At 43.3% G+C, this 72089-nt stretch overlaps 3 protein-coding genes across 5 annotated transcripts; all 3 read left to right on the forward strand.

The window, feature by feature from the left end:
- Positions 1 to 10437: 10437 nt before the first annotated feature.
- Positions 10438 to 27133, forward strand: LOC139373609 (transmembrane protein 106B-like). 3 transcript variants are annotated; one of them, XM_071114308.1, is made up of 8 exons: positions 10438 to 10544; positions 14563 to 14745; positions 18244 to 18307; positions 18464 to 18623; positions 18928 to 19068; positions 21360 to 21409; positions 24769 to 24822; positions 24959 to 27133. In XM_071114308.1, the coding sequence occupies exons 2-8, from the start codon at positions 14571 to 14573 to the stop codon at positions 25116 to 25118; spliced, it is 804 nt and encodes a 267-aa protein (XP_070970409.1). In that variant the 5' UTR covers positions 10438 to 10544; positions 14563 to 14570; the 3' UTR covers positions 25119 to 27133. The 3 variants fall into 3 exon arrangements, with proteins under 3 accessions (XP_070970409.1, XP_070970411.1, XP_070970410.1); XM_071114310.1 differs by lacking the exon at positions 10438 to 10544 and adding an exon at positions 13347 to 13421; XM_071114309.1 differs by lacking the exon at positions 10438 to 10544 and adding an exon at positions 14270 to 14427.
- A 6587-nt stretch (positions 27134 to 33720) lies between these two features.
- Positions 33721 to 48346, forward strand: LOC139373610 (scinderin-like). The gene is made up of 16 exons (XM_071114311.1): positions 33721 to 34036; positions 36746 to 36900; positions 37541 to 37702; positions 38333 to 38482; positions 38711 to 38803; positions 38885 to 39017; positions 39142 to 39230; positions 42429 to 42644; positions 42899 to 43020; positions 43133 to 43223; positions 44461 to 44631; positions 44894 to 45071; positions 45602 to 45723; positions 45805 to 45882; positions 45976 to 46036; positions 47783 to 48346. Exons 1-16 carry the CDS (start codon positions 33844 to 33846, stop codon positions 47950 to 47952), a joined length of 2184 nt encoding a protein of 727 aa, XP_070970412.1. The 5' UTR covers positions 33721 to 33843; the 3' UTR covers positions 47953 to 48346.
- Positions 48347 to 49500: 1154 nt separating this feature from the next.
- On the forward strand, positions 49501 to 53072 carry LOC139373611 (ADP-ribosylation factor-like protein 4A). Its single transcript, XM_071114312.1, has 2 exons — positions 49501 to 49613; positions 50425 to 53072. The coding sequence occupies exon 2, from the start codon at positions 50547 to 50549 to the stop codon at positions 51156 to 51158; it is 612 nt and encodes a 203-aa protein (XP_070970413.1). The 5' UTR covers positions 49501 to 49613; positions 50425 to 50546; the 3' UTR covers positions 51159 to 53072.
- The last annotated feature ends 19017 nt before the right edge of the window (positions 53073 to 72089 follow it).

Raw genomic sequence — 72089 nt, forward strand, 5'->3', positions numbered from 1 at the left:
TGGATGTCCAACAGTCTGCAGTGAATGTCATGCAGGAGAAAGATCCCTACACAGTAATAGTGAAGAAAGTGGACTTTGTTGCGTTTAGAGCGCAAGTGATGAATTGAACTTCACCACCGAGATCAATGAAAGGAGAAAAAAACTGTATCCCACCATGAAGGAAAAGTGTTGCCTGTATCAACAAGTCTCCATGGTGATGGATAAACTTTACATCAACTGGGAACTGAATCGGGACTCTAGAGTAACTCCCTGGCTATTTTAATCCAATGTTCAAATCTGAGTTTGTGTTGTAGTGTATCATGACAACTTCAACTATAATGAACACATGCTCTATTGATCTCCTCCTGACAAGGAAAGGGTTGCATATAGCTCAGGTTAATGTATGTAGCCTTCCTAGCAAAATACATGAGGTTTTTAACTTGGTCAACATAAATAATATTCATATTTTGGCTTTGACCGAAACGCATTTAGATGCATCTGTAAATTATGGACAAATGAACAATCAAGGACATAGTCTACTTAGAAGGAAGGGACAGGAATAGGAATGGTGGGGGTGTAGCACTGTATATTCAGAATCATATACCTTTTAAGAGGAGGGATGTCACCAGGCAGGCACCCATATTGTTGCATAGACTTCCTAGCTCTAAGGTGTCCAATCTGGATGATTTATGCACTGGGTTTGACAGGCCACAGATAGTAACAGAGATGTATTTATCTTGGGTGATTTTAATATAAATTGTAAGGATCATAATAATTCAAATAGAACTAAATTGATGAGATGTGCCGAGAACTGTTTTTTGAAACAAATGGTTAACGACACTACTAGATCATCAACTACGTTGGGTCACTGTTCGGACACATGCATTGATCTGATCTTCTGTAATATACAATTCCAATGCTTAAAAGACAGATCAATGCCAGTGGGCTGGACAGACCATAATATAGTGACCATAACCATGAACACCAAAGTTCCAAAGAAACCCCTAAGGATTGTGGTAAAGCGACATTTAAAAATATTTAATCATGAGCTATTTCAAAATCATTGGGCTGCGGTACCCTGGGAGCTGATTTATCTAGAGGATGATTTAAATCACGCTACAGAATGTTTTATTGATTTGCTCACTGGGGCAATGGACCATCATGCCCCAGTAAGAAAGACTACAGTTGGGGCTCATCCATCTCCATGGATTGATGATGAACTGGGTGAGGCTTTTTCTCAAAGAAATATGGCAAAAGTCTTAGCAGCCAAATCTAAACTAGATATTGATGAATATAATTATAGAACACTACGTAATTATGCAGTTAAATTGAATTGTAAGAAAAAAATGTTATTTTACAAAAACGCTTTTATTGATTGTAAAAATGATTGTAAAAAGGCATGGAACACAGGTTTACTTGGTACATGTATCTCATCATGCCCATCGAGTGTGGAGGTTGGCGGGAGAACAATAACAAAACCAGCTGATATTGCCAATCATTTTGAAGATTTTTTTTACAAAGAAAATTCATTTACTGAGTGATAATGTAAACACCCATTCTTCCAAACAAACTATTGTCCAATGAATTGATGATCATATTATGAGCAACAAAAGTTGCTCTTTTAGTCTACAAATGGTGTCAGTAGAGGAGGTGTTGAACCTATTGAAGTCATTACCCGATGGTAAATCTACAGTGGAGGAGGTGTTGAACCTATTGAAGTCATTACCCGATGGTAAATCTACAGTGGAGGAGGTGTTGAACCTATTGAAGTCATTACCCGATGGTAAATCTACAGTGGAGGAGGTGTTGAACCTATTGAAGTCATTACCTGATGGTAAATCTACAGTGGAGGAGGTGTTGAACCTATTGAAGTCATTACCCGATGGTAAATCTACAGTGGAGGAGGTGTTGAACCTATTGAAGTCATTACCCGATGGTAAATCTACAGTGGAGGAGGTGTTGAACCTATTGAAGTCATTACCCGATGGTAAATCTACAGGTTATGATCTTATGGACAATTTTTATTTTGCTGTGCTGCTTCTCTAGATGGTAGCTCCACTGAAATATATATTTAATTGGTCACTGGAAAAGGGGATGTTTGCAAATGTATGGAAGCATGCTAAACTGTGTCCTATTCCGAAAGACAGCAAAGAACCCATTACTCCTGCCAATAGTCAACCAATTACTCTACTCCATTCACTCAGTAAGATATTGGAGGGTATTGTGAGTAGACAAATATGGGAGTACATGGAAAAGAATGATCTGATTACAGCCAGTCAGCATGCTTATCGCAAAAACCATTCCACTACCACTGCATCGATTGACATGACTGACCAGTGGCTCAATGCTATGGATAATGGCAGGTTTGTGGGTGTACTATTTATATATTTTAGTGCAGCATTTGATTTAGTGGATCATGAAATCATTTTGACAAAATTCATGCATTGTGGTTTTAAGGAGGTATCTAACTGACAGGAAACAGTCCACCTATATCAGTGGTTAATGTTCTTCCCCTCATGCTTTAAACTGTGGAATACCGTAGAGCAGCTGCCTTGGGCCACTTCTTTACTCAATATTTACCAACAACCTTCCTTATGCCTTATCTGAAACTCAAGCTACTATATTTGCAGATGATACTACAATTTATACAGCAAGACAATCGGTTCATGTACAGCAAGCTCTACAAGTAGATTTGGAAAATATCAGGGAGTGGGTTTGCCGGAACAAACTTGTTTTAAACACCAAGAAAAACAAAGTTATGTTGGTCTGTTCACCCAGGAAATGGTTGATACAATTAGCATGGGGATACAATTAATTATGGAAGGAGTACAAATTGAGGAAGTGGCACAAACAAAACAACTGGGAGTGCAGCTAGAGAACTGCTTATCATGGTCGCCTCAAATAGTGTAACGGCATTCAGAGGTGGAAGAAGGATCGGACCAAAGCTACAGCGTGGTAAGTGTTCATGATGATTTATTCAAAACGAACTGAACACTGAAATACAAAACAATAAAGGATGTGAACAAACCGAAAACCGAAACAGTACCATGTGGCCCAAACACTCACACGGAAACAAACACCCACAAACCAAAAGTGAAACTCAGGCTACCTAAGTATGATTCTCAATCAGAGACAACTAACCCATACTAGGCCGAACACAAAAACCAACACAGAAAAACAAACATAGACTGCCCACCCCAACTCACGTCCTGACCATACTAAAACAAATAATTAAATAACAGAACTATGGTCAGAACGTGACAAATAGCTAATCTATGTAAAGAAATAGTAAAACTGCATGCATGATCAGAAGGATAGGTACATTTTTACCAGTAAAGATTCTTAAGCAAATAACACAAGCATTAATGAGAGTCAGATGAACTTCTGTGGTCTGGGTAAATGCATAAGCAAGTGAAACTAGGAGGCTGCAGATTGAACAGAGCAAAGCAGCAAGGATTGTTTTAAGGTGGAGATAGGGTTCTTCTGTTGTAGACATGAGCAATGCTCTTTGTTGGTCATCAATCAACAAGAGAATTTAAAAAAAAACATGCTTATTTTATTTCATAATATAAACCATTTTAAAACGGCCAAACTCTATTCACAACGGTATTCAGTTGGTAAGAGACAGATATTCAGTAAATGCTAGGAACAGATTGTCCACCATCTACTGTGTTATCCAGACAGAAAAGAGAAATAGGCAAAATAACATTTCGATTTAGAGCAATAAAGAAATTGAATAATTTAACTGCGCAAACCAGAAACCTTTCAATATATACATTTAAACAATACTTTAAAACCATTTAAATATAATACATAGGAAAGTTGTGCAGGACTATGATAAGTGAAGAATCAATCTGTCTTTTTAGACTGTTAGAGTATTTATCTGGTCAATATGTTAGTGTATTATGTGTTTGTAACAGCGTGTTATATGTGAAAATGTGATCGTATTAAAAAATGTATTTTAATGTTTAAGGAATCTTGGAATATTATTCCAAATGAGGACTAAAAGAGATCTAAATCAAATCAGATGAGCAGAATGGTACCGCCCTGAGCCCCCATTGATTACAGTGGCCTATGATAGAAATGGTAGATCAATTAAGAATTAAAAGTGACTCTAACACACAAATGCTGCGTACGCATTTTAAGAATGTAGTAAAACTAACTGCTTTCTTGGCAACCATGTGTTTTTTCGGTGCAGCGTGTTGTCCAGCAGTTTGTCCTCTGATCTCCACTGATGATTGTCGACATTTTGTATGCTCCGCAAAAACACATTCACGTTTTTAGTGCACAATAAAAAAAAAGTTGTATTTATTTATTTAACCTTTATTTAATTATTGATTTTATTACACAGTATGCCTACACATTGATAGGCTACATACATTTTTGTTTTAAGAAAATGCACTGAAACCAAAATACCTTTAGTAATAGGTGCTCACAAACTCCGAAAACCAACATATACAAAATAATGAACGTGGGTACAAAACCTGTCGCACACCAGAACATCAATACAACAAACAATCACCGACAAGGACATGAGGGGAATTGATGGGATTGGAACCAGGTGTGATGGAAAACAGGACAAAACCAATGGAAAATGAACAATTTATCAGTGATGGCTAGAAGGTCGGTGACGTTGTCCGCCGAACACCGCCCGAACAAGGAGAGGGACCGACTTCGGTGGAAGTCGTGACAGTACCCCCCCTGACGCGCGGCTCCAGCAGCGCGTCGACACCGACCTCGGGGACGACCCGGAGGGCGAGGCGCAGGGCGATCCGGATGGAGACAGTGGAACTCTCTCAGCATTGAAGGATCCAACACGTCCTCCACCGGAACCCATCATCTCTCCTCCGGACCTTACCCCTCCCAGTCCACGAGGCCCCTCGCCCGACGTCTCGAATTTAGTATAGAACGAACGGAGTATGCCGTGGCCCCCTCAATGTCCAGAGGGGGTGGAGGAACCTCCCGCACCTCAGACTTCTGGAGCGGGCCAGCCACCACCGACCTGAGGAGAGACACATGGAACGAGGGGTTAATGCGGTAATCGGGGGGAAGCTGTAACCTGTAACATACTACGTTCCCTGTCCTCAGGACTTTAAATGGCCCCACAAACCACGGACCCAGCTTCCGACAGGGCAGGCGGAGGGGCAGGTTTCGGGTCGAGAGCCAGACCCGGTCCCCCGGCCTCACTGCGGTGACGGTCTGCGCAAGGAGCCAGAACCGGCTGATACCCCAATGCACACTGGAAGGGAGAAAGGTTAGTGGAGGAGTGGCGGAGTGAGTTCTGGGCCATCTCTGCCAAGGGCACGAACGCTGCCCACTACCCCGGCCGGTCCTGGCAATAAGACCTCAGAAACCTGCCCACATCCTGGTTAACTCTCCCCACCTGCCCGTTACTCTCAGGGTGAAAATCTGAGTTAAGGCTGACTGAGACCCCCAGACCCTCGACGTAAACGGGGGACCCCGATCAGACACTATATCCTCAGGCACCCCGTAGTGCCGGAAGACGTGTGTAAACAGAGCCTCCGCAGTCTGTAGGGCCGTAGGGAGACCGGTCAAAGGGGGGAGACGACAGGACTTAGAAAAACGATCCACATCAAACAGGATCGTGGTGTTCCCCTGTGAAGGAGGAAGATCCACCGCCAGGTGCAACCACGGCTGTTGTGGAACGGATAAGGGTTGTAACTTACCTCTGTGCAGGTGTCTAGGAGCCTTGCACTGGGCGCACACCGAGCAGGAGGAAACATAAACCCTCATGTTCTCAGTACTTCCCACTAAGACAGCGCACCGTCCGACCGATACCAGGACGACCAGAGGAGGGTGACGTATGGGCCCATTAGATCAGCCGGTCGCGAACAGCAGACGGAACGTACAGATGCCCAGCCGGACACTGATGGGGAGCAGGCTCTGTACGTCTGCCTTCGCGTACTGGGAACCTGGTCTGTAGGATAGGGTGAAAACAAAACATGTAAAAAAAACATGGCCTACCTTGCCTGGCGAGGATTCAGTTTCCTCGCCGCCCGGATGTACTCCAGATTGCAGTGGTCAGTCCAGATGAGAAAAGGGTGCTTAGCCCCCTCAAGCCAATGTCTCCACGCCTTCAAAGCCTTGACGACAGCCAACAACTACCGGTCTCCCACGTCATAGTTTCGCTCCGCTAGGCTGAGCTTTGGTGGCGTACCCGAGCGCTGAGAGAGCACGGCTCCTATCCCAGCCTCGGACACGTCCACCTCCACTATGAAAGCCAAAGAGGGATCTGGATGAGCCAGCACGGGAGCCGAGGTAAACAGAGCCCTCTGCTGACCAAAAGCCCTGTCCGCCTCAGCCGACCACTGCAAACGTACCGGTCCACCCTTCAGCAGTGGGGTAATGGGAGCTGCTACCTGACCAAAACTCTCCATCTCCACCCCTGAAGTGGAAATGCGGTACTGTTGGAAGAACAGTCAAGCTCCAATAGTCGACCCAGCACCCTGCGCACCAGGGACACATGCTCGGTGCGTGTAGCGGAGTATATCACAATGTCATTGATATACACCACTACACCCTGCCCGTGCAGGTCCCGGAAAATCTTGTCTACAAAGGCTTGGAAGACTGATGGAGCATTCATCAACCCGTACGGTGTGACGAGGTACTCATAGTGCCCTGAGGTGGTACTAAATGCCATCTTCCACTCATCCCCCCCGGATACGCACCAGGTTGTAGGCGCTCATGAGATCCAACTTTGTGAAGAAGCGTGCCCCTTGGATTGACTCAATCGCACTAGCGATGAGAGGCAGCGGGTAACTGTACCTCACAGTGATTTGGTTGATGCCTCAATAGTCAATACACGGGTGCAGACCTCCATCCTTCTTCTTCACAAAAAAGAAGCTTGAGGAGGCAGGTGAAGTGGAAGGCCGAATGTACCCCTGCCCCAGGGATTCGGAGACATATGTTTCCATAGCCTCCGTCTCTGCCTGTGAGAGGGATACACATGACTCCTGGGAAGTGCAGCGTCTACCAAGGGATCTATCGCGCAATCGCCCCGTCGATGAGGTGGCTAGAAGGTTGGTGACCGCCAAACACCGCCCGACCGTGGTTACGGTCCTAACCCTGGAACAGGTAACACCATAGAAAGAAGCTGGGTTGATGAAAACAATGTCCATTTCATCTCTTCTCTTCGGTCGCAATGTCATTTTTTGCAGGTGGGGGATATTTTCACACTTACAGTAGCCAGGCTATAAAGAGTCTTTTGTCCTTATAATCAGGCTACAAGTGTTTGAAAACCTGTTTTCAAAATTCCACCAGCTGTCCGTCACTACTGTAAATAAAACCACAGCATCTTGTTTACATTCTTTATGTGTATCTACCTTTCCAATTACTTTTAGAGTTTGGGATTTACAAATGTGTGCTTTTCATGTAATTTTTCGTTAAATCCAGTTCGGATTTAAGTATAACTTTTGAGTGACGCCTTTAGTGAGATGTTTAATGCTCTAATATTTAATAATATCTGCCCTCCGAATTCATATCTAAGGGGCGTTTGTCACACCATTATTAGTTACATTGTTTTAGTTTGAACGTGCAGACTGGCACTAAGAACCACGGGAATGTTTCCCTAGTCAGCGCCATTATTAGTGCAATGCCCCTTAAAGTGTTGCTCTGTGCCACCCAGTGGGGTGGGGTGGGGTGGGCGTCCACCCCCTTCCTCCTCCTCCCTTCCTCATGGGCTAGGTCTGTCTTCTGTGCGTGGCTCTGCGGCCCATCCCGTGCCCCCTGCTCTCGTGCCTTGAACCTTGCGCGTCAACACTGTCACGAATCCCGCCGAAGATGGTGCCTCTTCGTCGCCGGCCTACTAGTTGCCACTGATCCCCTTTTCTGTTTCATTTAGTTGTGTCTGATTAGTTGCACCTGTTTCGTGTTTAGGTTTTGCTTGTGGGCTATTTAAACCCAGTAGAACCTCCGGCTTTTGTACGGGCTTGTTTTTCTGTTTATGGTGTGTGATTCATTTGTGGTATTCATTTTTCCGATCAGTTTCGTCCTGTTTGTTTGGACTGGGTCTTTATGTGCCCTTGTGTGTGTGGCGTGACCGTCTCTCTGTGTTTTTGGAAAATAAAGATCCACATCTTTTGAACTACCCTGCTCTCTGCGCCTGACTCCTCCACCCACTACTTATAGAAGCCGTGACACACCACTGTTTCATTGGATACAGCTGGAGAACTGCAAGGCAATCCCATTGTGCGCCTCTCGGGAGCCATGACCTATATGACCAATAAATATTGTCCTGCTAATAACAGGGTTAATAACATATCTGTGAGAATATCCAACAGGCTTTATATAATTCTAAATTAATAATAATATTTGGTCACCTACAAACAAGCAAGATTTCTGGCTCTCACAGACCTGTAACTTCTTCTTTAAGAGGCTCCTCTGTCCTCCACTCGTTATCTGTATTAATGGCACCTGTTTGAACTTGTTATCAGTATAAAAGACACCTGTCCACAACCTCAAACAGTCACACTCCAAACTCCACTATGGCCAAGACCAAAGAGCTGTCAAAGGACACCAGAAATGAAATTGTAGACCTGCACCAGGCTGGAAAGACTGAATCTGCAATAGGTAAGCAGCTTGGTTTGAAGAAATCAACTGTGGGAGCAATTATTAGGAAATGGAAGACATACAAGACCACTGATAATCTCCCTCGGTCTGGGGCTCCACGCAAGATCTCACCCCGTGGGGTCAAAATGATCACAAGAATGGTGAGCAAAAATCCCAGAACCACACGGGGGGACCTAGTCAATGACCTGCAGAGAGCTGGGACCAAAGTAACAAAGCAACACACTACGCCGCCAGGGACTCAAATCCTGCAGTGCCAGATGTGTCCCCCTGCTTAAGCCAGTACATGTCCAGGCCCGTCTGAAGTTTGCTAGAGAGCATTTGGATGATCCAGAAGAAGATTGGGAGAATGTCATATGGTCAGATGAAACCAAAATATAACTTTTTGGTAAAAACTCAACTCGTCGTGTTTGAAGGACAAAGAATGCTGAGCTGCATCCAAAGAACACCATACCTACTGTGAAGCATGGGGGTGGAAACATCATGCTTTGGGGCTGTTTTTCTGCAATGGGACCAGGACGACTGATCCGTGTATCGTGAGATTTTGAGTGAAAATCTCCTTCCATCAGCAAGGACATTGAAGATGAAACATGTCTTTCAGCATGACAATGATCCCAAACACACCGCCCGGGCAACGAAGGAGGGGCTTCGTAAGAAGCATTTCAAGGTCCTGGAGTGGCCTAGCCAGTCTCCAGATCTCAACCCCATAGAACATCTTTGGAGGGAGTTGAAAGTCCGTGTTGCCCAGCAACAGCCCCAAAACATCACTGCTCTAGAGGAGATCTGCATGGAGGAATGGGCCAAAATACCAGCAACAGTGTGTGAAAACCTTGTGAAGACTTACAGAAAACGTTTGACCTCTGTCATTGCCAACAAAGGATATATAACAAAGTATTGAGATAAACTTTTGTTATTGACCAAATACATATTTTCCACCATAATTTGCAAATAAATTCATAAAAAATCCTACAATGTGATTTTCTGGATTTTTTTTCTCATTTTGTCTGTCATAGTTGAAGTGTACCTATGATGAAAATTACAGGCCTCTCTCATCTTTTTAAGTGGGAGAACTTGCACAATTGGTGGCTGACTAAATACTTTTTTGCCCCATTGTATAAGTTATCCCGTACAAGCTTTTGTGCCAATTACATTACGTTGCTACAGGTGTCAAGCTTATGGGCATGTGGCAGCAGTGTGTGGGGATATTCCTAGGTGTGAGAAGTGTGCAGAAGGGCATGAGACATAAGGAATGGGTAGAATTTGGGAAAGTAGTGATATAATTAATTAATTGTAGGGGTGCCCATGGGGCTGGGGATCAGAAATGTCCGGAGCGAGAGAGACAGGTTGGGGTTTCCAGGGTTAGAGTAGTTCAGAAGTTATCATATGCTGAGGCAGTGAAGAAAGTAGAGGAAGATGGGTCAAGGGGGAGGGATCCTGAGAGGAGGCCAACAAGTGATATATGTTTCAGTAAGATTGGATTTTTAGCCTTTATAGCAATGGTTATCAACTGTACTGCAGGGATTGAACATAAGTCGCAGAAAATTGAAGTCGTGGTGGCAGCTGCAGAGAGGTATATGGGTGTGCAAGACTTGACATCAGAAGAGTTACAGAGTGTGTTAAGTGGTGGTGTCACATCCTTTCAGGCTGTTGGCCTGAAGTAGGACTAAGTAGATATAAATATTGCATTAGGGTAGTTTTATTTATTATTATTTCATTTTTATTAAAAAATGATTTGTCAGAGTTGTGGTAGATTGTATTTTATTTATTTTTTCAAACTAAGTATGAGGGAGTTGTACTCCAGTCTAGTAGGTGGCGGTAATGCAACATTTGTTGAATGCCAACTGCCATTTAAACCTCATCTAAGAAAAAGACAGTTACGTCTTCACCCGAAATGCACTGCGCGTGTCAGTTTGTTTGATAGATAAACAAGAACTGCATAAGCTTAAACAATTACAACGAAAAACTTAAATCGTATTCTGGTAAGATGGACAATAGTAATTTACCGTTATGAATAGTATGCAGTTAAATGTGTCATTTAATTCCAGTGCAAATCAAACAGCACTGGCCTGCTGCTGTGCTGTTGCTAATATCGTTAGCTAACCTGCTAACGTTATCGCTATCTAGCTAACGTTAGCCAGCTTGTGTTATGATAGGTTATTTACTAACTAGCTCATTTACAAACCAGCTAGCTAGTTTACAAACCAGTCGACAACCGTGGTTCTTGCTAACCGAATGAGGAAACTCAATTGAGCTTAATTGGCTAACGTTATTTAGCAATCACCCAAATCCAGACAGCTGATGTCCTGAAAGGGCTGCAGAATCTGGATCCCTACAAATCAGACAATCTCGACCCTCTCTTCCTAAAATTATCCGCCGCCATTGTCGCAAACCCTATTACTAGTCTGTTCAACGTATCTTTCGTATCGTCTGAGATTCCTAAAGATTGGAAAGCTGCCGCGGTCATCCCCCTCTTCAAAGGGAGAGACACTCTAGACCCAAACTCTTACAGACCTATATCTATCCTGCCCTGCCTTTCTAAAGTATTCGAAAACCAAGTGAGCAAACAGATCATCGACCATCTCGGATCCCACCGTACCTTATCCGCTATGCATTCCGGTTCCCGAGCTGGTCGAATCAAATTTTATTTGTCACATACACATGGTTAGCAGATGTTACTAGTGTAGCGAAATGCTTGTGCTTCTAGTTCCGACTATGCAGTAATATCTAACAAGTAATCTAATCTAACAATTTCACAAGTATAAAGGAATGGATAAGAATATGTTCATAAAAATATATGAATGAGATGAGTAATGTAGGGAATGTAAACATATAAAGTGGCATTGTTTAAAGTGGCTAGTGATACATTTATTACATCCATTTTTTTTCATTATTAAAGTGGCTAGAGATTAGTCAGTGTTGGCAGCACCCACTCAATGTTAGTGATGGCTGTTTAACAGTGATGGCCTTGAGATAGAAGCTGTTTTTCAGTCTCTCGGTCCCTGCTTTGATGCACCTGTACTGACCTCGCCTTCTGGATGATAGCGGGGTGAACAGGCAGTGGCTCGGGTGGTTGTTGTCTTTGATTTTTTTGGCCTTCCTGTGGCATCGGGTGCTGTAGGTGTCCTGGAGGGCAGGTAGTTTGCCCCTGGTGATGCGTTGTGCAGACCTCACTACCCTCTGGAGAGCCTTAGGGTTGTGGGCGGAGCAGTTGCCGTACCAGGCGGTGATACAGCCCGACAGGATGCTCTTGATTGTGCATCTGTAAAAGTTTGTTTTTGATGACAAGCCAAATTTCTTCAGCTTCCTGAGGTTGAAGAGGCGCTACTGCGCCTTCTTCACCACGCTGTCTGTGTGGGTGGACCATTTCAGTTTGTCTGTGATGTGTACGCCGAGGAACTTAACTTTCCACCTTCTCCACTACTGTCCCGTCGATGTGGATAGGGGGCTGCTCCCTCTGCTGTTTCCTGAAGTCCACTAGCATCTCCTTTGTTTTGTTGACATTGAGTGTGAGGTTATTTTCCTGACACCACGCTCCGAGGGCCCTCACCTCCTCCCTGTAGGCCATCTCATCGTTGTTGGTATTCAAGCCTACCACTGTAGTGTCGTCTGCAAACTTGATGATTGAGTTGGAGGCGTGCATGGCCACCAAGTCATGGGTGAACAGGGAGTACAGGAGAGGATTGAGAACACACCCTTGTGGGGCCCCAGTGTTGAGGATCAGCAGGATGGAGATGTTACCTACCCTCACCACCTGGGGGCAGCCTGTCAGGAAGTCCAGGACCCAGTTGCACAGGGCGGGGTCAAGACCCAGGGTCTTAAGCTTAATGACGAGTTTGGAGGGTACTATGGCGTTAAATGCTGAGCTGTAGTCGGTGAACAGCATTCATACATAGGTATTCCTCTTGTCCAGATGGGTTAAGGCAGTGTGTGGTGTGATTGCGTCGTCTGTGGACCTATTGGGGCGGTAAGCAAATTGAAGTGGGTAGGGTGTCAGGTAGAGTGGAGGTGATATGGTCCTTGACTAGTCTCTCAAAGCACGTCATGATGATGGAAGTGAGTGCTACGGGGCAATAGTCATTTAGCTCAGTTACCTTCGCTTTCTTGGGAACAGGAACAATGGTGGCCCTCTTGAAACATGTGGGAACAGCAGACTGGGATAAGGATTGATTGAATATGTCCGTAAACGCACCAGCCAGCTGGTCTGCACATGCTCTGAGGACACGGCTGGGGATGCCGTCTGGGCCGGCAGCCTTGCGAGGGTTAACACGTTTAAATGTTTTACTCACATTGGCTGCAGTGAAGGAGAGGCCACAGGTTTTGGTAGCGGGCCGTGTCAGTGGCACTGTATTGTCCACAAAGCAAGCAAACAAGCAACCAGTAAGACAATGTAGGGGATGATGGCCCTCACTTATTAAACAAAAAATGTATTAACATTTGTTTGATTTTACAGTGCATTGTGAAAGTATTCATCCCTCTTGGTGTTTTTCATGTTTTGTTGCATTACATCCTGCAATTTAAATTGATTTTTATTTGGATTTCATGTAATGGACATACGCAAATTAGTGAAGTGAAATGAAAAAAAAGTACTTGTTTAAAACAGAAAAGTGGTGCGTGCATATGTATTCACCCCCTTTGATATGAAGCTCCTAAATAAGATCTGGTGCAACCTATTACCTTCAGAAGTCACATAATTAGTTAAATAAAGTCCACCTGTGTGCAATCTGTCACATCATCTGTCACATGATCTCAGTGTAAATATACACCTTTTCTGAAAGGCCCCAGAGTCTGCAACACCACTAAGCAAGGAGCATCACCAAGCAAGCGGCACCATGAAGACCAAGGAGCTCTCCAAACAGGTCAGGGACAAAGTTGTGGAGAAGTACAGATCAGGGTTGGGTTATAAAAAAATATCAAAAACTTTGAACATCCCACAGAGCACCATTTAAATCCATTATTAAAAAATTGAAAGAATATGGCACCACAACAAACCTGCCAAGAGAGGGCCGCTCACCAAAACTCACGGACCAGGCAAGGAGGGCATTAATCAGAGGCGCAACAAAGAGACGTTTGTCAAAAGGCAAGTGGGAGACTCCCCCAAAATATGGAAGAATGTACTCTGGTCAGATGAGACTAAAATTGAACTGTTTGGGCATCAAGGAAAATGCTGTGTCTGGTGCAAACCCAACACCTCTCATCACCCTGAGAACACATAACTATCTTTTTCATCGGCAGGGACTGGGAAACTGGTCAGAATTGAAGGAATGATGGATGGTGAAAAATACAGGGAAATGCTTGAGGGAAACCTGGTTCTGTCTTTCAGAGATTTTAGACTGGGACGGAGGTTCACCTTCCAGCAGGACAATGACCCTAAACATACTGCTAAAGCAATACTTGAGTGCTTTAAGGGGAAACATTTAAATGTCTTGGAATGGCCTAGTCAATGCCCAGACCTCAATCCAATTGAGAATCTGTGGTATGACTTAAATATTGCGGAACCCATCCAACTTGAAGGAGCTTGAGCAGTTTTGCCTTGAATGGGCAAAAATCCCAGTGGCTAGATGTGCCAAGCTTGTAGAGACATACCCCAAGAGACTTGCAGCTGTAATTGCTGCAAAAGGTGGCTCTACAAAGTATTGACTTTGGGGGGGTGAATAGTTATGCACGCTCAAGTTTTTTTTTTCTTATTTCTTGTTTGTTTTCGCAAAAAATATTTAGCATCTTTAAAGTGGTAGGCATGCTATGTAAATCAAATGATACAAACCCCCACAAAAATCCATTTTAATTCCAGGTTGTAAGGCAACAAAATAGGAAAAATGCCAGGGGTTGAATACTTCTGCAAGCTGCTGTAGTTCTCCCATCAAGGTACTCATTAAGAAAACAGAAGGCTAAATGTCATTATTTAAACTGCCTTGATTGTCTTAACATTCCAATGTAAATATATATTTTTTAAAACATGTCAAACGCCAACCAGTAACCTTTGACCCCCTCCTCTTCCAGGTGTGGCCATGGGGAAGGCCTTCTCCCTCCTGTCCATGCAGGCATGCTACGATGACTCCCTGACCACCACACAGGACGATGATGGGAAGAGAGAGGACGTGTCCCAGTTCCCCTACGTAGAGTTCACAGGCCGGGACAGCGTCACATGTCCCAGCTGCCAGGGCACTGGGAGGATACCTAGAGGTGAGCACCGCACACACGCATACTTATGTAGAGTTCACTGGCAGGGACCGCGTCACATGTCCCAGCTGCCAGGGTACAGGCAGAATACCTAGAGGTAAACAGGAGGAGTAGAGTACTACTAGCCTGGTCTCAGATAACTTAGATAAGCTGCTATACCAATGGAATGAATATGACTCGGTAAGAGTTTTGCTCAGCTCAGGATCATAGTCAGACGGCAGTTCAAGTGCTGATGTATATGGAAAACCACGTTGGTGCTATCTTGTGGATAATGAATAGTGTGACTCCGACTCACTCTGTGGGCTTGAGGGAATGAGACCAATGACTGAATTTGGCATATGAAGGACACATGCTTTGCCTGTAGACTCACTATAATCAAAGCTGTGTTTGTAGTTTATGATTTTATCCCCAGAGTCTGGTGAATTTCCCCTTTGAGGGATAATAATGTACAATAATGATTAGTGATGTGAATCTCTCCTTTCAAGCCTGATTCGATACCCATCTATCCATTTGATTATTTCACAATTTAATGAAACAAATCTTATGAAGAATAAACTATATCTAAGAGTTTTTCCGCCAGGCGGCGGCATAGGTGTCAATAGCGTTGAAGAAGTAGTTCTGAGGGCCAGCACCAATCCACAACTAGGAACACCACATGATTGAACACGTACTAATGCACGCACAGATTTCTGACACACCATGAACACAAACATGCAAGCACAGGCAGTCAAATAATAACCCCTATTTTTCATGGGAAAAACACTGCAGCTGTGCAGTCACTCCTTCATGGCTCTGACAAATAACCTGACTATTTTCCTTGATTTTTCCCTAGGCCACACAGTAGTCTTAGTTTTGGCACACAAAACCGAAAAGTATTTGAATTGTGGAACTAGATGTTCATACACTTGTTTGAGGATGTTACATCATGTCATCACACCCACCAGTGGTGAGAGCCTGCTCTAGTTGTTTTTCCCATCCTCTGTGCCCAAGTTGGTTTTAGGTGGCGCTACTTCACAGTTCTATTTGCTTCCCTGAAGCACATGTATTTGGAACCAGGATAGCACTGTGAGAGCTTTTGCTGAGAAAGTGACTTCCTGCTATTGTTTGAGCCTCCTAACATAATTATAAAGTTTTGAAATATATATTTGCCTTTTTCATCCTATTTTTCAGAATATCTGTGGAATTATCATCCAAAATCGGTAAAATACCATATTGGCCAATGAAATCGGTGAAATTATTTAGGCTCTAGCTATGACACAGCCAGTTAATATAGCACAGTTTTGAATGACAGATTATTTAAACTCTTTATAGTGTTTTATTTACGTTTTAGAGGCGATAAGTTGGACAGATCGGGTGGAAAAATCCGTTTTCCCACACAACATCTCTCCTTCTCACTATCACACATTAGTTTAGCTTCCCCACCTGCCATTTATACAAAGACCCGACGGAGCTCATTGCCTTGTTGAATTATGCAGAAATGGGCAGCGTGGAGCTCATGTCATTGATTTTGTTGGAAAGGGGAGAAATTGTCCTTTACAATGGTATTGACATTACAGTTGATCTGGAAGTATTATGTTTTTTGGGTGCTAAAATAAGGTCAATTGTACGAAAAGTGAGTGAGTTTACATTAGTATGTATGTCGTGAAGTCTATAGCAGTGACGCCATAACAGTGTAACTCCGGTAGGGAAACATCTGAAAAATAGCGCACTTGGTAGTGTACCGGTGCTCGACCAGTCGGCGAAAGCCAACATCGCCCACGACAGAGTACGGTTGATTATCAAGGGAAATTGATTCCATTATCTTGGCTTTAATGGGTTTCGTCTTTTGAGTTGTCTCGCTGAAATTTTCTTACTCTTTCATATGGCTGCTCGACCAATATATCGTGCATCCCTAAAAAAAACATGTACAAAAAAAAATAGAAAATAGTTTCTTCAAAGTAGCCACCCGTTGCCTTGATGACAGCTTTACACCCTCTTGCAATTCTCTCAACCAGCTTCATGAGGAATGCTTTTCTGACAGTCTTGAAGGAGTTCCCACATATGCTGAGCACTTGTTGGCTGCTTTTCCATCATTCTGCGGTCCAACTCATCCCAAACCAGCTCAGTTGGGTTGAAGTCGGGTGATTGTGGAGACCAAAGGACATTTCCACCGGTCTAATGTCCATTGCTCATGTTTCTTGGCCCAAGCAAGTCTCTTATTCTTATTGGTGTCCTTTAGTAGTGGCTTCTTTGCAGCAATTCGACAGCCTCATCGGAACAGTTGATGTTGAGATGTATCCGTTACTTGAACTCTGAAGCATTTATTTGGGCTTCGATTTCTGAGGCTGGTAACTCTAATGAACTTATCCTCTGCAGCAGAGGTAACTCAGGGTCTTCCTTTCCTGTGGCGGTCCACATGAGAGCCAGTTTCAATAGTGCTTGATGGTTTTTGCAACTGTACTTTCAAAGTTGTTGAAATTTTCCGTATTGACTGACCTTCATGTCTTAAAGTAATGATGGACTGTCATTTCTCTTTGCTTATTTGAGCTGTTTTTGACAAAATATTGACTTATTGACTCCTATTTGGTAAAAGACCATCTGCTGAATACCACCCCTACCTTGTCACACAACGCATTAAGAAGGAAATAAATTACACAATTTAAATTAAGGCGGCACACCTGTTAATTGAAATGCATTCCAGGTTGACTACCTCATGCAGCTGGTTGAGAGAATGCCAAGAGTGTGCAAAGCTGTTATCAAGGCAAAGTGTGGCTACTTTGAAGAATCTGAACTATAAATATATTTTGATTTGGAGAACAATTTTTTTGGTTACTACATGATTCCATATTTGTTATTTCATAGTTTTGTTGTCTTCATTATTATTCTACAATGTAGAAAATAGTGAAAATAAAAACCCTTGAATGAGTAGGGTTGTCAACCTTTGACTGGTACAGTATATCTTATGGTGAACCTGGCAATTGAAAAGCACTAATTAGCATGAAGCTGTTCATTCAGCAAGATGTGAGTCGTGTTCACTCCGGTAGCCTTCACTCTGCCGGTAAAACACCATACAGCGCATTTGTTAACAATTACCCAAATTACATTTGTCACCTAAATAATAAAGCTTATGATTTGACATTGCGAAAGCCATTTTACAATTGTTTAAGTGCTGAAGGTGCTACGCAGATACACAAATATTAGATCAGGGATAGGCTCTCGTTGCCTTGAGTTGCGGATCTCTGTGTGCACAGTTATCTGACTTGGAGATCAATGATAGGCTGCTAATTTCAGTCACAAGAATTAGAGCTTTTTTTTAATGGGGGACATACAATTATGAGTAAAAAAACAAACATTTGTGAACCGGATTTGGATCGGTTTGGGCTCCCGCGAATCGATGCACTCATATCTTAAACAGTTGAACCAGGGACTGATGCCTGTTGGTCAATCGTTACATTCCTAGTATTGCTGTAATGTTGTAGTTATGTCAGATGATTAGTTTAAATATTTTCTTGCATTACACAGGCCAAGAGAACCAGCTGGTGGCATTGATTCCATACAGTGACCAGAGACTCAGGCCTAGGAGAACGTAAGTGGAATGTTGTTGTTGGGTTGGTAGCTATAGGCTAAACGTCACAATAATGTTTTCCCATGTGACTGCAACTTTGCAAATAACTATTCCTTTCTTGCAATATTCTTTGTATCCTGCTACTTCTGACCCTGCCTTTGGCTCTCTCTTTCACAGAAAGCTGTATGTGATGGCCTCAGTGGCTGTGTGTCTGCTGCTGTCCAGCCTGGCTGTCTTCTTCCTATTCCCTCGTACCATAGACGTCTCTTATGGGGGCGTCAAGTCTCTCTTCGTCACCTACGATGAGGATAAGAGGATTGTCTATCTCAATGTGACGGTGAGCCTCTCTCCTATGTTCTAACCACACCATGATGATTTGGATCAAGTAGGACAGTAGGAGTAGGAGTAAGTAGGAGTCTTTGCTCCAAAGGTTGCCCGTGTTCGGGCAGATGAGTTGGGTCACAAATATAGTGGGATTCTAGGTATCCTGCCATCCCCGGCGATTGAGCCCTTGAGCAAGGCACTTAACTCCTAAACTGCACCAGGGTTGCCGCACTGGCTAACTCTGGTTTCCTGTGTGTTTGTGTGAAAAGATGAATTTCTGTGATCATAAAATTACAAAATATTCTTCTTCATTCCAGAACACTCTGAATATCACCAATAACAACTACTACAGTGTAGAGGTGTCTAACATCACAGCCCAGGTCCAGTTCTACAACACAGTGATCGGGAAGTCCCGCATCAATAACAGCACCGCTATCAGTCCTCTGGGCTTGCAGCAGGTACACAACTCTAATAACACGGTAACAACTCTGCAATAACCATGGGGGGGGGGGGGGGGAGTACAGCGTCCAGGCAAAATATATAGCTGGGGTACATGAGCCTATCACAATAATTGTAACAAAATGTCAAGACAATTGTAGACTATTACACCACTTTGTATCATTACTGCATGTCAGCGGCATGAAAACAGGTGACATAGCCTATGCCGCAAAATGTGATGTGGTTTGTCGAGAACACTGACATTTTGCCAAGGCAGAGATCTGTGGCCATCACCGAGACACGCGCAGGCTGCAGTGGACACATACATTTTGGCCTAAATGTCATTACACTGTAACAGATGACTCTTTCCATTCACCACTGTTTGGAGGCTGGTAGTATGTTGCCAGTGGATGAATGTGGGTGGGTAGCTAGTGTATGAGCCCTTTGAAGTGATTGTTTGGAGGCTGGTAGTATGTTGCCAGTGGATGAATGTGGGTGGGTAGCTAGTGTATGAGCCCTTTGAAGTGATTGTTTGGAGGCTGGTAGTATGTTGCCAGTGGATGAATGTGGGTGGGTAGCTAGTATATGAGCCCTTTGAAGTGATTGTTTGGAGGCTGGTAGTATGTTGCCAGTGGATGAATGTGGGTGGGTAGCTAGTATATGAGCCCTTTGAAGTGATTGTTTGGAGGCTGGTAGTATGTTGCCAGTGGATGAATGTGGGTGGGTAGCTAGTGTATGAGCCCTTTGAAGTGATTGTTTGGAGGCTGGTAGTATGTTGCCAGTGGATGAATGTGGGTGGGTAGCTAGTGTATGAGCCCTTTGAAGTGATTGTTTGGAGGCTGGTAGTATGTTGCCAGTGGATGAATGTGGGTGGGTAGCTAGTATATGAGCCCTTTGAAGTGATTGTTTGGAGGCTGGTAGTATGTTGCCAGTGGATGAATGTGGGTGGGTAGCTAGTATATGAGCCCTTTGAAGTGATTGTTTGGAGGCTGGTAGTATGTTGCCAGTGGATGAATGTGGGTGGGTAGCTAGTATATGAGCCCTTTGAAGTGATTGTTTGGAGGCTGGTAGTATGTTGCCAGTGGATGAATGTGGGTGGGTAGCTAGTATATGAGCCCTTTGAAGTGATTGTTTGGAGGCTGGTAGTATGTTGCCAGTGGATGAATGTGGGTGGGTAGCTAGTATATGAGCCCTTTGAAGTGATTGTTTGGAGGCTGGTAGTATGTTGCCAGTGGATGAATGTGGGTGGGTAGCTAGTATATGAGCCCTTTGAAGTGATTGTTTGGAGGCTGGTAGTATGTTGCCAGTGGATGAATGTGGGTGGGTAGCTAGTATATGAGCCCTTTGAAGTGATTGTTTGGAGGCTGGTAGTATGTTGCCAGTGGATGAATGTGGGTGGGTAGCTAGTATATGAGCCCTTTGAAGTGATTGTTTGGAGGCTGGTAGTATGTTGCCAGTGGATGAATGTGGGTGGGTAGCTAGTATATGAGCCCTTTGAAGTGATTGTTTGGAGGCTGGTAGTATGTTGCCAGTGGATGAATGTGGGTGGGTAGCTAGTATATGAGCCCTTTGAAGTGATTGTTTGGAGGCTGGTAGTATGTTGCCAGTGGATGAATGTGGGTGGGTAGCTAGTATATGAGCCCTTTGAAGTGATTGTTTGGAGGCTGGTAGTATGTTGCCAGTGGATGAATGTGGGTGGGTAGCTAGTATATGAGCCCTTTGAAGTGATTGTTTGGAGGCTGGTAGTATGTTGCCAGTGGATGAATGTGGGTGGGTAGCTAGTGTATGAGCCCTTTGAAGTGATTGTTTGGAGGCTGGTAGTATATTGCCAGTGGATGAATGTGGGTGGGTAGCTAGTATATGAGCCCTTTGAAGTGATTGTTTGACAATCGGATGAAAACATGACTGGTTGTATTTATGCAATAGCTTATAGGTAATACGTTTTCCAAGTTAAATGACATCTTTACGACGAGGCACACAGAGATCCTAATAAGGTTTCTATATGTAATTCTATGATTAGGCCCTTACAATTCTACTTTCACCACTGGTAATAACACTAACTGCACTGTAGTAGTGTGGTTATTACACAACCATCATTATTGGACGTGCAGCAGAAACTCCAGTTTCACTAAATTCAAGATCCAACAACCCCTAGCTGGGTTTTTTTGTACTAGATTCAGACACCTCTTCCCTGTCCTGCATCCCTTGTCACAATGAGTATTTCAGGTCAATTTCCTATTTTTGGTTCTTAGAGCACTCTTTCTCCATGTCACCTTTTTGATCATAACCCTGTGTGTTGTGTTGTTCCCAGGTTGACTACATGGTTCCCGCCATTATAGCAGACGAGATAAGCTACATGTAGTAAGTACAGCACGTCACAGTGCTAGTATTATGAGAACACTGGGAGCCTAATGGTCGAGATGTTGTTTAAAATAAATCCTATGGGAGTACAGATTGCAGTGTGGAGTCCTCTTTCAGTTCTTGCTTAACCTCGTCCCCAGGCTCATATGTTACCGCATATAGAGCCTGGAAACCACGGGACACTAAAGTGTGACTTGAAAGGGGCACATGCTAAAGGCATGAGAGGGACAGAGAGCCTGTCACAGCTGGATTAAATCTGCAGTAAATAGCCATGTTGGATCACACCGACCCATATGACTTTTTGGAAGCCCAATTGATTCTGATCTTCGGCATATAACGTTTATGTGAAGACGTATTTTTAGATCAAGGGTATTCAACCAGGGGTCCATGAAACATTTTTATTATTATTTTTGTATGCATGTATCGCTAGCAACCAATTTTAATTTATTATTACATACCTACAATAGAAAAGAGCATAATATCTTATGTCAACTTTATTTCGTAAACTTCATATATTGAGCCAGTTACACTCAATGGAATATCTGACATACAGTTGAAGTAGGAAGTTTACATACACTTAGGTTGGAGTCATTAAAACTCGTTTTTCAACCACTCCACAAATTTCTTGTTAACAAACTATAGTCCTGGCAAGTCGGTTAGGACATCTACTTTGTGCATGACAAGTAATTTTTCTAACAATTGTTTACAGACAGATTATTTGACTTATAATTCACTGTATCACAAATATATTTGTACATACACTAAGTTGACTGTGCCTTTAAACAGCTTGGACATTTCCAGAAAATGATGTCATGGCTTTAGAAGCTTCTGATAGGCAAAAAAAATCAATAATCACGTTTATTTAACCAGGTAGGCTAGTTGAGAATAAGTTCTCATTTACAACTGCGACTTGGCCAAGATAAAGCAAAGCAGTGCGACACAAACAACAACACAGAGTTACACATGGAATAAACAAACATAGTCAATAATACAAGAAAATGTTCATATACAGTGTGTGTAAATAGGCCATAGTGGCGAAATAATTACAATATAGCAATTAGACACTGGAGGGATAGATGTGCAGAAGATGAGTGTGCAAGTAGAGATACAGGGGTGCAAATACAGTATAGGGGATGAGATAATTGGATGGGCTTTTACAGATGGGCTATGTGCAGTGATCTGTGAGCTGCTCTGACAGCTGGTGCTTAAAGTTAGTGAGGGAGGTATGAGTCTCCAGCTTCAGTGATTTTTGCATTTAGTTCCAGTCATTGGCAGCTGAGAACTGGAAGGAAAGGCGGCCAAAGGAGAAATTGGCTTTGGTGGTGACCAATGAGATATACCTGCTGGAGCGTGTGCTACGGGTGGGTGCTGCTATGGTGACCAGTGAGCTGAGATAAGGCGGGGCTTTACCTAGCAAAGACTTATAGATGACCTGACCAGGTGGGTTTGATGACGAATATGAAGCTAGGGCCAGCCAACAAGAGCATACAGGTTGCAGTGGTGGGTAGTATATGGGACTTTGGTGACAAATCGGATGGCACTGTGATGGACTGCATACAATTTGCTGAGTAGAGTGTTGGAGGCTATTTTGTAAATTACATCGCCGAAGTCGAGGATCGGTAGGATAGTCAGTTTTACTAGGGTATGTTTAGCAGCATGAGTGAAGGATGCTTTGTTGTGAAATAGGAAGCCTATTCTAGATTTCATTTTGGACATAATTTGAGTCAATTGGAGGTGTACCTGTGGATGTGTTTCACGGTCTACCTTCAAACCCAGTGCCTCTTTGCTTGACATCATTGGAAAATCAAAAGATATCAGCCAAGACCTCAGAAAAAAATTGTAGACCTCCACAAGTCTGGTTCATTCTCTGGAGCAATTTCCAAACACCTGAAGGTACCACGTTCATCTGTACAAACAATAGTACGCAAGTACAAACACCATGGAACCACGCAGGCGTCATACTGCTCAGGAAGGAGATGCGTTCTGTCTCCTAGAGATGAAGGTACTTTGGTGCGACAAGTGCAAATCAATCCCAGAACAACAGCAAAAGACCTTGTGAAGATGCTGGAGGAAACAGATAAAGTATCTATATCCACAGTAAAATGAGTTCTATATCGACATAACCTGAAAGGCCGCTCAGCAAGGAAGAAGCCACTGCTCCAAAACCGTCATTAAAAAGCCAGACTACGGTTTTCAACTGCACATGTGGACAAAGATCTTTTTAAATTTTTAATTTAGAAATATCTTCTGGTCTGATGAAACAAAAATAGAACTGTTTGGCCGTAATGACCATTGTTGTGTTTGGAGGGAAAAGGGAGAGGTTTGCAAAGCCGACGAGCACCATCTCAATCGTGAAGCACTGGGGTGGCAGTATCCTTTTGTGGGGGTGCTTTGCTGCAGGAGGGACTGGTGCACTAAACAAAATAGATAGCATCATGAGGAGGAAAATTATGTGGATATATTGAAGCAACATCTCAAGATATCAGTCACGAAGTTAAAGCTTGGTCGCAAATGGGTCTTCTAAATGGACAATGACCCCAAGCATAATTCCAAAGTTGTGGCAAAGTGGCTTAAGGACAACAAAGTCAAGGTATTGGAGTGGCCATCACAGAGCCCTGACCTCAACCCTATAGAAAATGTGTGGGCAGAACTGAAAAAGTGCATGCGAGCAAGGAGGCCTACAAGTCAGTAACAGCAGCTCTGTCAGGAGGAATGGGCCAAAATTCACCCAAAACCTTTGACCCAAGTTAAACAGTTTATAGACAACGCCACCAAATACTAATTGAGTGTATGTAAACTTCTGACCCACTGGAAATATGATGAAAGGTGAAAGAAATAATTCTCTCTCCTATTATTCTGACATTTCACATTCTTAAAACAATGTGGTTTTCTAAACTGACCTAAAACAGGGAATTTTTACTATGAATAAATGTCAGGAATTGTGAAACTGAGTTTAAATGTATTTGGCTAAGATGTATGTAAACTTCCGACTTCAACTGTAGGCTTTAAAAAAGCACCTGTGAAAAGTGCTGCCGGTAAGCTTTCTTGACTTGGACATACATTTTTGCAACACATGGCAACACATTCATACTTTCTGATTTCCCAAACTTCATTTCTTGTTTAGCCTTTCACTTGCGCTGCTTCTGCTTTGAAATCCACAACGTATAGGGGTGGTTCAAGGGGTATGCTGATGGACTGAAAGGTCAACAATAGGCCCCTTTCAAGTCCCTTTCTGAAACTCTGTGAAAGCAGACTGTTTGACAGAGAAAGAGCCAGCTGGTGGACAAGATTATTTTTTTTGTTTTCTTATCACGTGAAACCGCCAATCTGACTGAAGCTTCTGTTCTTCTTTTTCCCAGTGATTACTGCACCCTACAGACCATAAAGGTGCACAACATTGTGCTTATGATGCAGTAAGTACTCTGTCTGCACATCTCTCTTTAAATATTCATACAGGACCACAGAAGCCTGGTTCCCATTCTCCCATGTAATACTTGTTAATGCACTTGTAATACTTGTCAATAATATTTTGAATAATCCTGTTTCCAGGGTGACGGTGACCACAGCGTACTTTGGCCACATGGAGCAGGTTACTCAGGAGATATACCAGTATGTAGACTGTGGAGGTAACACCACCACTGTGAGGGGGGAGCAGCACAAGGTGTCTAATGCCCCAATACCCCCATACTTGCCCCCCTACCTGACCTGAGCCCGGTCCTGGTGAGGGTCCTTGGATGCTAGTCTTAGATCAGGGATCTAGGAAACATGCCAAATCTGGAGAGGAGCTGTGTGTGTGTAGGCTATTGTTCCAGCCCTTCTCTAACACAGCTGTTCAGCAGGATATAGAATGTTAGAGCAGGGATAAATGTGTCCACCCAGTAGCTCTCCAGGGGGGGGGTTAGCCACCCCAGCCAAAGATGATACACTGTGTTTCTCCTTCCTCTTCACCATCCATCTACTGATGAAGACCCCACTGTCATGCATTTCTGTGTTAGCTTACCATTTTGTTGGGAGTATATGCCAAATGTGCAGTTGAGGGGAAAAATACTTGTTTTAAATGTATTAACACTACCACAATGTTTCAGTACCAAACCATTATGCACTTTATTAATGCAGTTCAAATTCAACCTGTCACTGTGACAATGTAACATTTCACGATGCCACTCCCGACTCCTCCAAACCACTTTGAACTGTAAATGTATATGAAGTAATAACACTTTCCTGTCTATGGATGAGGATAACCTCTGAAAGAGTTCTCTCAGTAATCTGATCTCAAATCATTATGATAGTCAGAGAAGTTGAGCCAACCGATCTGGGACCAGTCTTCTATTCTCAAAGTTAGACCTGTTTTAACACAATAGTGTGTGTTCTCAAGATATTAATCTAGTCCATTTAAATCTGCTGGTAAATCACAGTCCCCTATATAGCACTACTAGGGCTCTGTCCAAAGGTAGTGCGCTATATAGGGCCCTCAAACTCAACTCTGGACCTTGAAGCCAGTTCCATTGTGGGTTTTCATTGTTCCCCTCTAGTCATGGACTGATTTAGACCTGGGACAACAGGTGGGGTGCAATTATCAGGTAGAACAGAGAACCAGCAGACTCTGGACCTCGTCGGGTTAGAGTTGAATTCCCCTGATATAGGAAATAAGGTGCCATTTGAGATGAAGCCAGAATGTGGCGTTTCCAGAATTTCTCAGCTTATCCTTTGAGGGCTCTGTACAATCTGAATTTGGACCAGTTTACTGCGATCCGTTGTGTGTGATCCGTTAACGTGAATTGAAAGGCTTATATCCCTGAAATTGAGTAAATTTTAAGATATTAAGTTCCTCCCACCACTCTGTTCCCAATTGGTAAAATATTGATTGATTGATAGTGATTCCTTATCAGTAATTTACTCCTCTCAGTTTGTGCCCATGAGGGAGTTGTGTAATGTTTTGCGATCCGTACCTACTGCTGATTTGTAATTGACCAACTGAATTTTTACATTCCATCGGATCCATTTTCATGAAATACATAGAGGATTTATTAATAACCTGCAAGGAACTGCGTTTTGATAATTTACTTCCCTGCCTATGAAACTCAGTTGAGTTTGTAGAACTACCTAGATTTAATGAAAACCTGTTTTAATACAACTTTTGTAATATGATTCCTACCTACGTTGTAGAGAACCTTTTTTGAAATATGAACTCAAATGAATATAAACTACCCTCTTTCATAGATATAAATATACCTTGAATTATACAACTGTAATAGAAACAACCCTCTGTCATAGAAAAATATGCCTTGAATTTCTTAATGAATAATCAAACTGTGTAGTTTGCCGTTGATGTAATTAGCAGTTTCCTAGGTTATCGTAGAGCACATTTAATTTATTTTTTGTTCCTAATCATACACCTTAATTGTGTATGGAAGAGTGGTTCAGCTTGTGATGGAATGTTTGGATCGAGTGAAGACTTGAAATACTATTGGTACATCAAGAAGAAGTGGTTTTGATGATCTGATGAGGTTCTTTCTGAATGTCTACTTCTGTGGGGTAGATACATTATTCTGATTGACAACTATTTGACAAGATGTAAATACAAGCTGTTTTTAAAGAGTACAAATGTAGTTTTTATTTGTTATTTGCTTGTCATCATATATAAAATAGTTTGTCCTACCTAGGTATGTTGTTATGCTTTCAGGAAGAAATGAATGTAATAGCATGAATAAAGTTGTCACCACATTTGTCTTATCTTGTATTTTCTTCAGTCTTTGTTTATACCTTTTTTATATTTCCAAACCACAGAGGAACTGGTGAGAAATTGAACACCTACATCCTTTAGCACATGAATCAGTGTGACATCACAATTCACTCACAATGACTTCATGAACCAGAATTGGAATCATACTGGTAATTCTAATTCGATGGATGTTAGCCAAACGGTTGTCTCCTGAGCAAAACTGAACTCGCACAGTGTTGCTATGGGGACAGTGGACAGCCGGTGGGAACAGTTTTTACATCATAAACCCCATATTTGACAAACACCTGTGCATAAATAGCCCCTTCTGGTGGCATTTGGCGCATTATTTAATTTCCTTAGGTGGCTGAAGGTATGTTGGCATCCATGCACTTTCAGGCCATTTTGGAAGGTGATCTTTCTACTGCAAAGTAATGGGAAGTTGCTATCACTGATGATATGTTGATGCAAGCTTGTATACTTACTGACTTGTCAGATGAGCCTTAACGTGGTTGTAGTCTCAAAGTTGTTTGACTTGACAATGGAGCAAGAGCACCAATTGATCCTGGAACAGGCCAGTAACCAAAGTCCCAGGACGGACAGGGAAATCTGGAGGAAGTTGCAGCCGAAGAGTTGCTGGCTTCAATATCCTATGTTCTATACCCAGTACCATTGTACCCTTGGGCAAAGCACTTACCACCAGCAAATATGAAAAGAATGTCTCTGTGAATAGTATTGTATATTGCACATATTGTATAACTTGTTTATTTTTGCATTTTGTGTATGCAGTACCAGCAGTTTCATTACTTGTGAACAATGCTGCCCCTAACAGGGTATTCCAGGTGTACCACGCAGCACCATCGGCATCCTGGCATGGTCTTCCTGTGTCCCCCACCTCACCAGCTGGCCTTGACCACTTCAGAGATACAAGGGGGCACATTTCCAGTGGTGTAAAGTACATAAGTAAAATTACTTTTTTACTACTTAAGAAGTTTTTTGGGGTATCTGTACTGTACTATTTATATTTTTGACAACTTTAACTTTTACTCCACTACATTCCTATAGAAAATAATGTACTTTTTACATTTTCCCTGACACCCAAAAGTCCTAGTTACATTTTGAATGCTAAGCAGGACAGGACAATTGTCTAATTCACACACTTATCAAGAGAACATCCCTGGTCATCCCTACTGCCTCTGATCTGGCAGACTCATTAAACACAAATGCTTCGTTTGTAAATTATGTCTGAGTGTTGAACTGTGCCCCTGGTTATCCGTAAATTTAAAAAACAAGAAAATCATGTCTTCTGGTTTGCTTAATATAAGGAATTTTAAATTATTTATACTTTTACTTTTGATACTTAAGTATATTTAAAACAAACCAAATACTTTTAGGCTTTTACTCAAGTAATATTTTACAGGGTGACTTTTACTTTTACTTGAGATATTTTATTTTAAGGTATCTTTACTTTTAGTATGAAAATTGGGTACTTTTTCCACCACTGCACTGTTCCCATGAGCCCTGTTGAAACACCTGAGACAAGCCAACATCAGGAGGTTTCTGACTGGAGCCACGGGAGTTCTGACTGGAGCCACGGGAGTTCTGACTGGAGCCACGGGAGTTCTGACTGGAGCCACGGGAGTTCTGACTGGAGCCACGGGAGTTCTGACTGGAGCCAGAGTTCGGAGTCTTCTGAGCCACCCAAGAAGAAGAGAAAGAAGAAGCATGCTGCACCAAAACAGAGGAACCCAGATGGCAGCTTTAATTGGACAAGTACAAGAGAATAATGTCACTGCTGAGGAAAGACGGAGTGGAGGTGGTGGATGAGACAGGGACTAACAGACACTGACAGTGAGTCTGAGCAACATATGAATCGAATGGTGACAGCAGTGAGTAAAGGGGAAAAGCAGTGCATCAAAAGGGACAAAAGCAACAGTGAAAAGTAGGAACTGAAACCAGGCTAACCGACTAAACCAAGACAACGGAGACTCAGCAATCTGACATATCCTCATCTCTGGTAGAGACACAGACCGATGGACCAGAACTGGAGTGCTTATTCTATCTAGCAGCAGAGGGCAATGACGAGGCGGACCTGCTCTCAGAATTGTCGGATGGGCCCTCAGCGGTCCCAAGATACCTAGACTTCTCCGAGGGCGCTTTGAGCAACATGATCCTTTCACAATATGCCACTCTCATGAACATGTTCCCTCATCTGCCGTGTCCTCCCTTACCTGTACCCTCCATCCTCCCTCTGCAACCTCACCTCGGCCCAGTCTATGGAGAGACTCCAGACCTACTCACACCATCTACCCACAGCGACTGAGTCACCCATGGCAACCCCAGTGATGCCGGCTACACCAATACAGCTGGCCGTTTTGAGGACCAGTATCCTGCCTCCCGAGAACTCCAGCAGCCAGGTGATGCCGACTACACCAATACCTACAGCCATTCCGGGGACCCTTTAGCTATAACTCCAGAGCCCATGGAGCCAGAAGACTACACCAATTCAGGCAACCTCTTGGAGGAACAATATGTTGCCTTACCTGACAATATGGTCAGACCTTTTTGGGACTCTGACTATATTTCTACTGAGCCTGCCTCCTCCCCAGAGCCAGAGCCAAAGATTCAGCCATTAGTGCGGAGAGCGAGCCGATGAAGAGGGAGGCCCAGAGACTGAGGCAGCAGGAGGCCAGGGATACATTATATGGCCTGGGCCGCAACCCACTGGCTGACAGGGAGGACTTCACACTGGGGCGCTACCTGTTCACTGACTGAAACACAGTGACTGTGACTATGGAAAAATAACCAATAAACATTTGGATTAAAGACAATGCTCTGCTGTTTATTCTAATGTAATGTGTGTTTGTTTACATTAGAATCAGTAGTAGGAAATAGAATACCTTCATTATAGATTAGCAAGTGTGAATACCGTGACACTGTTAGCTAGTTGATTAACTAGTCATTTTGATATCTCCATGTCTCTGGGAAATGAAATGTAGTTGGTGGATTTACGTTATGATTGATATCAGGCAGCAATAATGACAAACAGGGCTATAACATATCAAGACGAGGAAGGAAGACAAGGTGCTATATTCTTTTCAGCACTTGTTTTCTGCTGTTGGAACTGTGGCTGTCGGTCGAAGCAGTCTGATTTTAAGGGCTATGTGTGTAGGCCTTATCCTCTCAAGACTGAGCGCCCCAAAGGACACAACAGAACAGGGCAAGACTTCTGTTCACATGGAGACCCAATATGAAGACATAATATCTGGCCCAATCAAGCAGACGATTCATCTTGTGTAACATGCTGACCCAGAAGAAAGCACTCAGTGAAAAATTGCCTTAATGAAATTGACTACACTGCTGTCTAGAGGCAGACAGATTGAAATATTGTCTGTGCTTGTGCTATGACAGTTTGCTATGGGAGTCAGTTAATACATTGATACTGTAGGCTATTACATCATACAGTTAATGCTACATCATAGCTCGTTATGTAGTGTTATCAGTGCTTGACTTGGACTGAAATAGGTTCCGGTACTCATTTTGGATGTCGGTATTGTTTTTATTTAGGTGTAGGAGCTCCACAATACTTTTGAGCTAATATTCTATAAGATGAACAGGAATTTATCTGGTATTTATGACATCATAGCTGTTCTTTACAAAATAATGAATTAAACCTCTCAAAGATTCAATTCCCAGCAGGTGGTACCTTTTAACTTTGAAACAGTGTCAACTAGAAGTTGTTGAATTGAATTCCAGTAAACGTTTGATTTAATTATGAGCCATATAATAAACTTGTAATAGATGACACATGACAGAACTTGTTTGCTTAACTGCACGCAATCACTTACTGGTGGAGAGGTCACAGCCTGTCTTTGAATCTAATACACACACACACTTTTACTGCACTCATTTCAGAGTACCACTGCCTGTAAACTTCCCCTAAATGGCCTATCTTACCATAAAATATTTTGCCTACCCCACCATTGTAAAGAAAATACTCTGAGAAAATAACACAGCCAATGTAAAGCTGAACGTAGTCACTTTAAGTGACGATGAAGTGTGGGTGTATATTGCAGATAAAGTAACAAGGGAATTGACCCCCATTGCTTGTACTTTAATATCAGATCCACACCAAAAACAGGATATCACATGACACTGTGTGTTGATATGTTTACAGTGCCAAGCAACAGCACTGTTTTGCTCCATTTCATTTCTGACATAGATCACCTGTTTTCCCTGTCTATCTTTCATATGCCCATAGACTATATTATTTTCAGCATTATATTGAAAAAAAAATTACATTAAAAAAATGAATGTATGGAAATTGTTATTGAACTCAAAATACCACTCATATTTCAGAACAAGCGGTAAAGTTTCATTTGACATTTGACTTGTAGCACCTACGTATGAAATATTATGGAGTCTTAAAGGAGGAGGTCTGGGTAAGTCCAAAAATGTCATAAATATGCCAACTTTGATTATTTCTCAATTACGTTTTTTGATTTTTTGAAATGTCAAATATATGTCAACAATACTTCCTCCAAAGGACCATTCTATTTATTAAATGTTGTGAAAGTCCCGAATCATGGTCTTATTTTGTCCTGGTTTCGTGAGGAATCACCATTATAAAACTTCCATCACTGGTCTGGTTCCTCCTCTTCCATTGCTCACATTAACTGACACTAAGTGGAAACTGGTCACTGGCGTCACCAACTTTAAAATAACCTTATTTTTGAGGGGGTTAAAACTCTACAGTACTCAAAACAGATTAGTTGCACAACATTAGCAGATTGGTCTTGTAAAAAAAACACTTGTGTAATAGTTAGTAGTAAGTAGTTGTACTACAGACTGTCATTGCATTTCAAGACTTATGAGGAAAATGCTTGACATTTTCCAAAGATTTGGCCCCAAGCTGTGCAATGTGTTGGAATTGAGCAGGTACGGCTGGTAAATCTACAAGTTTTGAATACCATGGCAAAAAACTTGAACTAGGGCTCTCCCCTAAACCATGACCTTTAGAGACCAGTCTAATTCGAAACAAGAAATAGGGAACTTGAAAGGGAACCATTCTGTAATGTCTGGTTTATATTTAGTTTCTTGGTCAAATGGTAATATTTCTTTAAACCAGAGTAGAGATCAATTCTGAACTGATGCAATTATGGGGATTTTTTTCCGGTTCTTTGTGTTTATAAGTGCAGAGACAAATAACCCCACACTGATATCATGGTCCAAACACACCAAAACAGTCATGAAGAGGGCACGACAAAACCTTTTCCATCGGGGGAGACTGAAATGATTTGGAATGGATCCCCAGATCCTAAAAAAGTTCTACAGCTGCACCGGGTATGGCAACTGCTCGGCATCCGACCGTAAGGCGCTACAGAGGGCGTATGGCCCAATATATCACTAGGGCCAAGCTTCCTGCCATCCAGGATCTATATACTAGGCGGCATTCAAGGAAGTCCCCAAAAATGGTCAAAGACTCCAGTCACCCACGTCATAGACTGTTTTCTCTGCTACCCTGCGGCAAGCGGTACCGAAGCGCTAAGTCTAGGTCCAAAAGGCTTCTTAACAGCTTCTACCTCCAACTTCTGAACAATGAATCAAATGGCCACCTGGACTATTTACCTTGACCCCCCCCCCCCCCCCCCCTAAAACCCCAAACAGCAAGCAATGCAGATGTAGAGGCACGGTGGCTAGGAAAAACTCCCTAGAAAGGCCAGAAACTAGGAAGCAACCTAGAGAGGAACCGGGCTCTGAGAGGTGGTCAGTCCTCTTCTGGCTGTGCCGGCTGGAGATTATAACAGAACATGGCCAAGAAGTTCAAACGTTCATAGATGACCAGCAGGGTCAGATAATAATAATCACAGTGGTTGTAGAGGGTGCAACAGGTCAGCAACTCAGGAGTAAATGTTTTCATAGTCGATCATTCAGAGTTAGAGACAGCAAGTGTGGTAGAGAGAGAGTCCAAAACAGCAGGTCCGGGACAAGGTAGCATTACCTCGACTACCTCGACTAACCTGAACCCCCGCACATTGACTCTGTACCGGTACCCCCTGTATATATGGCCTCGTTATTGTTACGTCATTTTATTGTGTTACTTTTTATGAAATGTTTTACTTGGTTTATTTAGTAAATATTTACTTACCTCTATTTTTTAAACTGCATTGTTGGTTAAGGTTTGTAAGTAAGCATTTCGAGGTAAGGTCTACACATGTTGTATTCGGCGCATGTGATAAATATAATTTGATTTGATCTGCTGAGCACTGTTGAAACTACAAGATAAACATCTCTGTTGACCTGATCTGAATGCAAGTTAATTGAAGCCTAATATTATGATGTAATAAAGTTATTATAGCAGAACCTTTACTGAGCGCTTTTCCAAGGGCATATTGGAAATATTGAGCATGGATAGAGACAGTAATATGTAGGTGTAATGAAAAGATGTGTGTGTGTGTGTGTGTGTGTGTGTGTGTGTGTGTGTGCGCACGAATTGTGTGTGTACCTTGGCCGCTTCTAAGACACACCCACCCTCTCTCAGCCTCAACCTCAGCCTTAGAGCCCTGCACACTGCTGCTATTGACTCACTCCTCCCCTGGACCAGACAGAGAACAGAGCAGCAGTCTGTGCCTTGCTCTCACCTCATACTCTTCTCACCACACCAGGGATCCACATCCAGCCGTCGCCCGTCTGCCACCAGACAACCAGAGGAACCATGGTGCTCTACCACAGGGAGTTTGACAAGGCAGGCAGGGCAGCCGGTCTCCAGATATGGAGGATAGAGAAGATTGAGCTGGTCCCTGTGCCTGAGAACCTGCACGGGAGCTTCTATGTTGGGGACGCGTATGTGGTCCTCCACACCGTCAAACAGCGGGATAGCTGCTTCTACGACCTGCACTTCTGGCTGGGTGAGTCGGAGTGAATGAGCGAGTGTGTTTCCTCAGGCTCTTCCACACAACATGTCACACGCTGGATGATTTGTTTACTGACGGAGGGTTATGGATCCTTGGAGATCAACGTGAATACATGTGGGGAGAGCGTCATAGACGTTCACGTTTTATATCTACAGGCTGGAATCCATGGCATAATATTCTCAGAACCTTCTCATTAACATTAATAAATACATTGGCAATAGCTAAAATAGCTTAGCATCAAAGGACATAATATACCAACAGTGTTATAACACATTCCCTTCATCATAGGATCATATCTGAGTAGATGTATTCATATAAGAGAAGAACAGGCTGTACATTACAAGACAGAACAAGATAGATGGTTTGGCTTGACACCACAAATGCAGATATGAGATGCTCATAATGTTGAGAAAGATAGTTGAGTCATAACCGGCCGCGACCGGGAGGTCCGTGGGGCGAAGCACAATTGGCCTAGCGTCGCCCGGGTTAGGGAGGGTTTGGCCGGTAGGGAAATCCTTGTCTCATCGCGCACCAGCAACTCCTGTGGCGGGCCGGGCGCAGTGTGCCCCAACCAAGGTTGCCAGGTGCACGGTGTTTCCTCCGACACATTGGTGCGGCTGGCTTCCGGGTTGGATGGCGCTGTGTTAAGAAGCAGTACGACTGGTTGGGTTGTGTATCAGAGGAAACATGACTTTCAACCGTCTCTCCCGAGCCCGTACGGGAGTTGTAGCGATGAGACAAGATAGTAGCTACTAAACATTTGGATACCACGAAATTGGGGAGAAAAAGGGGTAAAATAAAAATTTAAAAAACTAAAAAAACACAAAAAAAAAGATTGTTGAGAAATGGATTAAATAATCACTATTATTTGGCATTGCTGGCCTGCACCTCCCCTGAAAGACCCCATGTCAACCTAACAGTAGAATGCCTCTGCTCTTTGTGGATGATCGTGTGTGAGCAGGGATGGAACAGAAGGATTTTGGGCACTGGACAGCCAGTCTTATGTATAGGCCTCAAGGCCTTTGTCAGAGCCCGGGTCTAAATGCCATGCGATGTTTGAAAAAGACAAAATGTCAATAGCTGGGTAGCTAGTTGGGCACATTTTGTACTAGCCCTGTCTGAAAAGTACTGGCAATGGGTTAATGGGCTAGCTTAATTTCCATCCCTGTGTGTGAGTGACGTTTCGTAACGTTTCACAACTGTGAGGTCTCGAGGTGCTGTTTTCTTAGTGTACAGAGAAGTAAAGCAGAAGCAAGCCAGCCGATCTTGTCATCAGCTGAGCTGAATACAGTTTTTTTTTTGCCTGAAGTAAAAAATGAAAGTGACTATCTGGGTGGGGTGATTGACGATCATGAATCTTCCTGGATAAGATATGGTCATTCTCAGCAGTGGTCGTAAACTATATCAGTCCTCGTTCCACACCTAATCTGGGAAAACGATCACGCCTTTTCATTAACCTTTGAGTAACTTCTCTGTTCAGCTGCCTCAGAGTACACCCATTGTACCTGAAAGTACTGTTAGTTTTGTGGTGGGATGATTGAACCATGCAAGTCAAGGCTACTGATCTGTAACTCCAGCTTCCTTCCTTGACACATAATCATATATTTTTATGTCTCTCTCTCTCCCACACCCTCTCTCTCTCTCTCTCTCTCCCACCTTCTCTCTCTTCCACCCTTCCTCTTTCCTCTCCTCCTTCACCCCCCCCCCCCCCCCCCCCCCCCCATCATTAATCATTAACCACTAAACACGCTAATGGACCCCCAAAGGGTTTCTTTCACACTATGCTTTCTTCCCTCAGTTCCTCCATTCAGTCACTCACTAAATTAGAATGGCAACATGTCATAGACTGCTAGCTAATGTCTAACTATGTTAGTCACACCAAAATAGTAGGTATGACTTGGACTGTTTACCTACCTCATCAGCAGGCCTACAAGGTACCACTAACAGGGTTCCAGCTCCTCAAATCAAATCCAATTGCATCGGTCACATACACATGGTTAGCAGATGTTATTGCGACTGTGCCTTTATTTCCGACAGTACAGCAATATCTAACACTGTATTCTCACAATTCCACAACTATCTAATAAAACATATACATATAAATATATGGATAAGCAATGACAGAGCGGCATAGGAAAGATGCAATAGAATGGTATAAAATATAGTATAAACATATAAGATGACTAATGCAAGATATGTAAACATTATTGAAGTGGCATTATAAAAGTGACTAGTGATCCATTTATTCAAGTGGCTAATGATTTCAAGTCTGTACCCAGGCAGCAGCATCTCTGTGTTAGGGATGGCTGTTTAACAGTCTGAAGGCCTTGAGATAGGTGTTAAACCACTGTTGTGTTGTGCAGCAGCAGCAGTTACCCAGAAATGTACAATGGCAACACGCAAGGCTGTTAGATTCTGTTTGAGAGTGAAAATATGAAAACCGCATCACCAGTGTGATTATTATTGCCAAGCTATCTATCTGCAAGGGTGACAAAAAAGATGTGAACAAACAGGCCCACGCCACACAGTGTGAAAATAAAGCATACAATGGACATCACAGTGATAACATTAGCTAGGCAGTTTGACTCATAAGAATGAACATTGTGCTTAAGTTCCTTTGTCTAAACTTGAATACTCTCTCATTTCATGCTAACATTTATCACATTGTATTTAAGTACTGTACCACTCATGTTCTCTCCTTAGGTAAGGAGTGCAGCCAGGACGAGAGCACGGCGGCGGCCATCTTTACTGTTCAGCTGGATGATTTCCTAGGAGGGAAGCCTGTCCAGTACCGAGAACTGCAGGGGTTCGAGTCCACCGCCTTCACACGCTACTTCAAGGGAGGCATCACATATAAAGTACAATATTGTCTTACTGATGCATTTTATTTCAGTTTATTTCACTAATATTATATTTATTCCTGTATCTGTCTTACTGCTATTTACTACTAGAAGATATGGTGTTATATTGAACCAAAAAGCACCCTTATTTTTAGCAGTGAACATTCATTCCATTTGCCACATTTCAGACCCTGGGCATCATACTCTGGAGGTCTGCTATTAAATAAACACTTGTTGTAATGTTTTGTTTGGTCCTGACAATGGGCAGCAACACTGACTCATGGGATGGTAAAGGAACCTGGTGTGCAGATGAAAAGGAAAAACAGTTATGCCTGATCCTCACATTGTTTGTTTTTCTTGGTTCTGAACCTTTCTTAATTTTCCTTAATATTGCCCAATCACTAGAAGGAACAACTTGACATTCTAACCTTGTTCAACCTCACAGGCTCATAGGCTCTGACGTTGCCATTTATATGTTGTTTCAGGGATGTTTGTGTTGGGTACTATGTAACTGTGTATCTTGTTTTGTATGTGATGTATGCTATGTACATCTGCATCTTGTATTGCTTTTAAACTGAGCAAGACAAATTCCCTCTTGAAGTATTCAATTTTATCTTGATCTACTCCATTTTTTCTATTCTATCCTGTTCTATTTTAGGCTGGAGGCGTGGCCTCTGGGTTCCATCACGTGGTCACCAACGACCTGTCAGCTCTGAGACTATTCCATATCAAAGGTCGCCGCGTCGTCAGGGCAACTGAGGTCACCCTCAACTGGTCCAGCTTCAACACAGGGGACTGCTTCATCGTGGACCTTGGAGCAGTAAGTTTTGATTGATTGATTGATTAATTGATCTACTGATTGACTAATTGACTCATCGATGGACCGACAGATCAGTAGATTGTACTTTAGCCTCCCTTTATGTGAGAGTATACCATATAGATATAGAACATGTATCAATGATATAGTGTCTATGTTGGGAACACTGCCTCTGCCACTTGTATGGCACAGATGGTAGTGCACTCAGTCACCCTGTAACAACAGTTCATTTGTTTGACTGTCACCTTCCTGAGAAAACAGACACATTGTCCAGTCAAACTTCAAATTCTGTTGAAAGTCAAATATTAACTGTTCGGCTTGAGTTCTTCTTAAATATGTAGGCCTACGGTATGTTGACTTGAGGTGGGTTTATGAATCAGATCATTTGATATACAAGGTGTCCTAATGTTTACCAAACTAAATCCAAAAGCTGTACTGTTCTCTTATTTTAATATTGCCTGAAATCAGGATGTATTGCCACATAACAGTGACCCACACATGAACCTGGGTCATTTGCTTGCCCCAGCATAGTGTTAGTTATCCCTCGAAGCTAAACGCCTGTATGCACCTGGAACTTTATAAAGTGAGCAACAACCTTCTTTCAAATGAACCGTACCTGTTACCTATCTATAGGTTATTTACCAGTGGTGCGGTTCAGAGTGCAACAAATTTGAGCGCCTGAAGGCAGCACAGGTGGCTGCCAGTATCCGGGACAATGAGAGGAATGGCCGAGCAAAGCTGGTTGTCGTGGAAGAGTGGAGCGAGCCGCCTGAGTTAACTGAGGTGACAGATGCTAATTCAATATGTATTTTTACAATATTGAACTTTCATTCCCTAGTCTAAAATTTGCACTCTTGAATGGACATTAATCTTGAATTACTGCAGGCACTTAACTGTATGACAGTTAAATAATCCAGTTCCGTACACTATCATTTTGCTATCTCCATTAACACAAGTCAATATTATCTTGGTCTTTTTTGTCTTTGTGTTTTTACCTGTCAACTTTAACAGGTACTTGGCAACAAGCCAGATCTACCAGAAGGTGATGACAATGACGATATGATGGCAGATATCTCCAACAGGAAGATGGCCAAACTCTACATGGTACGGTACATAATTTATACACACTCTTAACACACACTCACACACACACACACACACTCATCTTGCTGTTGTTCCTTTCAGGTATCTGATGCGTCCGGAGAAATGCAGGTGACCCTGGTCTCAGAGGAGAACCCGTTCTCTCAGAGCCATCTGCTGTCTGACGAGTGCTTCATCCTGGACCACGAGAAGAGCAAGATGATCTTTGTCTGGAAAGGTACGTATTTAAACTGCTACACATGCTTATCTTGGCCATCTAAATTCATCCCCTCATCCTTTAGTACCTCCCATCTTTTTTGTACCTCTTCTTCTGCATGAATCTTACATCATCACCCATAAAGGCCGTAACGCCAACCCCAGCGAGAGGAAGACTGCCATGAAGACTGCTGAGGGCTTCATCAAGCAGATGGGCTACCCAGCTAACACACAGGTTCATGCTCGTTATCATCCATATAGCGTCAGTCATAATTGCTTTGGTTGGATCTTTTGATTGGATCAACTCGTGACTCAAATATCAGTCTATGTCAGTTCATGACCTGCTAAACTGATCAAATCAAACTTCATTTGTTACATGCACCGAATTCAACAAGTCTAGACCTTACCGTGAAATGCTTACATACATGCCCTTAACCAACAGTGCAGTTCAAGAAGAGTTAAGAAAATATTTACCAAATTAACTTAAGTAAATAATAATTTGTACATGTAGGTAGAGGTGAAGTGGCTATGCATAGATAATAAACAGCGAGTAGCAGCAGTGTACAAAACAAATGGGGGTGGGGCAGTTCTCTGACCACACTGCCAGTTCTCTGACCTCCTCCCTATAGGCTGTCTCATTGTTGTCTGTGATCAGGCCTACCGTTGTTGTGTCAACAGCAAACTTAATGATGGTGTTGGAGTCGTGTTTGGCCACACAGTCGTGGGTGACCAGGGAGTACAGGAAAGTACTAAGTACACACCCCTGAGGGGCCCCAGTGTTGAGGACCAGCATGGCAGACGTGTTGTTGTCTACCCTAACCACCTGGGGGCGGTCCGTCAGGAAGTCCAGGATCCAGTTGCAGAGGGAAGTGTTTAGTCCCTGGGTCCTTAGCTTAGTGATGAGCTTTGTGGGCACTATGGTGTTGAACGCTGAGCTGTAGTCAGGTGTTCCTTTTGTCCAGGTGGGAAAGGGCAATGTGGAGTGCGAGTGAGATTGCGTCATCTGTGGATCTGTTGGGGCGGTATGCGAATTGGAATGGGTCTAGGGTATCCAGGAGGATGCTGTTGATGTGAGCCATGACCAGCCTTTCAAAGCACTTCATGGCTACCGACGTGAGTGCCAAAGGGCGGTAATCATTTGGGCCGGTTACCTTCGCTTCACAGGAACTATGGTGGTCTACTTGAAACATGTAGGTATTACAGACTCAGTCAGAGGTTGAAAATGTCAGTGAAGACACTTGCTAGTTGGTCCGCGCATGCTTTGAGTACACGTTCTGGTAATCCATCTGACCCCACGGCTTTGTGAATGTTGACCTGTATAAAGGGCTACCGAGAGCGTTATCACATAGACATCCAGAACAGCTGGTGCTCTCGATCATGCTTCAGTGTTGCTTGCCTCGAAGCGAGCATAAAAGCATTTAGCTCGTCTGGTAGGCTTGCGTCACTGGGCAGCTCACGTCTGTGTTTCCCTTTGCAGTCCATAATTGTTTTCAAGCCCTGCCACATCCGATGAGAGTCAAAGCCGGTGTAGTATGATTCAATCTTAATCATGTATTGACGCTTTGCTTGTTTGATGGTTCGTCTGAGGGCATAGTGGGATTAGTGTCACGCTACTTGAAAGCGGCAGCTCTAGCCTTTAGCTCAATGCGGATGTTGCCTGTAATCCATGGCTTCTTGTTGGAATGTGTACGTACAGTCACTGTGGGGACGACGTCATTGACACACTTATTGATGAAGCCGATGACTGAGGTGGTATACTCCTCAATGCCATTGGATGAATCCCGGAACATATTCCAGTCTGGGCTAGCAAAACAGTCTTGTAGCGTAGCATCCGCGTCATCTGACCACTTCCGTATTAAGCGAGTCACTGGTACTTCCTGCTTTAGTTTTTGCTTGTAAGCAGGAATCAGGAGGATAGAATTATGGTCAGATTTGCCAAATGGAGGGCGCGTTAGAGCTTTGTATGCATCTCTGTGTATGGAGTAAAGGTGGTTTAGAGTTTTTCCCCTCTGGTTGCACATGTGACATGCTGGTAAATATTTGGTAAAACTGATGTAAGTTTTCCTGCATTAAAGTCCCCGGCCACTAGGAGCGCCGCATCTGGGTGATTATTTTCTTGTTTGCTTATGGCCTTATGGAGTTAGTTGAGTGTGGTGTTAGTGCCAGCTTCTTCTGTGGTGGCAAATAGACAGCTGCAAATAATATAGATGAGAATTATTTTGGTGGATAGTGTGGTCTACAGTATAAGGTACTCTACCTCAGGCGCGCAATACCTTGAGACTTCTTTAATATTAGACATCGTACACCAGCTGTTATTGACAAAAAGACACACATCCCCACCCCTCGTCTTACCAGACCTAGCTTCTCTGTTCAGCAGGTGTATGGAAAATCCCGCCAGCTCCATATTATCCATGTTGACATTCAGGAACGACTCGGTGAAACATAAGTTATTACAGTTCTTAATGTCCCGTTGGTAGGATAATCGTAGGTCATCAATTTTATTTTCCAATTATTGTATCAGGATAAGGTAAGACCCAGATGCAGACCGTGTCAAAGTAACAATGTTGATTACAGCAACAGGGGCAAAGGTACAGGAAGGCAGGCGGGCTCAGGGTCAGGTTAGGCAGAGGTCGGTAATCCAAAGACGGGCAAAGGTACAGGATGGCAGGCTCAGGCTCAGGCGCAGGATCAGGCGCAGGCTCAGGCGCAGGCTCAGGCTCAGGGGCAGGTTCAGGGGCAGGGGCAGGGGCAGGCAGAGTGGTCAGGCGGGCGGGCTCAGGGTCAGAACAGACAACGGTCAAAAACAGGAGGACGAGAAAAGACAGATTGGGGAAAAGCAGGAACTGATACAAAACCGCTGGTTGACTTGACAAACAAGACAAACTGGCACAGACAAACAGAGAACACCAGAATAAATACACAGGACATAATGGGGAAGATGGGCAACACCTGGAGTGGGGTGGGACAATCACAAAGACAGGTGAAACAGATTAGGGTGTGACAGATTGAATGTTAGCAAGTAGAATGGATGGCAGTGAGAGTTTACTCGCTCGCTTACCGATTCTCAGAAGGCAGCTAGATCTGCATCCTCTTTCCTTTACGCAAATGATGGGGATCTGGGCCTGTTCCCGGGAGAGCAGTATATCCTTCTCGTCAGACTCGTTAAAGAAAAAAGATTCTACTAGTTTGAGGTGAGTAATCGCTGTTCTGATGTCCAGAGGTTATTTTCGGTCATAAGAGACGATGGCAGCAACATTATGTACAAAATAAGTTTAAAAATAAGTTACAAACAAGGCAAAAAATTACAAAATAGCACAATTTGTTAGGAAGATGTAAAACGGCAGCCATCCTCTTCGGCGCCGTCTTAATCAGGACTGAAGGAGAGTTGATCCCCCAACCCTGACATTCATAGAAACAACTCCTCTATCTCCAGATCCAGGTACTTCCAGAGGGTGGGGAGACTCCCATCTTCAGGCATTTCTTCCAGGGCTGGAGGGATAAAAACCAGAGCGAAGGGTTTGGGAAGGTCTTTGTGACCGAGAGGATCGCAAAGATACGTCAGGTGGAGTTCGATGCCTCTAAACTCCATGAGTCCCAGGGCATGGCAGCCCATTATAACATGGTGGATGACGGCACAGGAGACACTCAGGTACAGAACCATGTGTTACTGCCACAAGACTGTTAGCCCGCTGAGCTAAGGTCTAAGCAATAGATCAGGGAGCTAACACAGGCCTTCAGGTATCAGGCAAGGTTCCTCATTACGCAAGCATTACGAGCAGTGAATAAGGAAATGTGCTAATCTAAAAATTAGTCAGGTGTTTTATTCAACTGACAATTCCAATCACATGGATTGTAAACAAATGATAGTAGAATAGCAAGCCAGATGCATGTTTCATGTTCCAGATCTTCAGAGTGGAGAGCAGTGGTCGAGTCCCAATCGACCCAAAGACCTATGGACAGTTCTATGGAGGAGACTGTTACATCATCCTCTATACATATAAGAGAGGACAGATCATCTACACCTGGTGAGTCTGGTAGACCTGTGCTCATATATTCAATTAGATTGATTGGTTGATTGGTTGGTTGCATGGATTGATTGATTAATTAATTGATTGATCCCTATACTTCCTGTGGCAGGCAGGGGGCTAGCAGCACTCTAGATGAGCTCACAGCTTCTGCCTTCCTAACTGTGGAGCTCGATCGCTCTCTGGGTGGGAATGCAGTTCAGGTAAGTCTAACCTAAATTAAGTTGAGGATCTCTTATTGTCCAATGTCCACAGATGTCTAGTGGATGTGCTTTATCCCAAACCCTCCGAAAGACACACACACTACTGCTCAGTAGAAATGTGTAAAAGCTGTAGAAAGTTTTAAACCTTTTTTTTAGATCACAGTTGTAAAGTGTGATACTAGAGGTTTTTCTCTCCAGCCCATAGTGTATTAAATTCCCTAATTTGATTGTTTCATCAGGGTTTACTCCATGCCTACGGTGCATGATGAAATATTTTTTCTGGTTGTGAAGTTGGTATCTCATTATCTGATTCAATGTGTTATGATAAACTGTTAGCTCAGGGTGCCGATGGGAGATTCTCAATTGGTTTTACTAACTCCTCCATCCTCTCCTCATCTCTTTTTTTAAAAAGGTCAAAGGTAATCAAGGAGAAGAAACGTGGAAACAAATGCGCTTATATGAAATGAGAATCTCCTTCTCCACTCGTGCCTCATCAGGCAAATCGAGAGCTTGGGACTAAAAGGTTCAATGTGGAAAAAGATGATTCTAAGATAATTAAAGTTCTGATCCCTCAATGGTTTGAATGGTGTCCGCGATGTTTATCTTGTATTCTTTTGAAATTAACAACATGATTTGGGGTATTTAGAGTACTATATAGGTAGAGAACATTGAACAGAACAAGGCTATGTCAATAACAACATTTAGACAAAAATGCAGATACAATCTTATAGTCCCAAACTCTCGAAATACGTTTACAGGGGTGGAATACCCAAATAAATGTGTAAAGTGCTGAAAACAAATGGAGCTAGTTGTGGCAGACAGTTTATAGATAAGTAGAGTATAGTTTTGTGTACATGTTTTTCTCCTTCGAAAAAAACCATCTGATTCAAAGTGGGTGTGGCGGATTATAAAACCCTTCTGTGCTACCTGCCGCGAGGACACTCTTGTGCATCCGCTGCCGAAGGAGGCCATCGACGAGGGAGCACTCCTTTGTTCGCCTACTAACGAATTGACACTTTCCTCGACCACTTGGCAACTTATCGGTTTCTGGGTCACAGAGGATAGATAACGGTATTTTGCCCAAATGAGAATCTTCCACTGTGTTTTCCGTGTTATAGTGCCCCCTAGTGGTTGTCTACAGCATAGTTTTCTACCTGGCCCTCCAGCTATGGCTTTGCTATCCATGAGCTCTTGTACCAAATTTGATATGCGTTAATACTCTCTTTTGGTTTCCTAGGTGAGAGTATCCCAAGGAAAAGAGCCTGCCCATCTCCTGAGTCTGTTCAAAGCCAAACCCCTCATCGTGTATAAGAGTGGTACCTCACGCATCGGAGGCCAGGCACCTGCGGCCCCCACACGCCTGTTTCAGGTCCGACGTAACCTGGGCACCATCACACGCATCGCAGAGGTAAGGATATTCTCTCACACAGACACACACCTATGGTTGTTTGATTGGCAGAGATGCAAGGTAAACACACATAAATGCAGTTTTCACACTATATTGTGAATAGGCACTGATTATTGCTAAATTTGAGTTTTTTTGCATTGGCATTTTCGATGCTCATTTGTCATTTCCTATCATCTAGACTGAAGGTCAGCATATGCTAACCACTAGATCCCAGTTGCATTGTCTGTTGTGTGTGTGTGTGTGTGTGTGTGTGTTGTGGCAGGTGGATGCGGAGGCTAGCAGCCTGAACTCTAACGACGCATACCTGCTGAAGCTGCCCTCGGGGGGGAGCTACCTGTGGGTGGGTAAGGGCGCCAGCGAGGACGAAGAGCGGGGGGCCCAGTACCTGAGTCAGGTGCTGAAGTGTCAGACGCAACGCATCGTAGAGGGACAGGAACCAGGTGAGAATATCATACAGATTCCTTGGCCTGGGCTCATGTTCATAAAACGTCTCAGGGGAGGAGTGCTAATGTAGTATTAGTTTTCCTTTTTAGTTCATAATGAATAAGAATATATGGACGGGTTCTTGATATTAGATCAGAAGTTCTACTCCGGGAAGCTTTATGAGGGGCAGTAGCCTAGTGGTTAGAGCGTTGGACTAGTAACTGGAAGGTTGCTCGATCGAATCCCCGAGCTGACAAGTTAAATATCTGTTGTTCTCCGCCTGAACAAGGCCTTTAACTCACTGTTCCTAGGCCGTCATTGAAAATAAGATTTTTTTTCTTAGCTGACTTGCCTAGTCAAATAAAAGTAAAATAAAATAAAAATGAGATGTGATGTGGTGTAGTACTCAGGAAAGTCACCAGGGGGAACACTGACACCAGGAAAGTCTTCAGACAGATTGACAAATTTTAGGTTTTTAGTCCTAAAATGTATATCACAAGTTCAAGATGCAAAGAAACCCAAGCAGATTTGTTTTGTTTGGTTGTAGCGGACCTCTGGGCAGCGTTAGGGGGGAAGAAGGACTACCAGACATCAGAGAGACTGGCGAGTAAGAGCCTCACTCAACAACCTCGCCTGTTCGCCTGCTCCAACAAGACTGGCAGGTTCATCGTGAGTACCACACACTCTCACTCTCTCACTCGCTCACACACACACACACTCAAATAGATAGATGACAAAAACTGCTTTCAGATTGAGGAGGTTCCAGGAGAGTTCAGTCAGGAGGATCTAGCAGAGGATGACGTGATGCTGTTGGACGTCTGGGATCAGGTATGGAGCTTGTTACATATCCTCAAATGACAATTTTCAGCCCATTTCTAACTCTATGGAGGTTGAACTACATTGATGTTTTTTTTGCGATAGGTGTTTATCTGGATTGGCAAAGATGCCAATGAAGTTGAGAGAACTGAATCTGTAAAATCAGGTGAGTTTTGGTCTTTGCCGTGTGTGTGTATATAGGGTAATTTATTTTTTGTAGTACGTTTAATATATAGTTTACTATAATACTCAAAAAAATAAAGGGAACACTTAAACAACACAATGTAACTCCAAGTCAATCACACTTTTGTGAAATCAAACTGTCCACTAAGGAAGCAACACTGATTGACAATACATTTCACATGCTGTTGTGCAAATGGAATAGACAACAGGTGGAAATTATAGGCAATTAGCAAGACACCCCCAATAAAGGAGTGGTTCTGCAGGTGGGGACCACAGACCACTTCTCAGTTCCTATGCTTCCTGGCTGATGTTTTGGTCACTTTGAATGCTGGCGGTGCTTTCACTCTAGTAGTAGCATGAGATGGAGTCTTCAACCCACACAAGTGGCCCAGGTAGTGCAGCTCATCCAGGATGGCACATCAATGCGAGCTGTGGCAAGAAGGTTTGCTATGTCTGTCAGCGTAGTGTCCAGAGCATGGAGGTGCTACCAGGAGACAGGCCAGTACATCAGGAGACGTGGAGGAGGCCGTAGGAGGGCAACAACCCAGCAGCAGGACCGCTACCTCCGCCTTTGTGCAAGGAGGAGCGCTGCCAGAGCCCTGCAAAATGACCTCCAGCAGGCCACAAATGTGCATGTGTCTGCTCAAACGGTCAGAAACAGACTCCATGAGGGTGGTATGAGGGTGGTATGAGGGCCCGATGTCCACAGGTGGGGGTTGTGCTTACAGCCCAACACCGTGCAGGACGTTTGGCATTTGCCAGAGAACACCAAGGTTGGAAAATTTGCCACTGGCGCCCTGTGCTCTTCACAGATGAAAGCAGGTTCACACTGAGCACGTGACAGCGTCTGGAGATGCCGTGGAGAACGTTCTGCTGCCTGCAACATACTCCAGCATGACCGGTTTGGCGGTGGGTCAGTCATGGTGTGGGGTGACATTTCTTTAGGGGGACGCACAGCCCTCCATGTGCTTGCCAGAGGTAGCCTGACTGCCATTAGGTACCAAGATGAGATCCTCAGACCCCTTGTGAGACCATATGCTGGTGCGGTTGACCCTGGGTTCCTCCTAATGCCAGACAATGCTAGACCTCATGTGGCTGGAGTGTGTCAGCAGTTCCTGCAAGAGGAAGGCATTGATGCTATGGACTGGCCCGCCCATTCCCCAGACCTGAATCCAATTGAGCACATCTGGGACATCATGTCTCACTCCATCCACCACAGACTGTCCAGGAGTTGGCGGATGCTTTAGTCCAGGTCTGGGAAGAGATCCCTCAGGAGACCATCCGCCACCTCATCAGGAGCATGCCCAGGCGTTGTAGGGAGGTCATACAGGCACGTGGAGGCCACACACACTACTGAGACTCATGTTGACTTGTTTTAAGGACATTACATCAAAGTTGGATCAGCCTGTAGTGTGGTTTTCCACTTTCATTTTGAGTGTGACTCCAAATATAGACCTCCATGGGTTGATAAATTTTATTTCCATTGATAATTTTTGTGTGATTTTGTTGTCAGCACATTCAACTATGTAAAGAAAAAAGTATTTAATAAGAATATTTCATTCATTCAGATCTAGGATGTGTTATTTTAGTGTTCCCTTTATTTTTTTGAGCCGTGTGTGTATGTGTGTGTGTGTGTGTATATATATATATATATATATATATATATGTGAACACCCTCTTTTCTATGGTTTATCCCATTGATAACATCTATGTGCTCCCTTCCTTACAGCCAAGACATACATCGAGACGGATCCGGGCGGTCGGGATAAGAGGACCTCCATAGTGGTGGTGAAGCAGGGTCATGAGCCCCCCACCTTCACAGGGTGGTTCCTGGGGTGGGACGTGGCACGCTGGGACTCAGACACCATGGCCAGGACCATAAAGACACTGCAGATTTAGCATCAATGAATCCCAAAAGTTATAACACCATTATAACACAGTTTAGACAGTTCTAATAGTTATAACATTCACTCTGTATTCAGTAGAGGGTTTACAAATACTAGTGTGAAAGGAGGGTTAGCTTGCCCTTCAGGGACTAGTGTTAACCACAGATGATGTGTACTGCTTGGACATCTGTGTTGTTTTTGTTCCAAAGACAAAAGACCAAAAAGTATATATGATATATATGATGTTAATTTTAATGCGGATCTTTACATTTGGACTACGTCTGGAAATAAGTATTGCTATTTGCTCTATTAAAAACAAAAATATCAATAAGACGTTTGTAATTTGTGTGTTGGCGAGTATGGAAGATTGAATGCTTTTGTCATTAAAAACTCTGATGGAAAATGCATAACGCCTTCTGAGAGTTGTTTTGTCCTCGAGTCTAACCTTGCCTCGAAAGCTTACATGAATGGTTCGCAAATCAGTCTGGTAATTACCAGGCTAAAAGTCTAACCACGATGGTTAATCAAATGAACTCAAGATGGGCTAATACATTATTAAAAATGTATTAGCTCCAGTGTCTTGTCTTCATCTCAAACCTTGGCCTCCTGTGTAGCCTGTAAAATTAACTTGTAATTCATATCCTACAATATTCGAGTACCTGAAAAAGTCATTTTGGTCACTTTAGAATATCAAAAGAAAGACCTAGGCTTTCCAATGAGAGACATAACTATCACTAGTAAATTGAGCATGCGATTGGGCACAGACATCAATTCAACGTTAATTCCACGTTGGTTCAACGTAATTTAATTGAAGCGGAAACAACGTCGATTCAATCAATGTGTGCCCAGTGTGTTTGCACTGCAATGTTATTTCAAATGTACATTTCCTACCATCACAATGTCTGGCGTCTTTCAGATCATACAATTGAAACTGTTGAGCGATCAGACCAGATCCGAGAGACCACCCAAGTCACTCAGTAAATGTGCTCTTGATGGTCCTCATCTTGGTAAAGAAAATCACCGTGCTTTGATCTTACATGATTGCTTTTTTCCTTTCTGATCTAATCATTTTTAAAAATCGGCAAACATTGGCCCTATTTGTATTTGAACATACACATTTAGGCAGGACACATCTTTTAAGAAGACCTAGATCTTAATATTGTTCATATTCTTGACGTTTGTTGCAATCAATGAAACTTGAAACATTTCAATCACAAGCCACACAAGTGTAGCCTATAGATGAGTTCCAGATAAGACACACATTTTACACAGAAAACATCATATCAAGTACAAATACATCTAGAATATATAACACGCCCTTTTCATTGCAACCAGTACAATGTAATTTCAGAGTTCAATGACACCAAGTGACAGAAACAGGTGGCGCGTGGAGGTGTGTCGAGTGAGGACGACGACGACGACAGACACCGCTCATCACCAATCGGACAAGGTGAAAACGGAGCGCTCTGGGACTACAACCAAACAGAGCTCTCGCTAGAAACATTCTGGGTTGAACCGGTGGTGCGGGAAGGGAGAGGGAGTCCATCCACGTTTATCGCTCAGTAGTCGTGTGGACCTGAAAGTGTGAGCAAGAGAGAGGAGATCATAAACGATACCCTGTGGCAACGATTTCGCTTTCATGTTTTGGAAAGTCCATAGGCCTACATCACAAAGGTAGGTGTGCATTCTACAAACGATATAATTGTGTAGAGATTGGAGATTATGCATAGAGATTACGTTTAGTACAATATGTGGAATGAATTAGATTATACTCAAACCATCGTCACCAATGTTTCATGACAGTTTGCATTGAATGTCTGCCTAGACCGCCTATTATTGAGTGCAAGATGATTGAATAACAAACTAGCAATAGCCTACTAACATATATAAGAGCATTCGATTCAGCGTTTTGTTTTTTCATAGCACATGTTGGCATAACCCCTCTGTCTGCCTGTCAACCCATTCGTTTTGTCGTTAGTGGTAGAAGACTGATGTTGCCGCGCAACAGTTTCTTGATGGCCTGCCAGTCAATCTTCTGTATCCTATTTAGATGATTCTCTCAATTTTCGATTTGTCAGGCAACGAGCAGAATAATGTTATTCCTTGTGCCAACGGCAATGATCATCAACCCGAAGGCAGTTAAAGTCGGATTTTGTTGGGAGCACGCCGGCGTCCTTGTCATTCAATATCGATAGCCTACTGTCTCTGAATGGGAATTAACATATGAAATCCACCGAGCTCCGAGCGCTGCTCTAGACGCTACATGTGCAAATAGGCTCCTTTCACACCCCTCTGGTTTACCTCATTCATCTCATGGCCCGAAATATTAAAGATGTAGAAGGAAGAGAGAGACCTATAGGCCTAGGTTTATATTCACTTACAGTGCATAGCCCCTCCAATTGTAAAGCAATAGACTGCTGTTCTTGTTGGTTGTTGAGTGCTTTTTACATCCGCTTACATTGTATACTCTCTCTTTTATGTCTAGGTGAATGCTGCAGCACAGCCCCCTGGAAAAGGAATGAGCAAAGAAGTCTTGTGATTATTTGTTGAAGCAGCGGCGACACGCCTCTCCCCTGTCTGAGTCTCCCTCAAAGTGTGAGTAACACCATGGGGAATGGATTATCAGACCAGATCTTCCCCAGCCTTCCTTCCTTCCAGGCCCTCCATATTGTCATCCTGGGTCTGGACTGCGCTGGGAAGACCACTGTCCTCTATCGCCTTCGTTTCAATGAGTTTGTGAACACGGTCCCCACTAAGGGATTCAACACGGAGAAGATCAAAGTGTCCCTGAGCGCGGGCGGAAAGTCCTGGCGGAAGGCGGCGTTCCACTTCTGGGACGTGGGTGGTCAGGAGAAGCTCCGCCCCCTGTGGCGCTCATACACGCGGTGCGCCGACGGTATCGTGTTTGTGGTGGATTCCGTCGACACGGAGCGTCTGGAGGAGGCCAAGACGGAGCTCCATAAGATCACGAGGTTAGCAGAGAACCAGGGGGTGCCTGTTCTAGTGGTGGCCAACAAGCAGGACCTGAGGAACTCCCTGCCGCTTCACGAGATGGAGCGCTCTCTGGCGCTAGCAGAGCTGGGTAATGGAACGCCCTGGCACCTGCAGCCCACCTGCGCCATCATAGGGGAGGGGCTACAGGAAGGTCTCGAGAAGCTCCACACCATGATCATCAAAAGGAGGAAGACGCAGAAAGCTCAACAGAAGAAGAAGAGATGATCGGATTGGTCACACACACAACCGCCATCATGGCGGAGTTGGTGGAGTTACACAAGGACTTAATGTGAGATACCAATGGTGATGGACGGGGTGTTAACCTGTTAACCATGAGCTGGACATGTGGTGTTGACTAGTATGGTCTACCAATAATGCTAGGTGTGTCCTTATCAATACATTGACCAGGTGATGTGAAGCACTCAGTGATGGGTCAGCTGCTTGCCGGACTGCCTGCCTGCCTGCAAGTCTGTTTTGGCTCAGTTGTATGAGTCAAATGGAATGGGACTGAGTTTGTTCAGGGCTGTCTCGGGGTGTTGTCACTATGTCCTCGCGGGAACTGATGGAATAGATTTGTTTCACCATGTCATGGACTTTGGATGGTAACAGAACTGGCTGGCACAGCAACACGGGACAGTAGACACTAATGTATTTTTTAAGTATTTCGTCATACCATGAGGCACACGAGTTCCCAGAGAGACAAAACAATCAAAACGTTGAAGTGTCAGAGAAGTCAAATGCACACTTGACTGTATGCTGTCTTTACTGTCAAGTGTTACAAGTGTATGTAGCCTATAGTTCAATCAGTTTGAAACATGAAAACACAATGAAATGATAGGTTTACTAAAGCTTTTGTTGACAAGGAGATTACATGTCGAAAACACAAAGAATGACTATCAAGTTGCAGTAGGAGTCATGTTAGTGTGACCTCTGAAATGTTGTCTTACAATCAGTCAGTATTAGAAGCAGGGGCGCAACTTTCACTGGGGACGGGGGACATGTCCCCCCCCCACATTCTGAAATTGCATTTTTGAGAATGTGTAATCATTGGAATGTGATACAAAACGAGGCAACTGTGTGCTTTAGGACCATGCGGACGCCTCCGAGCGGTTGGGTAAACTGTTTGGAGTGTTTGTCCGACTGGATAAAATAAAATAAAAATGATGTTCCCCCCCCTCTTCTAAAACCAAAGTTGCGCCTCTGTATACAAGTTTAGAGAATAGTTCACAATAAGCTAAATGATGATGATTCACTGAGAAGAGAATACAGAGATGGACATTTTTAAACGTAAGTGTAACAACATTAGTGTTTCATCAGTGATAAATGATTAGGATCTACAGCAGTTAGGCTATTTAATGTTACGATCACTTGGGTGAAGTATGGTCAAGGTGGGGTATAAACTCAGTTCAACTCAGCACTATTGGTGTCAGTGGTTGTAGTTGTGTGTTGTGTAATTCTGTTGATTGTCAGGCTCAGGTGGCTAAGCAATCTCTGAATATTCCTTCCTGGCTTGGCTAGCGGTCTGATCTGGACCCTATACATCAAAAGTGTCAGGCATCTGTCAGATCCAGGCCCCGTACCTGCCTAAGACTTTGGGTGCGTTCCAGATACACCTTTTCTGCTGTCAGATCCAGCCCTACCTTTTCTGCTGTCAGATCCAGCCCTACCTAAGACTTTAGGTGCGTTCCAGATACACTCATTCTATTCAGGTCCTTGCAGTTTATAAGATCCTTATATCATGTTGATGTGCTTCCTGAGATGTTAAATAGTTCTCCAAATGATGTAAAGATCTGATCGTCTGAGACCTGTGCAGAGTTTGTTTACCTGGAACGCACCCATGGACTTCCATATTCCATAGGGACGTTCAAGTAAATGCACTTTATTGGTCCGTTTTCTGACCTTGCGTCATCAGATTTTTGTATGACGTTTATTATAAATACTTAAAAGAAGTCAAATATTGATATTGTTTCGAAGGAATCGTTTAAAAAAAAAAAAAAGTTGTTACACTGTTACCACATTGGACAGTCAGTTATGTCCCCCTGTTTACTCTGTCTGTGTGTGAGGGGGAAGGGGGGATCATATGTATGTGTTTGTTTGTAGGAATTTGTTCAACTCGAATAAAGCAACAATTAAACGCAATAACATGACATCGCACAGTGGTTTTCTCCTCTCCCATGTCATCATTTCCTAGATAACGTTAGACATTGGGCAACAGTGTTATGAATATGATCTTCAGAGGAAAAATAATAATATTTAAGTTACATTTCTACCATAGCTTATCAGCAGTTCTATGGCATTTACACACTGCATTGGATTCTGGGGGGAAAAAATTGTAAATCACTGATATCTGCTCATGAAATAGGTTCCCGCCCTCCTGTCAGTGTAGAAACGGAGAATAACAAACTGGAGAGATGTGCTTTCATTACACAGTGTACTTTACTCTACTCACACACAGACACTGTATTTCACTTTTCACGGACCTGAATTCACTAGCTACTCCCCAAACCTCCTTAATTCACTGCCTACGCCCCAAACCCACTGAATTCTGCTGTGAAACTAATTCGGGTTCAACAGCTACTCTCACTGTTAGCTAGAAGTAAGGCTGGTGTTCTAATGAGGCTCATGAATATTCCTGTGAAACACTGAGGGAAAAGCATGATATGCATAATGTAACAGGGAACAGGGTCATACCAGTGGGATTTGGAGCTGGGCACAGAATTACAACTCTGATAGTGGTGCTGATCAGGTGGCCTTGGGATATAGGCTACCTCCATTACAGGACAAGCAGTATAACATGTTCACACCATTACCAGCTGTTGAAATGATGTATTCCCTTGTTTATTATCTGAGGCTGGTTTCAGTGGTGTTGGGTTGTATCTGTTTGGAGAAGAGACGAGCGGTCACAGCCAGTTCTAGCCCAGGAAGACCCGCCCTCCTCAGAACAATAACAGATACTAACAGAGAGAAGGAGAGAGAAAGGGAGGAGAGGGGCAATCAGTCAGAGGAGATGACCCAGTAAGGAGTTATTTTTCTGGACTTGTTTCCCCTGTTAAGCCCTTTCCTGGTTGTTGGCTGGATGGAGGGGAATGCACAGTCATGTGAGGGGAGGGCACACACATGCGCATGCACACTAACACGTACACACACACACATGCGCACACAACCACGGACCACGCACCCCCCCCCCCCCCCACACACACACACACACACACACACACACACACACAACGTGGTCACCCAGGCATCCAGGTCACCCAGGTATCTGATAGGGAGGGATAATGTGGTGAAACTGGCACACAGTTGATTGTTTCAGAGATAATGAAATATGCAAAGATATTCTCTCTGCATATTCATGTCCTCTCTCTGCATGTGCACCTACAGCAAGCCTGGTCCTGCACCAAAAACGTCAAAGAGAATTTCAAATGTGTTTTCAAACATTTTAAGAATTTAGTATTTTTTTATGAATGGAGGAGCAACATAGACATTGTTGTAACTAAATAAATAAACAGCAGAAAACAGAAATAATATGAATTTTACTTTGTAAAGCTTTGCGCTACTTTTTTAAACTACTCTTCGCTGTGCTGTAAACATTTGGATAAAACATTTCAATACTACACCTAACCAAGTGTTACTTTCCTACCACGTGGATATGACTGAACTATCGTCCAGGGTCCTGCCATGTAAACGGTGGCACACTGTTTCTGTGACATCCCTTCTCTGGGGCTAAATGGCTGCTTGCCCATGTCGATTTTTCCATCATAGTGACGTCAGACAGATGTGTGTGGCACCAGAGGTTAAGGCCAGGGGAAACACACACACACACACACACACACACACACACACACACACACACACACACACACACACACACAGTTTAACAGAGTCACATTGGGGTGTAGGGTTCTGTCGATCCCATACCCTCCTATCATTCTCCCTCTCTTCCTCCTTTCCTCCTTTCCTGTACCACTACAAGCCCTGCCTGGGCCCCTGCCCTCTGATCTTTTGATGTAAGTAACATGGTATTAGTGTGTTAAGGGGCTAAACACATGGACTCCAAGCACCTTCAAATTGAGCTTTGGGTAACTTAATTTGTCCTGTACAATTAAGCCAATGGAATTGTCCTTAAAGTGCAAACTGAGCGAAATCAAGTGCACCTGCTGACCAGCATCATGTGATTCCTCCCTGCCCTCAGAACTAGCTGATTCAGAAGCTGTATGTCAAACCACACCTTGTTCCAGTCCAACCCTGTTCAAGTCACACACCCTCGCTGTCCCACTCCCCCCACACCCTCCACTCCTCCTATGTGACACTGAACTAGGCCTGCTCTAGGGTCATAAAAGAGAAGCTCACAACCATAAATAATCACTGTGCACATGGTCATTACGGGTTTCCATGGAGGGATGTAGTGTGGAGCCAGATCTGGACATGTTTTCATCTACACCAGATGTTTCACTGTACCCTCTGCTCTCGCTGCTGTGACGTGATGCAGGGCAGTGCCCTAAATTATGAGAGCCAAGCTCACACGCTGATGGCATCTCTGTCCACCCTTTTCTTCCTCATTTAATTTCATGCCATTTGTATTTATTTAACCAGGATAGTCCACTTAGTCACAATTAGCACAATTATGTGAAAGTGAACACACTCAACTCTGTATTGAGTTCATTTTGTGTAGTCCACTAAGAGGTTAGTCTGATCTGATGGCTTCCTGTGGTTGAGGAGAGGAGGTATTACCAGAACAAGCTCTATATTACTGCTTCTCTATCACTACTACCATTCATTTGAAGCCTGTCTGCCTCAGAGGTCTAGCACTGTCAGTACTCCAGAGGTGTGAATGTGGGAGTGGAATCATTCATGTTGGATGGGTGTGTGTGTGAAGCTCCAATCATCCCTCAGCTCCAGCGTGTGTGAGCTGTGGGGCAGGGTGTGTAAACTGCTGTAGCCAGGGTGTGGATGGTGAGGCCGTCACTGATAAGAGAGGAACCAGAGTTACCACTCCCTACAGCATGGCTTTCCTGAGAAGAGGCCTAGAGATGGCCTGCCCTCGCTAACACCCAGAGTGAGAGACAGGACATTACAGCAGAGCTTTTCACACTTTGCAAAGTGTAGGGGGGGAAATTAAGATTTTTTTCCCCCTACACCCTTTCCCCACAACCTTTCCCCACTTTACAAGCATGTCCTATTGTCTCACCCTTTCCCCACTTTACAAGCATGTCCTATTGTCTCACCCTTTCCCCACTTTACAAGCATGTCCTATTGTCTCACCCTTTCCCCACTTTACAAGCATGTCCTATTTTCTCACCCTTTCCCCACTTTACAAGCATGTCCTATTTTCTCACCCTTTCCCTGTCAGTTTATTTCTCATATATCAGCAATTTTTTGCCAATAATAATGATATAATGAATTTTAGAAAAGCGCAGTATAATGTTGAGAAACATCAATTATTTCCACCTTTTTGTGTTAAGGTAAACAAACATCAGATTAAAAAATGATTTCTGTGCCTAAATACTCCTTAATAACAACTAACGGCTGTGCTAAATTGCATAATAAGGCTCAATGAACCGTTTTAATTTCTTTTTCATAATAACAGGAAATGAATGGGTGATTGAGATGGCGGCGGAAAAGATGGCTACCGTTGTACGGGCTCCTAACCAATTGTGTTATTGTGTGTGTTTTTTCACGTTATTTGTAACTTATTTTGTACATAATGTTTCTGCAACCATCTCTTATGACCGAAAAGAGCTTCTGGATATCAGGACAGCGATTACTCACCTCTTACTGGACAAATATTTTTTACTTAACAAGTCAGACGCAAAGTTGTCTACACCCGACAAAAAATTACACCCGAGAAGGCCCAAAACCCTGTCATTCACATGAAGAAGAGACTGAGATATCAGGGACCTAGGTAGGGATGCCTTGCAAGGATATGATGGCCAGTGAGTAATCCCCCTCTACGATCAGTCCTATCAGCCATCGTGTAATTTAAAAATATATATAATTTCACCTTTATTTATCCAGGAAGGCTATGCTGAGAGCAAGTTCTCATTCACTCACTCATAAACAAACGTAAAGTCAATAACACAATAGAAAAGTCTATATAAAGTGTGTGCAAATAAAGTAAGATTAGGGAGGCAAAAACAGTTGAAGTCAGAAGTTTAGATACACTTATGTTGGAGTCATTAAAACTTGTTTTTCAACCACTCCACAAAACTCTTGTTAACAAACTATAGTTTTGGCAAGTCAGTTAGGACATCTACTTTGTGCATGAAACAAGTCATTTTTCCAACAATTGTTCACAGACAGATTATTTAACTTATAATTCACTGCATCACAATTCCAGTGGGTCAGAAGTTTATATACACTAAGTTCCAGATGTGCAAATCTGTGTGCAAATCAATCACAGAGCAACAGCAAACTACCTTGTGAAGATGCTGGAGGAAACAGGTACAAACGTATCTATATCCACAGGAAAATGAGTCCTATATCGTCATAGCCTGAAAGGCCGCTCAGCAAGGAAGAAGCTACTGTTCCAAAACCGCCAGACTATGGTTTGCAACAGCACATGGGGACAAAGATTGTACTTTTTGGAGAAATCTTCTCTGGTCTGATGAAACAAAAATGGAACTGTTTGGCCATAATGATCATTGTTATGTTTGGAAGAAAAAGGGGGATGCTTGTATGCCGAAGAACACCATCCCAACCGTGAAGCACGGGGCTGGCAACACCATGTTGTTGGGTCCTTTGCTGCAGAAGGGACTGGAGCACTTCACAAAATAGATGGCATCATGAGGAAAGAAAATTATGTGGATATTTCCTGACATCAGTCAGGAAGTTAAAGCTTGGTCATAAATGGTTCCTCCAAATGAATGAACAATGACCCCAAGCATACTTCCAAAATTGTGGCAAAATGGCTTAAGGACAACAAAGTCAAGGTATTGGAGTGGCCATCACAAAGCCCTGACCTCAATCCTATAGAAATTTGTGGGCAGAACTGAAAAAGTGTGTGCTAGCAAAGAGGCCTACAAACCTGATTCAGTTACATCAGCTCTATCAGGAGGAATGGGACAAAAGTTTAACAATTTAAAGGCAATGCTACCAAATACTTATTGAGTGTATGTAAACTTCTGACCCACTGGGAATGTGATGAAAGAAAAAAGAAGCTGAAAGAAATCATTCTCTCTCCTATTATTCTGACATTTCACATTCTTAAAATAAAGTGGTGATCCTAACTGAACTAATACAGGGAGTTTTACAAGGATTAAATGTCAGGAATTGTGAAAAACTGAGTTTAAATGTATTTGGCTAACGTGTATGTAAACTTCTGACTTCAACTGTAATTACAATTTGGATAACCTCCTCCGGCGCAATCCAATCATTGGATAACAAAATGGATGAGCTCCGATCAGGACTGTCCTACCAACAGGATATTAAAAACTGTAATATCTTATGTTTCACCGAGTCATGGCTGAAAAACGACCTTGGATAACATACAGCTGCCGAGGTTTTCGGTCCATCGGCAACATAGAACAGCTGCCTCTGGTAAGACAAGGGGGAAAACTCTAGACCACCTTTACTCCACAGACAGAGATGCATAAAAAGCACTGCCTCACCCTCCATTTGGCAAATCTGACCATTTGGCAAATCCATCCTCCTGATTCCTGCTTACAAGCAAAAACTAAAGCAGGAAGTACCAGAGACTCGCTCAATAAGGAAGTGTTCAGATGCTAAACTACAGGACTGTTTTTCTTGCTCAGCCTGGAATATATTCCGGGATTCTTCCAACGGCATTGAGGAGTACACCACATCAGTCGCTGGCTTCATCAATAAATGCATTGATGACGTCATCCCCACAGTGACCGTACGTACATACCCCAACTGGAAGCCATGGATTACAGGCAACATCCGCACTGAACTAAAGGGTAGAGCTGCCGCTTTCAAGGCGTGGGACTTTAACCTGGATGCTTATAAGATATCCCGCTATGCCCTCTGACGAACCATCATACAGGCAAAGCGTCAATACAGGACTAAGATTGAAACATACAACACTGTCTTCGACACTCGTCGGATGTGGCAGGGCTAGCAAACTATTATGTAATACAAAGGGAAGCACAGCCGAGAGCTGCCCAGTGACACAAGCTTACCAGGCAAGCTAAATAACTTCTATGCTTGCATCGAGGCAAGCAGCACTGAAGCATGAATGAGAGCATCAGCTGGTCCGGATGACTGTGTGATCAAGCTCTCCGTAGCAGGTCAACATTCACAAGGCCAGACTGATTACCAGGACGTGTACTCAAAGCACGGCTGACCAATTGGCAAGTCTCTTCACTGACATTTTCAATCTGTCCCTGACCGAGTCTGTAATACCAACATGTTTCAAGCAGACCACCATAGTCTCTGTGCCCAGGAACATCAAGGTAAACTGCTTAAATGACTACCGACCCGTAGCACTCACGTCTGTGGCCATGAAGTGCTTTGAAAGGCTGGTCATGGCTCACATTAACACCATTATCCCAGATACCGTAAACCCACTCCAATTTGCATATCGCCCCAACAGATCCAAAGATGATGCAATCTCTATTGCACTCAACACTGGCCTCTCCCACCTGGACAAAAGGAACACCTGCTTGGGAATGCTATTCATTGACTACAGCTCAGCGTTCAACACCCTAGTGCTCTCAAAGCTCATCACTAAGCTAAGGACCCTGGGACTAAACACCTCCCTCTGCAACTGGATCCTGGACTTCCTGACGGGCCACCCCCAGGTGGTGAGGGTAGGCAACAGCACATCCTCCACACTGACTATCAAAACAGGGGCCCCTCAGGGGTGCATGCTCAGTCCCCTCCTGTACTCCCTGTTCACTCATGACTGCATGGCCAAGCACAACTCCAACACCATCATTAAATTTGCCAACGTCACAACAGTGAAATATATGTATTTATATAGCCCTTCTTACATCTGCTGATATCTCAAAGTGCTGTACAGAAACCCAGTCTAAAACCCCAAACAGCAAGCAATGCATGTGTAGAAGCACAGTGGCTAGGAAAAACTCCCTAGAAAGGCCAAAATCTAGGAAGAAACCTAGAGAGGAACCAGGCTATGATCGGAGCGCCAAGTCTATGTCCAAAAAAGGCTTCTTAACAGCATCTACCCCCAAGTCATAAGACTCCTGAACAGCTCATCAAATGGCTACTCTGACTATTTGCATTGTTCCCTCCCCATTTTTATGCTGCTGCTGCTCTCTGTTTATTATCCGTGCATGGTCACTTTATCTCTACCTACTTGTACATATTACCTCAATTACCTGGACTAACCGATGCCCCTGCACATTGACTCTGTACCGGTACCCCCTGTTATATAGCCTCACTACTGTTATTTTTTTGTCGCTCCTGAATTATGTTTTTTTTATTTATTTTTTTGCTTGTAATTAAGCACTTCACTGTAAGGTGAAATACCTGTTGTATTTGACACATGTGACAAATCAAATTTGATTGGATTTGAAGCTCACTATGGAATAGATAATATCAGGGAACAGTAAGCTCTGGAATCTGTGACCTGTTTGTGTGTGTGTGTGTGTGTGTGTGTGTGTGTGTGTGTGTGTGTGTGTGTGTGTGTGTGTGTGTGTGTGTGTGTGTGTGTGTGTGTGTGTGTGTGTGTGTGTGTGTGTGTGTGTATATATAGGGGTGGTAGAGCCAATGGAGGAACACCTCAGACCCAAGCAGTCCTACTTCACTCTATTACGTAACTAAGGCCTGAATTTGGATGCCCCAGAATTCTTCTTGTCCCTGTTTAGAGGAGAGTTTAACAAAAGCAATCATATCTCCATTTAACTTCAATCACATACATTATTTAGTGTTAAGAGGAAAGTTCTGAACTCTAATTCAGTCTGTCTCTCACCCCGTAGCTGCACTCCACATATGATGTGATCAACAGGAGACTTTGCCAGTTGTATGACTGTTTCTGAAACTTTGCAAGTGGGACAAAGCAGGTTTCCCTTTCTCTCTGAGACAATGGGAAGAGAGACAGGGAGGGGAAGAGGGAAGGGTGGGGGAGGTTAGAGGGAGGTGGCTGGACAGTCCTGTGGATTTGTTATTTCCTAAGTCCTGAACTTCACAGCCTTCAAAGGGTGTCCTCCTACTCTAACCGAGTCCCTGTGACAACATGTAGTAGTATGAGTGTTAACCCTGGTGTTCTGACTAAATAAACAGTATGTAGTAGTATGAGTGTTAACCCTGGTGTTCTGACTAAATAAACAGTATGTAGTAGTATGAGTGTTAACCCTGGTGTTCTGACTAAATAAACAGTATGTAGTAGTATGAGTGTTAACTGGGATAACTCACCTCAAATTGGACGAGGAGTTCTTCTTCAATGAGTCGGACGCAAGGGATATACTACGGACACCCGGCCAGGCCCAGATCCCTGTGATTCGCTGGAAAAGGAAATGTAGAAGTAGGTTTTGCGGAAAGAGATCAGGATGCTTTGTGAGGATCAGGTGACGAGTGGCTAATCTGCCCATGCCTTCCGTTCTGCTAGATAATGTTCAATCACTGGAATATGCATGGGACGAACTGAAAGCACATATATCCTACCAACGGGACATTAAAAACTTATGTTTCACAGAGTTGTGGCTGAATGACGACATTAAGAACATACAGCTGGCGGGTAATACACTCTATCGGTAGGACAGAACTGCAGCCTCTGGTAAGACACAGGGTGGGGGTCTATGCATACTTGTAAACAATAGCTGGTGCACAATATCTAAGGAAGTCTCAAGGTTTTGCTCGCGTGAAGTAAAGTATCTCATGATCAGCTGTAGCCCACACTATCTACCTAGAGAGTTTTCATCTGTATTTTTCGTAGCTGTCTACATACCACCACAGACCAAAGCTGGCACTAAAACCGAACTCAATGACAGGAAAACGCTCATCCAGAGGCGGCGCTCCTAGTGGCCGTGGACTTTAATGCAGTGAAACTTAAATCAGTTTTACCGAATTTCTATCAACATGTTAAATGTGCAACCAGATGGAAAAAATTCTAGACCACCTTTACTCCACACACAGAGATGCATACAAAGCTCTCCCTCGCCCTCCATTTGGCAAATCTGACCATATCTCTATCCTCCTGATTCCTGCTTACAAGCAAAAATTTAAGCAGGAAGCACCAGTGACTCGGTCTATAAAAAAGTGGTCAAATGAAGCAGATGCTTAAATACAGGACTGTTTTGCTAGAACAGACTGGAATATGTTCCTGGATTCTTCCAATGGCATTGAGGAGTACACCACATGTCACTGGCTTTATTTATAAGTGCATCGAGGACGTCATCCCCACAGTGACCGTACGTACATACCCCAACCAGAAGCCATGGATTACAGGCAACATTCGCACTGAGATAAAGGGTAGAGCAGCCTCTTTCAAATCCCGCTATGCCCTCCTACGAACCATCAAACAGGCAAAGCGTCAATACAGGAATAAGATCGAATTGTACTACACCGGCTGCGACGATCGTCAGATGTGGCAGGGCTTGCAAACTATTACAGAAAACAAAGGGAAGCACAGCCGAGAGCTGCCCAGTGACACAAGCATACCAGACGAGCTAAACTACTTCTATGCTAGCATCGAGGCAAGGAACACTGAAACATGCAAGAGAGCATTAGCTATTCTGGATGACTGTGTGATCACGCTCTCCACAGCTGATGTGAGTAAGACTTTTAAACAGGTCGACATTCACAAGGCCGCTGGGCCAGACGGATAACCAGGACGTGTACGCCGTGCATGCACTGTGTCTTCTCTGACATTATCAAACTCTCCCTGAGTCTGTAATACTAACGTGTTTCAAGCAGACCACCATAGTCTATGTGCCCAGGAACACCAAGGTAACCTACCTAAATGACTACCGACCTGTAGCACTCATGTCTGTGGCCATGTAATGCTTTGAAAGTCTGGTCATGGCTCGCATCAACACCATTATCCTAGAAACCCTAGACCCACTCCAATTTGCATACCTCACCAACAGATCCACAGATGATGCAATCTCTATTGCGCTCCACACTGCCCTTTCCCACCTGGACAAAAGGAACACCTATGTGAGAATGTTATTCATTGACTACAGCTCAGCGATCAACACCATAGTGCCCTCAAAGTTCATCACTAAGCTAAGGATCCTGGGACTAAACACCTCCCTCTGCAACTGGATCCTGGACTTCCTGACGGGCCACCCACAGGTGGCAAGGGTAGGTAACAACACATCCGCCATGCTGATCCTCAACACGGGGGCCCCTCAGGGGTGCGTGGTCAGTTCCCTCCTGTACTCCCTGTTCACTCATGACTGCATGGCCAGGCACAACTCCAACACCATCATTAAGTTTGCAGATGACACAGCAGTGATAGGCCTGATCACCGACAATGATGAGACATCTTATAGGGAGGAGGTCAGAGACCTGACCATGTGGAGCAAGGACAACCTTTCCCTCAACATGAAGGCATCAAGACAAAGGAGATGATTGTGGACTACAGGAAAAGGATGACCGAGCACACCCCCATTCTCATCGATGGGGCTGTAGTGGAGCAGGTTGACATCAAGTCCCTTGGTGTCCACATCACCAACATACTAACATGGTCCAAGCACACCATGACAGTCGTGAATAGGGCACGACAAAACCTATTCCCCCTCAGGAGACTGAAAAGATTTGGCACTGGTCCTCAGATCCTCAAAAGTTTCTACAGCTGCACCATCGAGAGCATCCTGAGGGGTTGCATCACTGCCTGGTATGGCAACTGCTTGGCCTCCGACCGCAAGGCACTACAGAGGGTGGTGCGTACGGCACAGTACATCACTGGGGCCAAGCTTCCTGCCATCCAGGACCTCTATATCAGGCGGTGTCAGAAGGAAGGCCCTAAAAATTGTCAAAGACTCCAGCCACTCTCGTCATAGACTGTTCTTTCTGCTACCGCATGGCAAGCTGTACCGGAGCCCCAAGTCTAGGTCCAAGAAGCTTCTAAACAGCTTCTACCCTCAAGCCATAAGACTTGTGAATAGCTCATCAAATGGCTACCCAAACTATTTGAATTGCCTCCCCCCATGCTGCTGCTACACTCTGTTATTATCTATGCATAGCCACTTTAAAAACGTTACCTACATGTACATAATTACCTCAATTACCTTGACACCAGTACCCCCTGTATATAGCCCGATATTGTTATTCTCATTTTCTTAAAACTGCATTGTTGGTTAAGGGCTTGTAAGTAAGTATTACCTGTTGTATTCGGCGCATGTAACAAATACATTTTTTTATTTTTTGTATTTTAATTCAACCAGTGTAGGAACCTTATATAATGTCATGTTTATTACTCCCTGTGCATGCTTGCTGTTTTATAGTATTCAAGGTGCGTGGACAGTATTGTGTGCCCTTGTTAGCCCTTTATTCAACTTTCAGTCACTTTAACAAACTTTTTCGGGATAGGGGGCAGCATTTTCACTTTTGGATAAATACTGTGCCCAATTTCAACTTCCTGCTACTCATACCCAGAATATAAGATATGCACATTATTAGTAGTTTTGGATAGAAAACACTCTGACGTTTCTAAAACTGTTTGAATGATGTCTGTGAGTATAACAGAACTTATGTCACAGGTAAAACCCAGAGGACAAACCATTCAGATTTTTGTTTTTGAGGTCACTGTCTATTTAATGAGATTTCATTGGGAAACTAGATTTCTAAGGGATTTGTTTGCAGTTCCTACCGCTTCCACTGGATGTCACCAGTCTTTAGAAATTGGTTGAGGTTATTCCTCAAGAAGTACGGCCATCTTGAATGAGTGTCATTTGAAGTGGCCTTTTTGAGAGAGGCGCATAACTAGAAAAGTAGCGTCAGTTTGTTGTCTTCCTGTATTGAAAACAGATAGTCCCGTATTTAATTTGATCGATCATTAACATTTAAAAATACCTAAAGTTGTATTACAAAAGTAGTTTGAAATGTTTTGGCAAAGTTTACAGGTAATTTTTGAGATATTTTGTAGTGACGTTGCACAAATTGGAAGCTGTGTTTTTCTGGATCAAACGCGCCAAATAAATGGACATTTTGGATATATATCGACGGAATTAATCAAACAAAAGGACCATTTGTGATGTTTATGGGACATGTTGGAGTGCCAACAAAAGAAGCTCGTCAAAGGTAAGGCATGAATTATATTTTATTTCTGCGTTTTGTGTTGCGCCTACAGGGTTGAAATATGCTACTCTCTTTGTTACTGTTGTGCTATCCTCAGATAATAGCATCTTATGCTTTCGCCAAAAATACTTTTTGAAATCTGACATGTTGGCTGTATTCACAACGAGTGTAGCTTTAATTTGATATTTTACATGTGTGATTTAATGAAAGTTAAGATTTTTATAGTATTTCCTTGAATTTGGCTCTCTGCATTTTCCCGCCTATCCCAGATTAAACAAACATTAAAAAAATTGCAGGTTATAAAAGGCGCTGTAATAAAGTGATTTTGAATGTTTCCTCTCCACTATTCACAAGCACCCATACATCTTACACCTTCCACCTTTTCTCAAGGCGTGACGGTATGACTCAAAAAGTATGCTAGCTTGGGCCTTGAAATCAAAATGATTCAAACCCACAATGATAAAGGCAGAGAGGATTTCTTTTTCACACCCTTTTTCATGATATACAATTTTGATATAATTCAGATCTTGTCTCATCGCTGCAATTCCCCAACGGGCTCAGGAGAGGCGAAGGTCAAGTCATGCCTCCCCCCGAAACATGACCCGTGAAACCTCATTTCTTCACACCGCCCGCTTAACACAGAAGCCAGCTGCACCAATGTGTCGGAGGAAACACAGTTCAACTGACGACCAAAGTGAACCTGCAGGTGCCCAGCCCACCACAAGGAGTCACTAGAGCACAATAACCCGGACGACACTGAGTCAATTGTACGCCGCCCTATGGGACTCACGGTCACAGCCTGTTGTGACACAGTCTGGGATCGAACCCAGGTCTGTAGTGACGCCTCAAGCACTGAGATGCAGTGCCTTTGACCGCTGCGCCACTCTGGAGGCGGCAGAGATGTTTTTAGAGTATTTCGTGTTAACTGTTTCCAAGGAAGCATTTCCTTTACACCATATTTGATTGAGGGGAGAACGGCTCATAATAATGGCTGGTTAGGAGCAAATGGAATGGCATGTAAACCATGTGATTGATCTAATTGATACCATTCCACTTTTCCGCTCCATCCATTACCAATTAAGGTGCCACGAACCTCCCATAGTACCATTCTATACCATGTAGAGAAATTGTGTGGTTGATGGGTATTGGAGAGTGGAGGGAAATGGCGTGGCTTGGGTTATGCAACACTTGTTGGCACGATGATCAGGGAAACCCCAGGTAGGCAGACCACTGTGAAAACACGCAAAGAGATTCCTCCCAGCAGACACACAGTAGACTTCCTAGGTAGAAGTTCTGTGTTGAATCTAGTGTATATCTATTGTTAGACCCCAACGAGTTACACCCCAACGAGGTACACCCCAACGAGGGACACCCCAACTGGGCCTGCTGAAGGGTGATGGACAGGTGTCACGTGTGCTGCTGGGAGAGCCATGTTTTATCTGGAAATACACACAAACACACGCATCCATACACACACCCATACACACACTCATACACACGCCCATGGGAAGGCTGTTTACGGAGGTGAACCAACAGGATTACCTCTTGGCAGGTAACAGATATAGTTCCAGGATGGGACATGCAGAGAGCCACTGACTGACACCTCATTATCATCTTTGATGGATACATCGACAGGAGGAGCAACAGCTCACACACCTTCAAACAGACACATGTAATCCTCAAATAGACTGTGTTTACTCAAAGACAATGAGGTATCCTTCAAAAAAGCCCCACATGTTTAAAGGCATTCAGATATACGACTTCCTGTTGCCAAGTATTTGACACAAACAAATCCCACCTGGAATGGATTACTTCCCACAGCAGCTTAAGAACATTCAGTTCCTCCTCACATCTCCTTGAAATTAAATACTTGTCCTTTCTAAGTCTTATACAATACAGTGTGTGTGTGTCTGTGTGCGAGTGCGCGTGTGTGTGTGTATGTTTGAGGACATCAAACAGGGTAGAACTGTGATAGTGTACACATATCAGGTGTCCCTAAGATGACAAAACACAACACAACAGTATAGTCTGTTCCAGGGCTGTTTACTGTTATGTAACGCTGGTGTAGTTTCCCTCCACAGCGTCTGCTGTGGTATGTCCAAATGAGGCTCTGGAACAGGCTCCAGCAGGAGACGTGTGTGTGTGTGTGTGTGTGTGTGTGTGTGTGTGTGTGTGTGTGTGTGTGTGTGTGTGTGTGTGTGTGTGTGTGTGTGTGTGTGTGTGTGTGTGTGTGTCTGTGTCTGTGCGTGCGCGTCTGTGCCTGCGCGTGCGTGTGTGCGTGTGTGTCTGTGTCTGTGTCTGTGTCTATGTGTGTCTATGTGTGTCTGTGTACTTGTTTCCAACCTTATCACTACCCCAATGTCCTAATAATTCACCCAAAAGTAATGACAAGGTAGGAAAGGATTTTTTTCATGTCCTAAATTTGTTCAAATGCTATTTTAATCTTAACGGTTATGTTTAGAGTTTTGTGGTGAAGGTTAGGGTTAGGGTTAGGGTTTTGGAGGTTGGACTTGGTTTAGGGGTAGGGTTAGGGTTAAGGTTTAGAAGTTCGAATAAGTTTTTTAATGGTCAAACATTTTTACTGTCCAAAAAGTGTCTGAGTGCATGGATGCATGCATGAATCCGTGTGCGTGTGTGTGTGAATGGGTGCGTGCATCTGTGTGTGTGGGGGTGCGTCTCTCTGTGTGTGTAGCGGTGTTGTTGTAAGATAGGCCACAACTCTTTCCCAGTGTACTTCTGGCACCAACTCACCAATCACAGACTGAGCCTTCAGCACACTGTCTGGCTCAGAGGAATAATATTTTGGAAGGGCTGAGTTGAGTAACGGCTGATTCTCATGCCATGTTTAATTACTTTTGCCTGTTCTAACAGTCCTCTCTGTCATTTCAGATTGTTAATATTCATAACAGTTATATGTTGATTTTTGATGCTGAAAACACACTAAGTTTTAAATCAGTTTAATTTACTAAACAATATGCTTTAAAGGCCCGGTGCAGTCACTAATGAGACTTTCCTGTGTTTTATATATATTTCCACACTAAGAGGTTGGAATAATACCGTGAAATTGTGAAAATTATGATAATACCCTTTTGGTGTAACAGCGGTTTGAAAGGCCGCCTGAAATTACATCTTGTTTAATTGGGATGGAATTTTGATCTGCGTGGTGACATCACCAGTTAGTTAATAGACAAATAAGAAAGCGAGTTCCAAATGTCACTGCCAATAACAATTTTGGTTTTCCCCTCCTCACTCAAACCACTCCCACACAGTCCTAGCAAAATCTAGCTTGAGAAATTGCTTTTTGCTAAGAAGCTATATTGGTTTATTTTTGACCATTTTAATTAAAACCAGCATGGTAAGGTACTTAATTGTTGATATTGACATCAAACTGCTGCATTGGGCCTTTACTTATGATAGGCAAGTAATCCCTGCAGTGTTGTGAAGTACTGGAGAGTCATTTAAGTAGCTTTTTAAGGTATCTGTACCATACTTTACTATTTATATTTTAGCCAACTTTTACTTCACTACATTCCAAAAGAAAATAATGTACTTTTTACTCCATTAATTTTCCCTGACACACAAAAGTACTTGTTATATTTTGACAGGAAAATGGTCCAATTCAAGGGAACATCCCTGGTCATCCCTACTGCCTCTGATCTGGCAGACTCATTAAACACATATACTTTGTTTGTAAAATATGTCTGAGTGTTGGAGTGTGCCCCTGGCTACCCGTCAATAAAGAATATTTAAAACATGGTGCGGTCTGGATTGCTGAATATAAGGAATATGAAATGATTTATGCTTTTACCTTTACTTTTGAAACTTAAGTACATTTTAGTAATTCCATTTACTTTTGATACTTAAGTATATTTCAAACCAAATACTTTCACACTTTTGCTCAAGTAGTATTTTACTGGGTGACTTTCACTTTTACTTGAGTCATTTTCTATGAAGGTATCTTTACTTTTACTCAAGTATGGCAATTGAATACTTTTTCCACCACTGAATCACTGCATATATTCTAACAGTGGGCGTCAGACCCCTATTCTTTTACAATGGGAGAACTGAGTTGTAAATCCACTATAAACACAGGCCACAAATATCCTCCAAAGTACTTCATGTGAAAACTCTAACTTCTCCAACATTACCACACTACAATATACAGTAGCCCTGTCCACTGTAAATGTTTGCAAACAAAAGTGAATAGTTAAGCCACCCTGAAGCTGATTTTTATGAAAACATAACCTTTTTCCCGCTTTGCTCCTCCTTCCCCTGTCCCTCACTTCCCCTCCCTCCTCTTACCCCACTCCCCCTCCCTCCCCTTTCAGCCCAATGTGTTGATATTGTATTAATGTTATTGACCTGAGAGCTCAGATAACAATGGCAGGGGACTGAGAGGAGGGAAATGTATTCTTCTGACTCTGTAAAGAGGGGAGCAGCAGGAGGGGGATGCTGCCAGGGAGCCAGGGACACAGTCAGGGGCCCAAGCATAGCCCACAGTCGTTACTGGGCAGGAGCTGAGGCTCAAGCTGGGGCTCCCCTGTCATCTCAATCAGCTGTTTTACAAACACAAAGGGATTGCTATTTGAGGGTCAACCCCAGGAGCGGAATGGGACCAGAATTCGGCCCTGGCATTTATATTTTTTTCTTTGAGGCCCACATACTAGACACTTTTTTTCCTCAAGCCCCCATACCGTCCCATTTTTTCCCCTTGAGGCCGACATTATTAGTCAGATAATGATCATTTTGTTACACAGGCCATCTGGGCTAAAAATGCCTGATGGCCAGTCCGCCCCTGGTCAGCCCCCCTGAACCCCTCCACGGTTGGTTAAATCATGTTATATCACCTTGAGACTTTTCTGTCAATAAGCTCTTGCTACGCTAACGTTAAAAAGTTTTAGAACACCTACTCATTCAAGTTTTTTTTTTATTTAGACTATTTTCTGCATTGTAGAATAATAGTGAAGACATCAAAACTATAAAATAACACATATGGAATCATGCAGTAACCAAAAAAGTGTTAAATAAATCAAAATATATTTGAGATTCTTCAAATAACCACACTTTACCTTTTTGTAACTAAGTAAGTCAGTTAAGAACAACTTCTTATTTTTAATGACACCTAGGAACAGGGGTAGAACAACAGATTTTTACCTTGTCAGCTCGGGGATTTGATCTGGCAACTTTCCGGTTATTAGTCCAAAGCTCATCAAGGCTACCTGCCGCCTTGATGACAGTTTTGCACACTCTTGGCATTCTCTCAACCAGCTCCATGAGGAATGCTTTTCCAACAGTCTTGAAGGAGTTCCCAGATATGCTGAGCACTTGTTGGCTGCTTTTCCTTCACTCTACAGTCCGACTCATCCCAAACCACCTCAATTTTGTTGAGTTCGGGGGATTGTGGAGACCGAGTCATCTGATGCAGCACTCCATCACTCTCCTTCTTGGTAAAACAGCCCTTACACACCCTGGAGGTATGTTGCGTCATTGTCCTGTTGAAAACAAATGATAGTCCCACTAAGTGCAAACCAGATGGGATGGCGTATCACTGCAGAATGCTGTGGTAGCCAGGCTGGTTAAAAGTGCCTTGAATTCTAAATAAATCACTGATAGTGTCACCTGTAAAGCCCCCCACACCATAACACCTCCTCCTCCATGTTTTATGGTGAGAGATACACATGCAGAGATCACCCACACCGCGTCTCACAAAGACATGGCGGTTGGAACCAAAAATCTCTAATTTGGACAACAGACCAAAGGACAACTTTCCACCGGTCTAATGTCCATTGCTCGTGTTTCTTGGCCCAAACAAGTCTCTTATTATTATTGGTATCCTTTAGTAGTGGTTTCTTTACAGCAATTTGACCATGAAGACCCGATGCACAGTCTCCTCTGAACAGTTGATGTTGAGATGTGTCTGTTACTCTGTGAAGCATTTATTTGGGTTACAATCTGAGGCTGGTAACTTTAATGAACTTATCCTCTGCAGCAAAAGGTAAGTCTAAGTCTTCCAATCCTGTGATGGTCCTCATGAGAGACAGTTTCATCACAGCGCTTGATGGTTTTTGCAACTGCTCTTGAAGAAACTTCAAGTTCTTGAAATGTTTCGTATTGACTGGCATTCATGTCTTAACGTAGTGATGGACTGTCATTTCTCTTTGCTTATTTGAGCTATTCTTGCCATAATATGGATTTGGTATTTTACCAAATAGGGCTATCTTCTGTATACCTTGTCACAACACAAGTGAATGGCTCAAACGCATTAAGAAGGAAAGAAATTCTACAAATGTACTTTTAACAAGGCAGACCTGTTAATTGAAATGCGTTCCAGGTGACTACCTCATGAAGCTGGTTGAGAGAATGCCAAGAGTGTGCAAAGCTGTCATCAAGGCAAGTGGTGGCTATTTGAAGAATCTCAAATCTATTTAGATTTGTTGAAACACTTTTTTGGTTACTACATGATTCCATATGTGTTATTTCATAGTTGTGATGTCTTCACTATTATTATACAATGTAGAAAATAGAAAAAATAAAGAAAACCCCTTGAATGAGTAGATGTGTCCAAACTTTTGACCGGTAGTGTAAGTTATCACAGTCAATTCTTAGTGTAAAATAACACTTAACAGTACAGTAGAGCACAGTATAACTGGTCCCTTACACCCCAATTTTAGAGGAGCTAAACCATGGTTCATGTGATGTTCCTAGATGCTGTAAGTCGTAATGGCTCACAGAACTGCTTCTGAAATCAGTCTGGTGCATCAGTGTAGCTGTTTAAAACTAGGAGGTGCTAAGATGTTCCCTTCATTTTCATGTTTTATTTGAAGTGTGTGGAGTTAATGTTGCCTGAAGGGCCCTGGGGTTGTTGGGTAACTGAAAGAGTTTTGAGACAGAAGAAGGAGAAGGAGAGGGAGAAGGGGAAAGAGAAGGAGGGAGACCCATTCATCAGTGTCATCTCTTTGATTTGAACTCTCATGTACACTGAGTGTATTAAAC

The sequence above is a fragment of the Oncorhynchus clarkii genome, chromosome 18 (assembly GCF_045791955.1).
Source record: "Oncorhynchus clarkii lewisi isolate Uvic-CL-2024 chromosome 18, UVic_Ocla_1.0, whole genome shotgun sequence".
In the NCBI taxonomy this organism is placed as follows: domain Eukaryota; kingdom Metazoa; phylum Chordata; class Actinopteri; order Salmoniformes; family Salmonidae; genus Oncorhynchus; species Oncorhynchus clarkii.

Bases quoted from the DNA above. Each gene is read 5' to 3' on its own strand.
- LOC139373609 (XM_071114308.1), top strand. From the start codon at position 14,571: ATGGGGAAGGCCTTCTCCCTCCTGTCCATGCAGGCATGCTACGATGAC. The intron at 21,410-24,768 runs GTAAGTACAGCA...TCTTTTTCCCAG, and splicing joins GACGAGATAAGCTACATGTA to TGATTACTGCACCCTACAGA. The intron at 24,823-24,958 runs GTAAGTACTCTG...TCCTGTTTCCAG, and splicing joins AACATTGTGCTTATGATGCA to GGTGACGGTGACCACAGCGT.
- LOC139373610 (XM_071114311.1), top strand. From the start codon at position 33,844: ATGGTGCTCTACCACAGGGAGTTTGACAAGGCAGGCAGGGCAGCCGGT. The intron at 38,483-38,710 runs GTGACAGATGCT...CAACTTTAACAG, and splicing joins AGCCGCCTGAGTTAACTGAG to GTACTTGGCAACAAGCCAGA. The intron at 45,072-45,601 runs GTGAGAATATCA...GTTTGGTTGTAG, and splicing joins CGTAGAGGGACAGGAACCAG to CGGACCTCTGGGCAGCGTTA.
- LOC139373611 (XM_071114312.1), top strand. From the start codon at position 50,547: ATGGGGAATGGATTATCAGACCAGATCTTCCCCAGCCTTCCTTCCTTC.